General features: G+C 39.5%; 1 protein-coding gene across 4 annotated transcripts; it reads left to right on the top strand.

Annotated features, from left to right (window-relative positions):
- The first annotated feature begins 35,555 nt into the window (after positions 1–35,555).
- Positions 35,556–71,127, top strand: SLC15A5 (solute carrier family 15 member 5). Of its 4 annotated transcripts, none has more exons than XM_065665148.1 (10): positions 35,556–35,627; positions 37,703–37,801; positions 39,542–39,764; positions 44,539–44,708; positions 48,594–48,814; positions 50,149–50,335; positions 54,529–54,717; positions 60,050–60,181; positions 68,428–68,536; positions 70,385–71,127. In XM_065665148.1, exons 1-10 carry the CDS (start codon positions 35,618–35,620, stop codon positions 70,527–70,529), a joined length of 1,485 nt encoding a protein of 494 aa, XP_065521220.1. In that variant the 5' UTR covers positions 35,556–35,617; the 3' UTR covers positions 70,530–71,127. The 4 variants fall into 4 exon arrangements, with proteins under 4 accessions (XP_065521220.1, XP_065521217.1, XP_065521218.1 ...); XM_065665145.1 differs by having other exon boundaries at positions 37,365–37,801; XM_065665146.1 differs by lacking the exon at positions 35,556–35,627 and adding an exon at positions 36,611–36,634 and having other exon boundaries at positions 37,365–37,801.
- Positions 71,128–72,089: the final 962 nt, after the last annotated feature.

The following is a 72,089-nucleotide window of genomic DNA, read 5'->3' as shown; positions in this document are numbered from 1 at the left end:
GTTTTGCTTCTACAAATGTCTGCAGCGTGGAACCGCCTTTGCAGCTGACAGTAATGCATATGTGGTGAGGTATTTAAAGTCCCGTGCTGTATTGAAGGGGAAAAGAAGGCATTAACCTCAGCTTTTGTGGTGCTATTTGATCCGTACAATTGTTTTTGCTAGGAAAGCAAGATATTTTATATCATTAAAGGCCGTGAGAGAGTTGATGTCATTATATGCTCAGATGTGCCAATAAAACAGATTTTGCAAACACCATAGGAAGTTACTTTTAAACTAATGCAGTGTGAAGAGTTATTTGTGAAGCATAGTTAAATACAGCTTACAGAACAAAACCAGATCCTTTCAAACAACACTGAAGCAGCAGGAGAAAAATATTAATTATAAAAGCAGAAAGGTTATCAAGTTCACTTCACAGATTGAGCAGCGAAGTATAGAGAGCAAAATGAATTTTAAGATAACTGAGGTTTTAATAATTAGTAGAAGAGACCAGTAGGTTTTCTTTGGTATTGCACTATTGCTTTGCTCTAGAGGCATAAGCTGGAGACTAAACTGAAAGATTTCTTGCTATGGTGCCACCCCAAATGCACAGATTGTAAGAAAACTTACAGTCAGTTTGAGTGAGGTACTGAGAATACAAAGATGATAAAAAGTATCTAGCAAGAAGTTGCAAGGTGTCTCTGTAGACAAGAGATCCCTTGAAGTAAACAAGCACCAGCTTTGCAGGAAATGGAGATACCAGTAGACATACAGACCTGGTATGTTTATAGACAAATAGGTAAAGTTATAAAGTTGACTCTCAAAGTGCTCTCAGATCATATGGTGAGGTTCTTATGTTCATGTAAATGTAGGTATTTATGTAAGGCAGTGAAAGAGCTTGGCCCTGTGGATTGAAGCAAGCTCATTATTCCATGAGAGTGCTAAACCACACTTAAAATGGTCTGAATCTTTAGTCACTGTTAATCTTAACTGGATTCATATCACTGGATTCATAACTGTTGTATATTAATAGGCTAAATGATCCTGTTGCTCATTATTAGCCATCTAAAATTGAAGTTTATCAACATTTTATTTGTGTGTATATATCACCGATGGGTTATGAACCATCCTTATCTAATGGAGCAACTTCTGCTTGGGGGTTCAGAAATTATGAGTGCTGAAGGTGGGGAAGGACAGCTGTACTCCTGTACAGGGGGCTATTTTTGAGGAGTAACCATCTGAAAGAACGAACTTAGGTGTTCCATGTAAGCAGCATATTGATCAGTAGTAATCACTTGTCATGCAGACAGGCATGTATCACTGATCTTGCAGTAGGACTATGGGTGGGATTCTGTAGAAGTAGTGGATCAGAAGATGGGAGAAGGAACAGGACCCCAGTGTTTTGGGTGCCTTTTGTCATCCAGCAGGAAATGAAGGCTGGAGACTCCTGCCGTGAGCAATTCAGCTGTCTCCAGCTCACGGACTGAAATTGTGTAATGAATGCAAAGTGAGTACATTTCTGCTCTGAGAGGAAAGAGAGCCCTTATAAATGTTTGTCTAGGAGTTAATTTGTGTGTGAGTTGTTCTCATGTAAGGGTTAAGGGGTAGACTGTGTAGTCAGTGTGAGCCAAACATCATTGTTTTTAAAATATCAATTATCTGCAATTATAGGGCCTACTCCAACAGTACCTTTGCAGTATGCACAGCCTTCTCAACGAGTTTTATTTACAACCTTCCCTCCCCCAGCTCTCTGTACAGAGCCAAGTTTAGAGTCAGCAAAATTACTTGGAACCAGCGCATTTTATCCCCAGCAGGCCAACCAACCACAATTAAACTGTACTACCACACATTAGGCTTTAAAGGGGTTCCTTTACTGCAGTATGTAAAAGTCTGTAAGGAGGGACAGAGAAGGGAAGGGGAGGACAAACATTTCGCGTGTAATGGATTAAAGTCCTCCCCAATGTAAGTCCATTGACTTCAGTTGGCTAGGGATGAATACAGACAATTCAATATCTAACAATCAGCAACTTTTGCTTAGTTGGCAAGAAAAGGAACAATTTAAGGTCCAGAGCCTTCCCTGTGCTCTTTCTGTCTTTCTGAATGTTCACTCAGTTGCAGTAGCTCTCTGTGAACAGGAACGACACTCTGCAGGGTTGGCTGTTGGGTATTTTCTGCTGTGGTGCAAGATTACTTCTCGTGGTTTTATGATGCAGCAGTAGACTTTAATAGTCACCTGAGACAATTATTCAGATACTGTATTGTGCAGTAAGATTGCTTTTGAACAGCTGCAGAAATACTTAGCAGAGACACACTCCCTAAAGCCTGGGGAGGGGAAATAAACAAACCAGAGCAGCAAGACAAGAGTCTGCATCTTACTCTGTCTTTAAGCTTGTAAAAAAAGAAGTTATGTAAGTGATTTAAAAGTTAATTGGGACAGGGACCATTTTTCATTTAGTGGTCCATATAACCCCCGTTAATAATAGGCTGCAAATTCGCATTCAGTCACTACTCAAAAACAAGTCTTCTTTGGGCAGAGTTGTGACCCAGTGTATGGTGCTTGCCAGGCAGTTCTCATTAAAAAGATAAAGAGGTGGTGAAATAGGGATGCGGTTAGTCTCTGCAGTACTGATAATGTTCTTTGGTGCAATCCCATTTACAAAGAACATCACAAAATCATATGTTCCTCTGGTAGAAATGGGCAATTTTGTTTCTCGTAGCTTCAACCTTGCCATTCTGGTATTCTGCCTTAAGAAAAATACCATTTCCCCCCCAGGCCATGATAACCCGTGTTTCTCTGTTACACTGTGTTGCAACTAATTAATTTCCCGGCCACAGTGAAAATCTTTTGCCTGATGCAACACATTGTAGCTTAGCTTGATGCTCAACGTTGTTTTAAGTCTCCGTACAAAGGGATATTCAGCTGCACTGTCTATTTAGCTTGAATAAGGAGTGCTCATAAACACATAAAATTTTATGGAATCTCTTAATAGCTATCCAGTCATCAGATCCTCCCTTCAGCTCTGGACTCAGGAGGATCTGGCAGTATAGCAGAGGGAGAGAATTACACTTGCTTAGTTTGGCCTCTGAGAAGGATCCCTGCTTTTTTTTTTATGCAGACAGGGAGTTGGCAGGGGCTCAGTAGGCTCTGCTAACCCACTCCCCCACTGTATCATAAACAACTTTTCTCTTAAGACACAGTTTGAACATTTCCTCAGCATTTTCTCTGAAGATGACCCTGCAGGTGAAGTCAAGTTGGGACAATGTTTTGTACTAAATACAGTGTGTGATATGCTGGGAATTCAGTGGATGAAAGACTGCTTGTTCACTTTTTACTGATTCTTCAGTAAAGTTGCTTCAGTGCTTCAGTGAAGTTGCTCTTGATTTGTAGCCAGACAACCAAAATCAGAATCAGACCCTTGCTACTCATTTCTGTGGGAGCAGGACTGGGCCTTATGTGCTCTTGTGCTCATTATATACCTCAGTATCAAGTCTCACAGCTTTGATTCATAGAGTTCTCTTTAATTTGGTACATGCAAGCTTCCAAACTAGATCACACAGCAGCAGGATAACAATCCTCAGGAGAGCATTTCAGTTTGAGAAATTCATGAAGAGGGTGACTTTGCTGCTTACTTGCAATGACACTTGTGGAATAGGAAAGTGAAGAAGTGAATGAAATGGAATTGCCAGCCTGTTCCAAAATATATGCTCTGTTCTACAGCAGATGACAAATAGCATCCTCAATAACACAGTTCTAGTAGCTGTGCTAGTTTTTGTCAGATGGTTGTTTTTTTCTCACTGTAATCTGTCTTTTCACATTTAGGGCAAGTTTTTCCTCCTTGTGTGCACTGCACATGGGAGCTCTGAAATACTCCCTTTTGCCCTTCTTCAGATGTTTTCACAGGCCTTGCCTAGGGTGGAGGTAAGCAGGAGTAACAGAGCTTCTTTTTGCCATGTGGCAGGGAAAAACCTTGAATTCATCCCTTTCTTCCTCCCATTTTTGGCACTCTGACCAATAGTGTTGAATTAGCAGTGTGCAGGTCACTTCCTCATGGAGCAAAGCAAGGTTTCTTCCTGTTGCTTTTCTGATCCATAAAAAAATCTTATATGCTTCCTGACATGGGAAGGGTTGCAAAGCAACAATCTTGCCTTCTTTCACCAGGAATGAGCCACTCTCCTTTTGGCTGAGGCATTTTACTATATATTTGAGTATATAGAAGCTGAGGAAAAAATATGTGCTTGACAGTAGCTATAATGAATCATCAGTATATGTATTATGTATATGTATATGTATATGTATAAAATGACAGTAGGAGCTCTGCAGCAAGAGAGGATGAGAAAGTGGTCCTAAAATAAAAATAATGAGCTTCCTGCTTTGAGGACAGCAGGACTTTTTGCCCCCCTTTACATGGAAGATTGGGTTCCTAGCCTGATAGTAACAAGAAGAGAATTGAGAACTGAACTCTTGATGCTCTTCACCCCATCCTAATTTCCATGCAGATGCATATTTGCAGACGGTAATATTGACTTCTAATGGTACATGAACTGTCTTTGCACAAGAAAAATTACCTTATTGTGAAGCTGAGTAAGGGATTTTAGTGAGATTACATGTTGAAGACAGTTGGAGAAATTTGACTGTATCCTAAGAACAGAACAAAGCGAAGGTACCTGACATACATAGTCCATGTCATATTGCCCTGGCAAATGTTTCCGGGACTATGCATATCATGACCTTGACTTTCAGCCCTAGTGAAGTAAAGAAGGTACAAGAAGCTACAAACTGAGGATCTGTATATTCTTGAGGGAGCATGAAAAACCAAAAGTGAAATGAATCATAGAGACTCATGTTCTTAATGCTACTGGAATGTGTCCTTTAAGTGCAGTTTGCCTTCCAAAAGTCCTGGGTTAGAAAGCAGTTAGGTAAGGAATGAGATGTATGAAGGAGAAAGCAAAATCGTAGTAATGTTGCTTCTCTACTTCTAGTGATATTGCAGGACTGCTATCACATAAACTGTGTTTGGATGGATAGATATGTGGGCACTACAGTTGAGTAGAGAGCTAGGTATTAATGCATCCTGATTTCAGAATTAGTTAATTTGCTTTGGTGAGTGTCCATTCCATCTGCACTGCTTATTTTAAAAGGGTTGGTTATTTTCTGATGTGTTTAATTTCAGTGCCTCAAAATTCTGCATGTTTGTATGCTCACAATGTTAGTGTTTGTGGGAGTAGGCTTGAAAATGGTGCTTTTAGTAACAAAAAGCAGTCACGTGTGCAGATCCAATCATTTACTGCCTTGTCCAAGAAATTAATCTGTTTCTGTTTCATCAGGTGATCTAACTGCCAACAATTGCCAAAAAGTTGTTCAATAGCAGTCATATTCATGGCTTTTATGTATTTTCTTCCTGAAACTTTATAGCCCATTTGAGCCTGGAAAAATCATCTAGGAAACAGATCTCCAACAGAAAATTTTCAAAGCTTTCTTTAACCCTTTTAGGGGACTTTATTTGTATATATTTTTATGTTTTGTGCTGTAGTGTTTAGATTAAGCAAAGGATCATGAAGAATAATAATCCTGTTCAGCTGTGCACAGTATGGACAGTCACACTGAGAACAGTTATACAGTAGTTCATGAAATAGAAACAAATAAAAGTTTATTCAATAATACTATAATAGGGTCCATATTGGCCAAGTTCAATCTGTAGTTGTTGGTAGTGAGTTACCTGACTAATCAGATAACTAAATCTGAGGAGGAGCAGGCAAATTGCAATCTTCTTAAAAGGGCAGATTATACTTAGTATGATGCTCACTCCCTCCTTATTCCAAGGACAGTAATAGTAAAGGTTGTTATACCCACCTGAATTATGACCTGAAGGAACTACAAGAAGAGGTGAGAGAATAACTAGTCAATGACAACTCAGTTCTTGGTTCCTCCTATGAAGCCTGACAAAAATGTTGCTGCGACAGTCACATACTGTCATTTGCTGGGAACTGAACTATGATCCTGAACTTGTTTCAACAGCCAACTGAACAATTAATTGTCAGATGATGCCTTTTGATCACTAGCTATCCTGACGTTATGGTAGCAGGGAGGAAGATTTGATGCTCCACTTCTACCTTGTGACCTTCATAAATGTCCGTGAATGAAGTAGCTTTTGATCTTTCAGGTTGTGATCTGAAGTCTACCAAAGTCAATGAAAACACCAACTGCTTTAGGCCTTGTGTTCAGTAAATGTTAAATAGCCTTTTCCAGAAAACTCTGTCTAAAGTCAATGAAGTTCAAGTCCATGAATCATACACAGTAATTCTAGCTGCATGTCATACAGACTTTGATGACCTAGAAACCGGCAATGGCCTCACCTCAGTAGCTCTGTTGAAATCTGTTCCTGCGTACCACACCCCCTGCAGATGCTCACAGTGTGTTTTTTTCCACAAGCATCTGTAACACTTAATCCATCCTTGTCAGTGCATGGCCCTTTGAGGAGGAAGCTTCAGATGTTGCATCCTCCCTTGCACTGAAACTGGCTGTTCTTCCTAGACAAGACTGAATGATTTCCCCCTTAACTTTGTAACAATTAACTAATTTTTGTAAGGTGGGCTGATGCCAACCTTATGAAGTTCAACCACAAGTGCAAGGTCCTACACCTGGGTTGGAGCAATCCCAGGCACAGCTACAGACTGGGCAAAGAAGAGATTCAGAGCGGCCCTGCAGAGACCTGGGGCCCTGCAGCCCTGGGGGTGCTGGTCGATGAGAAAATGAACATGAGCCGGCTTCAGTGTGCACTCGCAGCACAGAAAGCCAACCGTATCCTGGGCTGCATCAAAAGGAACGTGACCAGCAGGTCAAAGGAGGTGATCCTGCCCCTCTACTCTGTTCTTGTGAGACCTCACCTGGAGTCTTGCGTGCAGTTCTGGTGTCCTCAACATAAAAAGGACATGGAACTGCTGGAACAAGTGCAGAGGAGGGCCACGAGGATGATCAGGGGTTTGGAGCACCTCCTGTATGAAGACAGGCTGAGGAAGTTGGGGCTGTTCAGCCTGGAGAAGAGAAGGCTGCGTGGGGACCTAATAGCAGCCTTCCAGTATCTGAAGGGGGCCTATAGGGATGCTGGGGAGGGACTCTTCATCAGGGACTGTAGTGACAGGACAAGGGGTAACGGGTTAAAACTTAAACAGGGGAAGTTTAGATTGGATATAAGGAGGAAATTGTTTCCTGTTAGGGTGGTGAGACACTGGAATTGGTTGCCCAGGGGGGTTGTGGGTGCTCCATCCCTGGCAGTGTTCAAGGCCAGGCTGGATGAAGCCTTGTGTGGGATGGTTTGGTGTGAGGTGTCCCTGCCCATGGCAGGGGGGTTGGAACTAGATGATCTTGAGGTCCTTTCCAACCCTAACTATTCTATGATTCTATGATTCTATGAATTAACTTGTAACAGAGTTAAGTGACTATCCCTAGTTTGGGAATGCAGTTTTTTCCCATCCTGCATTCATTTTTCTCAGCTGTTAGCACTGCACTGCATGACTCAGTCCCTTCATTGCCTTCCCAGTCTACAGCAGTCACAGCTAATGGCTGCTCAGCAGCATAAATGAACCCCTTTATCTGCCCTGCATAACCTTATAACCCAGGGAAGACTCTAGCCACCTGTATGTAAATTATATATATGTTCACCGTTACTCTTAGTTCATGTTTTCTTTAAATCTTTCATGAAGTTACTTCAGTTATTTAATTCTGAATTTTCAGGTACACTGTTTCACTTTTAGCCTCTAAAAAGCCTCTCTAAAATTGTGGGCACTCTACTTTTGAAGCCAGTTCAGGGGCTCTTATCACTCCTTCTTACCATTCAGTATTCCCTGTACTCTTCATGTGACAAGGCAGATAAATTGATGTGAAGTGAGGTCAAGGGCATATTACAATGGCCCAATTTGCCTGAATGCAATCTTTCTGCTACTGGCCTTCCACAGAAGGTCCTGTTAAATGCTGTGGACATTCCCTTAATTCTGTGAGCATCAGTACAAGTTTCCTTCCTTTACTAAATGTTATTGAGTAAACAAGCCAGCTAGAAAGTTTTACAGTTAGTACACAAACATGTAAAATAGAGCTATTGCTCAGTGGGGTGACACTCACTTGAAGGCAAGTCCTTTGACTACCATTCTTGTAGGAATAAGAGTAGTTGACTTGTTTCTTCCACCTTTTTAATAGGATTTAGGGGGCCTATAAGGATGCTGGGGAGGGACTCTCCATTAGGGACTGTAGTGGTAGGACAAGGGGTAATGGGTTCAAACTTAAATAGGGGTAGATCAGGTTAGAGATAAGGAAGAAGTTCTTTACTGTAAGGGTGGTGAGGCACTGGAATGGGTTGCCCAAGGAAGTTGTGAATGCGCCATCCCTGGCGATGTTCAGGGCCAGGTTGGACAGAGTCTTGGGTGAGATGGTTTAGTGTGAGGTGTCCCTGCCCATGGCAGGGGGGTTGGAACTGGATGATCTTAAGGTTCTTTCCCACCCTAACTATTCTACAATTGTGTGATTCCATGATTTGGATCCACCTCGTCCAAATTCTATGGAAGCTGATGGATTTTTTTTTTTTTTTAATTTATTTTCTAACTTGTGGGTTATGGCTTACACTCAGCTTCAGTGGCTCACGAGGATTTCAATTATTTTTATGCTTTGAAAAATAAGCCCAGTCACAAGTAGTGGCACCTCCTTTAAACCTGAATTTTCACAGTGATAGAGAAAATTCTTACAGTGGATGTTGAATGAGTAGGGCCTGTCTGCAGTTTAACTCTCACAGGTGCAGAGAGTGATAGCAATGGCATGTATTTCTGAAGAACTTTACTCTATAGCTAGAGATAACTTATCAGAATAAACAATGATGGGGCAAAGTTTCCATCTAGCAAGTTCGTGACATCTTATAAAGCAGCAAACTTTATTTTTCACTTCTGCACTGTTGTGCAATAGTTTTAACAAATTTCTTAGAGAATCACAGTTCATTGTATAACACAGGAAGGAAAGAAGGAAGCAAGCAAGCAAGCAATGAAAGAGGGAAGGAAGATGGTGTTGATATTGTAATGTCTTTCTGCAGAATGAGTGGTGGTTAAAATGTACTAGCCAAGGGTTTTCTTAGTCCTTTATCAGTTTGATATACATATGGGCAATGGTGGAGAATTAGAACAGGTTGTAATGGAACATGGTTTGATTTGTCCACTTTTGTTATGGCATCAGTGCTTTAAATGTAGCAATCTTTATTAAAAATGAGTACTGTTATTTGATATTTTAACTGGAGAAGTAGCTACATGTTCCAGTTGAGCTACATGCTTTAAAAGCTTAAAATAAGTCAAACTTGTCACAACACCTAAAACTGGATATATGTGCTTAACTGTGCAGTTGCATTAATGTCAATAATGTGTATATTGTCCACAAATTCAGACATGATCATAATTTAGTGCAAGATTCAGGCTTATGTTGGAGAGTAGTAATTTATTTTTTTACTTTTACTACTACTTTAAGTTATAAGAGAGGGTAAGGGGAAGTTTGAAAGGTGATACTCTATGCATGCTAAGCCCTAGTATGTACTGCACAACACAGTCATGATTGCCATTACATTTGTGGAAATACCTGAAAGAAACTGTGGAGAGATTTGGGTAGAAGGACTTCAGGCACTTACGGAAGCTCCCTGTGTTGGCATTATGAGAGGTGGGTGAGTTGAACTTCTCTCACAATGCTTAACTTATTCCTTACAACCTTCAGGCATTGACTTACGCAATTCAGCATTGTTTGTTGTGATCATGTTGCAAGTTCTTGATAAATGGTATTCTTCCTGAAATCCAAATCCTTCAGGCAGGTGAATCTGTGAGAATTTCTCTTGGTAATCCTTTGTGCTTATAGGGGAGGAGGGAGTTAAAAATTGTGGCTGAGTACAGCCCTAAAGGTCAAGCCAGCAGAACACATCACATGAGAAACAACACTCTCATTTGAAAAAGGAAAATTCATTATAAATACTTCCACTTTCAGACTTTTCTTTCTCTAGACCTGACTTTTTTTCCTAACTGGTTTACTTCCTGAATCAGTTACTTTGGTTTTAGCTTGGGCAAAGGTTTGGCAACTGTTTCAGCTCATTTTTATTTTAATTAGATCATCCCTGATTTTTATATTCTTTATTAAAAGAGTATTTGAAAACTACAAATTCTGAAAGGCCTACTTTTCTGGTCAGTACAGAGTGCCCTCACATTAGATTGCTCTTAATAGAAATTAATTGTATCATGCCTATAGACCTTGGAGCAATTTTGTAGGTATTAGATTCTTAGACATCTGTGGTGTTTTATTATTGATTAAAGAATGAGAGGAAATTGCGTGGCTTAAGACCTTGTGCTGGGATTTATGAATTACTTTTTTTCCTATGTGACCCTTGGCAGGTCATTGAATCTGTCTTTCAGTTTCCCATCCGTGAAGCAGGAAATAATGATGATTTTCTGCTGCTGCTCTTTGTCCATCATGCCTGCTTAAGTAATTCACTCTTTGGAACAGGTCTTGTTACTTGCTAGTGCAAAGAAATCTCATTCTGAGTTAGGATCTGGAGCTGTAATACAAATAATTAATATCAGCATTAAACAGTCAAAGGTATTACATCCAAGATGCATTTAGCCTGAGGCCACATAGTTCTTAAAATGATGGATTTTTAATTGATTATTTGGAATGAGGCTTTTTCTCAGACTAGCTAAATCGCTTAAGACCCACGCATGCTGGCTATATTTAGAGGTGAGGAGGTGGCAGAATAATTCTTAAAGTGCTCTATTTCTAATAACCCAGGTGAGTGACAATCTGTGAGTGCAGCATCTTTTAAAACAAACATGACTCACAGCCCCCAGGCGGCAAGCATGTGCAGGTTAGAAATTGTATTGAACTGTCCATATTCAAGAGCCAGTGAAATACAGCCATAATCATAAACATTTAATTTAATAATTTCAGGTTAGTACAAGAGTATAGGCATACTAATGGCTTGGCATCTATAACAGCAAAATGCAAGAAGGCTGTGTAAAATCTGTGTGGGGTTTCAAGGTGAGTCTTGAGTAAACAAGGCGGTATTTTCATCCCAAAGCACACCCTGACGCTTTCAGAAAGCAGACATGTACCTGGAGTATGAGGCATTGTTACGAATTCTGTAGAAAGTATATCTTTACAAGAATAAGATTATACCCCGTGTCCAAATCAAAGGCAAAATGTAAATGGCCTTCTAAATGCATTGATATTTAACTCCCATTGAAACAGACCCCCACACAAATGGCTGTTTCCTAGGCATTTCTTGTCCCAAACAATTACTAGCATCCATGAATGATCTTGCTCTCTCTCAGAAAGGGTACATGGTGAAATCAAGATAGAAACTGACAGGGAGGTGCAAGAGATGAATGAGTACCACCCTTTTCACATCTTTGACCAAAGCTAAAAATAAGCAGCAAAACAGGGAGAAGCTGGTTTCCCAGTGGGAGAAGGATCCCTCTGTCTTCTTGAAAGATACTTTATGTCACTTGTGCTCCAGGGGACAACGGGCCCAAGTGATTCTTGTTTTGTGTCCTAAGCTTGTCACTGACCTCACCACCCAGCCACATTGCACTGTTTTCTGTGAGATTACCCAAGGCAAGCTCATCTCTGGGAATCTAAAACAGTATTGCCAGGAAATCCCTGTGGTGCAACAACTTTCATCGCAAGCTGCAAAGTTGAAGGCACGCTTTGGTCTTGACTGCAATAACAAAGCTCGGCAGGCCCTGAAATAGCTGCATCATTGTTCCAGCACATTATCATTAAAGTTAACAGCTGCATGAGAAATAAAGGCAGTTCTATTTGCCTTCTTAAGGAGGTTTCATTAGAAATTAGATATGGCCCTTCTTCCCCCAAATCGCTGACTCTTTTTCAATAGTTCCCATGCTTCATTTCCAAGAATTTGCATTCATGGAGCATAAAGTAACATTTTTGTGTAGTTTGCCAGTTCATGCAATACATGTAACAACACTGAAAACAAGTTAGGTCAAAGACACAAGGCTTTGGTTCAGAATTTCCTTGCTTCTTGCTTCCTTTAGAGCAAACACAGTATTGATTTTATATTTGTCTCCCAGTTCTGTTTCTCAGAACCCAGTTCTGTTTTTGAACCCAGTGGCAGGAGAAAGCTAGGCATAATACCGGCTTAACAGCAAGTGCACACCCAGCTTGGCTACTGCTAATGAAATTTCCTTATGTCAAAAAATCAGGTAAATGTTACTCAGTGGTTTTGCACCAGACTAGGAAACTGTGCATTTTAAAACATCTTCTTCATAAGGACTTGAAGGAGCCTGATAGGCCTAGAAAATGAAGACCCAGCACCCATAGCAAGAAGCTGGTATTGGAAGCTGTTCAGTGTCCTCCCGCCTATCTCCAAACATGCTTTCAACTCTGACCCACTTTACTGGGTGGTGGCTCATATGATCCTTTGTCTTTTTAAGATTACATGTGTAAATAACTGTATAATATTTATGTGTAATCTCTTCTGTCAAGGTAAATAGGTTGCCAAGCTCTGAATGCACCAGAGTGTACTAGATACAAGGTTCGTCTGGTTTCTGGGGGTGCTGTGTAAGCGAAAATCAGCTTAATAAAAGTATGGGAAGACTGAGAATTAGTAATAGCTGCAGTGTGTAGTGCTTTACGTAATACCTTGTTTACTGGCAGTATGCGATTCAATTTACTGCCTAAGGTTCAGATTCTATTCTACTTTCAGAAGTTCCTTTATTTCCACACCACTACATTTAGCTATTTTTTTGCAGCTAATCAAATTAACTTCCTCTTTGTCTTTGTCAGGTTCAGCTGGTTAGTTTACAGCTGCTGAATCATAGAATCGTAGAACAGTTAGGGTTGGAAAGGACCTTAAGGTCATCTAATTCCAACCCCCCTGCCATGGGCAGGGACATGAACATCCGAAGTATAAAATTTAACATCTTTTCCAAATATTTTTTCCTCAAAATTATTAATTCAATATATAACTTTAATTGTCTGTGTAAATACCCAGTTATTTTTTATATCATTTCATGTTCCTGGCTTCCAATAGAAATTAATTTCAGAGTTCAGTTATATGCTGGATATAGTTTTTTCAGGGTTAGATTTTATTCTTCCTAATGGCATTGAATTGAATTGGTCTTCTGATTCTGTATGAAGAAACAGTGAGAAAATAAGCTCCCTATATCTTAGGTACTGATACACACTTTCAGGACTATCCATTTTATAAAGGACAGTCTTACTATCCTTTTTTAAATAAGAGACAACAGTTTCAGGGATAGATGCAGTGACTAGCAGATGAATCATACTTACATTTCAAGTTGATATTCTCAGGTTTTTTTCTGCCTTAATATTTGCTATCACAACCAGCTTCCAAGAAAGGCTTTCGATCTGCTGCCTGTGATACCCCACTTTAACTGTCACATTGAACCCTTATCTTTCAACCACACTGGCTCCAAAGCCCAAAAGAAAGACCAGAAGATTTCTAGTGACTGCAAAAAGCCTGTAGGTCTTGGTGAAGTGCAGTGTTAAAGGGACAGTTTTCTTTCCTTTTTTCCCCCTTCTAACTCAGCCTGTTAAGGTTTGGTGTTGTTTCCAGACTGCTTCAGTCCCTCTGTCCAGGATTTAGTTTTATTAATATATGTAGAAAAAGTATAATATGCAAAGTAACCTTTTCTTCTAAACCTGAGATTCTTTCAGTGCCTGTGTATTACCTTAAAGTTTCCACTTAATAGGCTATTGCCCTGCATTGTATTTTCTGTTTCCTACAGGAACTAAGTTGCTTCATCTGCCTGCCCCCATGACAGAGGACTTTTCTCCTGAAATCATATCCCATAGAAACCATTAGTCTAATCAGTTCAACTCTCAAGGAAACTGATAAATCAACAGTAATCTAAACCCCAGCCTCCCTTCAAGTGCTAGCCTATGTCGAAGGGCTTTAGAGTTCATGCCGTTCTGTGTAATGAGTTCTGCCCTGGGAGGATGGAATAAATACAGCTTGATAGCTGATGAACATTTGAGATTCTTTCTCCTGAGCAGGATTGTGATTTTCCTGCATTTCAGTAAAATAACTTAAAGGCTAATTTAGTCAGTGTATTGGTGGTGGTCAGATGTGGGTGCTTGACCACTAAAAACTAAACTGGCAAGCTACACACTCCTTTCTCCTTAAAGTCACTTAAGAGAAGGGGAAATTATTATCTAGAGTGAGCTGTCAACCTTTATGCCAGCTTTTCTCCTGATATGATTTATAAAACAGCTAAGATAACCTCTGGGGAGGGGGAGCTTTGCAATGGAAATAGCAAGTAATTCTTCTCTAATGAACATAACACTGTCACAAGTTTAAAGTTCAAATCTGAGGTATGAAGGTTTGGGGGGGAAAAAGAGCCTGTGAAATACTAATGTGACAGCATATGTGTTCCTTGCCTGCAAAATGTATGAAACAGGAAAAACAGGCAAACTTTATTTTTCTAATGGGGTTTAAAATATTTTTCAGTCTTTATTAGACGGAAGTTCCCCAGTGCTGGCTGGGTTTTGATGCCCTTTTGGGGTGTTTTTTATTATTTTTGCTTCACACTCTCCTCGATTGAGATGAGGCATTTTTCTCAGCACAAGTTGTGTGCCCTTTGGTCCTTCAGCATTGCAAAATGTACTGTCACAATTGGCACTCATTAAATAAGCCTTTGTTGGTAGCTGCAGCCAACAGGCAGAAGGCTGAATGGACTACAGGAATTTAAAATCCTGGAGGAGGCTTGTCCTGACCAGCATTTAGAAATACCAAATGAGGATTTATTGGAGAACTCATTTCTTGCCACTCCATTAAAAAAAACCTTCACACCAAAAACCAAGGAAAGGAAGAATCCCATTACTACCTGGCAGCTTTCACTGGTATCTAGCTAACTTCAAAACTACTTTAAAAATAAAACCAGATCTTTCCTAAAAACTGTTAAATGCAAACTGAAAACAACAAAAGAAATTAGAAAGTTTATAAATCAATGGCAATCAGTCTAACCTGCCCCTGAACTTACCCAGCATATTTCTTATGATGAGAGCTGTATGAATGCAATTTAGATAGCGAACCATAGTATCTGCAAGTTTCCTGAGGCTGATAGCTTTTCACTGGCTGGTCAGTATCTTTCTGTCTCAAGGCTAGAGTTGCACTAGGTCCTTGCTATCAGCTGAAGTAAAAATAGTCACCGGAGTAGAAAAGGATAAGGAACTAAACCTTCACAAAGCTGTAAAGGCACTTAACAGTAATTCTACTTTTTAGGCTCACTTTCTGAAGGTACCTCTCACACTGAAACTTTGTATTAGTAGGAAGATCACACTTACTAGCTTCTGGGTGCCCTGCCTGGTTGGAAACCATGTGGTGGTGTCTTGCGGAGTTCAAGAACTGTTTGTTGATCCAGCCACTCCCATCCAGGTGTGGAAGGGTACAGCGTGCACATGTCAAACTCCTGCTTGGTGGAAACATGGAATTTTTTAGTGACACATCAGTAGAATGCTTATGACCTGGAAGCAATATTGAATGTATCAGAAATCCCAAAAAATCCCTTCTGTTGCTTTGGTACAGACTGTGTGAGTTATACAGGTGTTCACAGCCACTGGAAGTCTATGCTACTGCCCTTCACTTGCTTGCTGTGTAGTCCTGCCATGCTGAAGTTCTGTAACTGGAAGCAATATTTATAGCAATTTTAATCCGATCCCATGTACTTTTCCTTTTTACACAAAAGCTGTGTACTAAATAGGTGTTGAATAGGTACTGGATAGCCTGAAGATTTAAGGAGTTAAAAAAGAGGAAGTATAGAGTTAAGTTATGCTTTCCAACGTGACATATGATTGCAGCTCACTTTACTGTGTTGTGAAAAAACAGAATATAGTCTAAACTACTTTCAAAAAAAGCAAAACCAAGTTTGGGCAGTATTTTCTTATGGCTTACCTGCTTAAGTAACGAAGTGATGGGACAGATGGCAGATAAAAGAAAACTGGACCTTCAGGAAACCCCAACTTCTCTTTTTAATTTTTGAAAAGAAAAAAAAAGGGGGGGAAGGGGAAGGAAAATGATCAGATCGTATCATACTCCAGCTGTTCTCAAACAATAGACACTACCACAGCATTAGCGGATTCATATTTACTCTGGGAACCTGACCTGATTGCATATGGGACCTGCCTGACATTCAGGGAGCAGCAGCCAGGTGGCAAGTAACCTGTCCCTCTGTGGCACAAAATGCACACTGCATGGGGACAGTGTAGCTCAATATTGGTTTCTGCAAGAATGTCTCCTGAGATATGCTCACCACAGGTTTGGATTAGGGTGTACAAAAGCTCGGCATCACAGCTGTTAGAAAAAATCAGGAAAACGCTGGAAGTTCTTTCTCTTTGCTTTTCAGCAAAGTTTGAATTTCCACAGGGGACATAAAATCAGTAATTCCTGATAAATACAAAGCTTAGTATAAAAAACCCACTAAAAGTAAAAAAAATAAGCAGCCTCTCTCTTTTCCATTTGCAGGTGTCTGAAGTTTTTTTGTCTCTTAGTGACACAGAGAGATGCTAAATGCAGTATTTTGCCACCATCATGGGATGATTTATCTATGAAATGTAATTTTTTATGCAGCTGTTATACCTCAAGTGGTAAATAAGGCTTTGTCTGTGCTCCAAAACAGTGCCACTTTAAATATACTGCTGTAGTTAAAGTAATACAACCCATTGGTTGTTGTTACAGCCTTGTAAAATGGCATTCAGTCCATGTAGTTGTCCCTGTATAGTGAGGGGAGGATATCTGGTGATTTTGTACTTCATTGAGCACTGAAGTTTTTATTGGTGTTACGGTAACAGCTGGAAGAGAAAGGGCAACTAAAATGTTATGCCGGGAAGGGTCTTGCGTTCAGATAAGGCCCGAACAGAAAGACTGTGAGCAGCTTCAGGAACAAACCACATTTTCCTGTGGACAAAAGTAATGGTAGCACATTATGGGCTGTATTAAGTATCATTAACAATGACAAAAGTATGGCAAAACCATTTCACTGAGGCAGGAAAATGTAAGGTTTCTGGTAGTAGTATAAGCAGCCTTAACACTGAGCACAGAAGAATTTCTCAGGATACAACTCTTGTGCAGAGTAAGACCATTTAATGTTTACTCTCAGAAGTCAGTGTCTTCAAGTTACAAAGCTGCTGCTGAGGACAGAATGAAAGTCTGTACCATTGTAAAAAATTGATAAATATCTTGCAATGCTTGGAGGATAGTATTTGTTTTCTGATTTCAAACAGGCAGTGAAAAACAATTCTTGACAACAGTTTCTAGTCAGGATTACAGATGGGTAAGGCTTATTTTAATGCTTGATTTTGTAAAAATCAGATTCAGTTAAATTAATTGCCATTTTGCAAGGAAGAACAACTTAGAGAACATCTGCCTGGAAAAATTCTGTGTGTTCAGGACAAAAAATATTCTCCCTAAAAGATGCACATCAACATAATGCTCAGTACCAATGACAGAAAGTCTTTAAAGTGCATGCTCCATACATCAAGCCCAATATCTGATTGTCACACTGATGGATATTCTGAAAAGGGTTATCTTTTTTCTTTCTCATGTTAAATTTGGAATGGCTTTGATTTAATCCTTATGTAAGTAGAGTCATTATTTAGGGTCTTAGTTTCTCCTCTGATCTTATTTAGGATTCTGTATTTTTGTATTTGTCCCTGCTGTTGATTTGCTAGGGAGCCACAACTTCTTTGTGTTATAATTGACCCATCTCTACTATGGCAAATAACATTCCCTGCCTATCTGACAGAAAGGTGCCAGACTTAATTAGCAACAGACAATGTTTTCAAAAGTGATTAGTTAGAGACATCCTGTGAAAATTGAGGCTCTTGAAGACTATCAGGTTGAGCCTCTGGATATGCATTCACACTTAAAAATTCACAAATAAGTTGTTGAAAAACAGTTGGTGCTCTGATAAAATGCATTTTAAACACACTACTATATATCACAGCAAATACATTAATGGCTTCTTTAATACTTTTAAGAGGTTCTGAAACCTCTTTCCCTTAGTCAGTTCCAGAGACTTGAAATCCTACCTACACTTAGTTCATATATTCATAGAATCATAGAATAGTTAGTGTTGGAAAGGACCTTAAGATCATCTAGTCCCAACCCCCCTGCCATGGGCAGGGACATCTCACACTAAACTGTGTCACCCAGGGCTTTATCCAACCTGGCCTTGAACACTGCCAGGGATGGAGCATTCACAACCTTCCTGGGCAACCCATTCCAATGCCTCACCATCCTAACAGTAAAGAATTTTTTCCTTATATCCAACCTAAATTTCCTCTGTTTAAGTTTTAACCCATTACCCCTTGTCCTGTCACTACAGTCCCTGATGAAGAGTCCCTCCCCAGCAGCCCTATAGGCCCCCTTCAGATACTGGAAGGCTGCTATGAGGTCTCCACGCAGCCTTCTCTTCTCCAGGCTGAACAGCCCCAACTTACTTAGCCTGTCTTCATACGGAAGGTGCTCCAGACCCCCGATCACCCTCGTAGCCCTCCTCTGGAGCTGTTCCAACAGTTCCATGTTCTTTTTATGTTGAGGACACCAGAACTGCACACAAGGCTCCAAGTGAGGCCTCACGAGAGCAGAGTAGAGGGGCAGGATCACCTCCTTCAACCTGCTGGTCACGCTCCTTTTGATGCAGCCCAGGATACAGTTGGCTTTCTGGGCTGCAAGTGCACACTGCAGCCGGCTCATATTCATTTTCTCATCGACCAACACCCCCAAGTCCTTCTCTGCAGGGCCGCTCTGAATCTCTTCTTTGCCCAACCTGTAGCTGTGCCTGGGATTGCTCCGACCCAGGTGTAGGACCTTGCAGTTGGTATGGTTAAACTCCATGAGGCTGGCATCAGCCCACCTTACAAGAGTGTGAAGGTCCCTCTGGATGGCATCCCTTCCCTCCAGCGTATTGACCGAACCACATAGCTTGGTGTCATCAGCAAACTTGCTGAGGGCGCACTCAATCCCACTGTCCATGTCAGCGACGAAGATGTTAAACAAGACCGGTCCCAACACCGATCCCTGAGGGACACCACTCGTTACTGATCTCCAGCCAGACACTGAGCCATTGATCACAACTCTTTGTGTGCGGCCATCCAGCCAGTTCTTTATCCACCGAGTGGTCCATCCATCAAATTGATATCTCTGCAATTTAGAGACAAGGATTTCATGTGGGACAGTGTCGAACACTTTACACAAGTCCAGGTAGATGACATCAACTGCTCTACCCTTGTCCATCAGTTCTGTAGCTCCATCATAGAAGGCCACCAAATTGGTCAGGCAGGATTTCCCCTTAGTGAAGCCATGCTGGCTGTCACCAATCACCTTGTTTTTCATGTGCCTTAGCATGCCTTCCAGCAGAATCTGCTCCAAGATTTTGCCAGGCAGAGAGGTGAGACTGACTGGTCTGTAATTCCCCAGGTCTTCCATTTTCCCCTTCCTGAAAATGGGGGTTATATTTCCCTTTTTCCAGTTGTTGGGAACTTTACCTGACTGCCATGATTTTTCAAATATGATGGACAGTGGCTTAGCAACTTCATTCGCCAGCTCCTTCAGGACCCGCAGATGGATTTCATCAGGTCCCACGGACCTGTGTACGTTCAGGTTTTTAAGATGGTCTCAGACCAGATCCTCTCCTACAGTGGGCCCAAGGTCTTCCAAGTAGTGAGGTGGATCGAGAACTGGTTGAAAGGAAGAAGGCAGAGAGTTGTGGTCAATGGGGCAGAATCTAGCTGGAGGTCTGTGACTAGTGGAGTCCCTCAGGGGTCGGTGCTGGGACCGGTGCTGTTTAATATTTTCATCAATGACCTGGATGAGGGAACTGAGTGCACCCTCAGCAAGTTTGCTGATGACACAAAACTGGGAGGAGTGGCTGACACACCAGAAGACTGTGCTGCCATTCAGCGAGACCTGGACAGGCTGGAGAGTTGGGCGGGGAGAAACTTGATGAAATTTAACAAGGGCAAGTGTAGAGTCTTGCATCTGGGGAAGAACAACCCCATGTACCAGTACAGGTTGGGGGTTGACCTGCTGGAAAGTAGCGAAGGGGAAAGGGACCTGGGGGTCCTGGTGGATAGGAGGATGACCATGAGCCAGTAATGTGCTCTTGCGGCCAAGAAGGCAAATGGCATCTTAGGGTGCATTAGAAAGGGAGTGGCTAGTAGGTCAAGAGAGGTTCTCCTCCCCCTCTACTCAGCCTTGGTGAGGCCGCATCTGGAATTTTGCGTCCAGTTCTGGGCCCCTCTGTTCAAGAAGGACAGGGAATTGCTTGAAGGAGTCCAGCGCAGAGCCACAAAGATGATTAAGGGTGTGGAACATCTCCCTTATGAGGAGAGGCTGAGGGAGCTGGGTCTCTTTAGCTTGGAGAAGAGGAGACTGAGGGGTGACCTCATCAATGTTTACAAATATGTAAAGGGTAGGTGTCAGGATGATGGAGCTAGGCTTTTTTCAGTGATATCCAGTGATAGGACAAGGGGTAATGGGTGTAAACTGGAGCATAGGAAGTTCCACGTTAACATCAGGAAGAACGTCTTTACTGTAAGAGTGACAGAGCACTGGAACAGGCTGCCCAGGGGGGTTGTGGAGTCTCCTACACTGGAGATATTCAAGGCCCGCCTGGACAAGTTCCTGTGTGATGTACTGTAGGTTACCCTGCTCTTGTGGGGGGGTTGGACTAGATGATCTTTTGAGGTCACTTCCAACCCTTGGGATTCTGTGATTCTGTGATTCTCACAGTCCCTGCGTCTGTCTTCTAAGACTTGGGTGGTGTGATCGAGCATTTGCCAGTGAAGACCAAGGCAAAGAAGTCATTCAGAACCTCAGCCTTCTCCAAATCCATGGTAGCCAGTTCTCCCAATAGCTTCTGGAAGATGCCTGCGTTGTCCATAGTCTTGGTTTTTATTTGCTACGTACCCATAGAACCCCTTCCTGTTATCCTTAACATCCCTAGCCAAGTTTAATTCTAACTGGGCCTTAGCTTTCCTAACCTGGTCCCTAGCTTCCCAGACAACATCCCTGTATTCTTCCCAGGCCACCTGTCCTTGCTTCCACCTTTTATAAACCTCTTTTTATCTTTGAATTTTCCTCAGCAGCTCCTTGTCCATCCAAGGAGGTCTCCTGGCCCTCCTGCTGCACTTCCTTCTAGTTGGGATGCAACACTCCTGAGCGTGCAGTAGGTGATGCTTGAATATCAACCAACAGTCTTGGGCCCCCCTGCCCTCTAGGGCTATATCCCATGGAACCTTACTAAGCAGGCTCCTGAAGAGGCCAAAGTCTGCTCTTTTGAAGTCCAGGGCAGTGAGCTTGGTGCACGCTCTTCTCACTGTCCTGAGGATCTCAAATTCGACCGTCATGATCACTGCATCCAAGGCTGCCCTGAAGTATCACATTTCCAACCAGCCCTTCCCTGTTGGTGAGCACAAAGTCAAGCATGGCACCTCTCCTTGTTGGCTCCTCTATTACTTGCAGAAGGAAGTTGTCTTCCACACAATCGAGGAACCTCCTGGATTGCTTGTGCTGGGCCGTACCATCACTCCAACAGATGTCAGGGTGGTTGAAGTCCCCCATAAGAACAAGGGCCTGCAAGCGTGAGGCTTTTCCTATCTGTCTGTAGAATGCTTCATCCACAGAGTCCTCTTGATCAGGCGGCCTGTAACAGATCCCCACGGTAATGTCTCCCATGGCTGTTTTCCCTTTAACCCTGACCCACAAACTCTCTATCTCTAAGCCTATCCCTAACGTAAAGGGCAACTCCCCCTCCCCGCCTGCCAGGACTGTCTTTTCTAAAGAGCCTGTAACCTTCCATTCCAACACTCCAGTCATAGGAGCCATCCCACCATGTTTCTGTGATGCCCATTATATCATATCCCCGTCGACGTGCACACATCTCTAATTCCTCTTGTTTGTTCCCCATGCTACGGGCATTTGTATAGCGGCATCTGAGCCGAGCTCCAAATGAAGCCAGCTCATTGGCTGGAGGAGCTGGAATACCTCTACATTGCTCCGAGCATTTATTATAGGTGCTGGCAACTGACTGGGTGTGTTAGGATGGAATGATGCCCCTGTCCACCAACATATCTAGTTTAAAGCATCTTTGAGAAGTCTGGCAAGCCTCCTACCAAAACCACGCTTCACCTTAGCAGCAGCTCCACCAGCCCCCAGTAGACCTGGCCCACAAACTTGGGTCCCATGTTCCGGACACCCAAACCCCTGACTATGACACCACCCTTTTAACCATTTATTAATCTGGCCAATCCTCTTAGTTTTTTTAAGGCCCTCCCCTTTATCCTGGAGAATTGACGAAAAGACTATCTGAGCTCCAGAGCCCCTAACCACCTCTCCCAGGGCTCTGTAGTCCTTCTTTATGTTCCCCAGGCTACTACTATCTATATCCCTAGCACCCACATGGATCACTAGAAGTGGGTAATAGTCTGTGGGACTTACTATAGCAGGCAGCCTCTCTGCAACATCCCTGATCTGTGCCCCAGGTAGGCAACACACCTCCCTCGAGACCGGGTCAGGTCAACAGGTGAGTGCTTCTGTCCTTATCAGAGTAGAGTCCCTACTACTACGACCCACCACTTTTTCCTCCAGTAGAGTAGCACCAGTAGCACTTCTTTACCTGTGCATCAGCTGGCTGTTTCTGGTGCGAGTGCATTTCCTCATTAGCCCCCTGCAGGACAGCAAAGCAGTTCTGCGTGGGGACAACAGATTTAGGAGGAAGCCCCTTGCTTTTAGTGGTCCTCTTCCTCCTTTTTTTGTTGTGTTTTTTTTTTTTTTTGTTGCTAATTCTCAGCTTCCCGGGTTTATGGCATCCTTCTTTCCTCCATGAGCTAGAGGGGAAGCTTGAGGCCCCTTCCATTGCAGAGAAGGGCAAAGTCCACCATACCTACTGAGGGTTACCTGCAAAATTCAGGGGTGAAACACACTATGGACTATGTGAAGAAAGAAGTTTTAAAACTTAAAATTCAAGCTGAGATCTTCTCAGGATTTTACAAGTCCATGAAAGCAAGCTTGTGGGACTGCCAAAATCTTGAAAAATACGTATCATGATTTTGTCACCAAAGTGGAAGCAGGAGCCACTTGCTCAGCACACACAAGTACTATAGAGCTGTTTTCATGATGTATCTCTTGCTTGCTGACCTGATTTAGACTGGAGTCAACTCAACACAACACTGTAAGCTTCTCTGCATGATTAGAAAGCATTCCTCTGAAGTATGTGAACAAACATGAGCTGCAAGCACTGTGTTGGAGATTATCTTGTAAATGGAACATCTCTGCAGCAAGACTATGTAACTTTGCTGTTTTTTTTCTTCCTCTAGCTGCCTGAATATTAACATTTAGTTGCAATTATATTAAACATCTTCCTGCCATATTTGTTTTTCTGGTCAGGAAGCATGATTTTTTTTTCTCTTGGAAGAAGCCAGACCAAGCTATGTCTATAACTTGATCTCAAGTTATATAGAGAGTTATAATTCTATATGTCTCAAGTCATGTCAAGTTATGCTCTATCAACCATAAGTTAATGCAAGAACTGATCTGAATTCAGTGTTTATTTTGATGTAGTGAGGTATGGTAATCTGGGAGACATAAACTCATGGCCAATATTTCACAGAACGTGAACTTGAAATTATGGAACCAAAAGTGCCTTCCTCATCCCTTGAAATATTTGCCAAATATGCTATATATGTAGCTGCCAAATCACAGCCAGCAACTACATACATTTTTGCTGGGTTTAGTGCTTCTGGCATCAGAAGTTGCTGGAACTCTGGATACTGAACACAGAGGAGGAAAACTCCATTTCCCAACTATCCCAGTGAGCCTGCAGTGTAGAGAGGGTTAAAAAAAAAAAATTAAAATGATTCAACATCATAGATGTAATCATTCAAATTTGTGTTTGTGCAGCTTTGGAAGAAGACTCCATCATTTTTAGGTTCTCATTGGTGAAAGCACCCATGCTGATGTGTTCCAGCTGTTCCAAAGTTCAGCTGCTGGCCTGAGGATCCCAGCCCTTGTTGATGTTTAAAGAGATGTAGGCTCTGGTTCATCTGTCACTCCTGGCTTGAAGGCAGTCAGCCAGCAGGCATCCATGGGAGTGGCGGATAGCAAAGCAGGCAAGTCTTGCACGAGTCTGGCCTGACAAATGTGAATCTGCCGGATTATGACTAATCTGGACCAGAGTAATGCAGTTGCTCAATTTTTTAAAGAACTGGCATGTTCTATGAAAAACAAGTCCTCACCAGCTTCTGTTGTTTTACATCTTTACCTCTCCAACCCCTTCAAAAGGCAGCAAAGCTGTAGAAAGGGACAATGAAGAAAAAGGTAGTGATAACAAAAAGGAGTCTGGGAACAGACTTAAGAGGAACAATACAGAAATATCAGTTCCTCCTGCTTTCTGCAGAGGAATGAGTGTGCAGGAATAGAAAAAAAGTAAATAAAGACCAGGTTAAATTGGAGACTAGTAAAAACAGCAGCAGGGCAGAGGAATGGAGAGGGTGGGGTGGACATTACAGCAAAAGAAAAAAGGTGGAAAGTGGAAGGAAAAGTAGAAGCCAAACTGATTTCCTTAGCTTGGGGTTAGTAGTAGTCTGTAGCCCTACCTCCCTACTTCATCCACGCTATGTCTTCCACACTCTCCAAAAAGTAAAGCTGAGTTTTACAGAAACTCTCACTTCGCAGCAATTACCGCAAGATTAAGTCCATCTTGTGCTTTGAGATTATTAACAGTTTTCATTTTTTATTTAAAGACTTCACAATCTGGGAGGGGGAAAAAATAAAAAAAACAAAAACCCAAAATTGAACATTTGCACAGGAAGTCCAAACTTATTTTTAAAGTACTTGTCCTAAAATCTTACTGTTCTCTCAAGTTGATCTGTGGTGTTTTGTTTGGGAAAGGGGACTGAAGGTACTGTATAGCACGCAGAGAGATACCATGGTAGTAAAACCTAATTATAATCCTTACTAGAACTGCAAGGTACTGAGGTATCAGTTCCTTTTACATGTTTGCAGACTGATTTCTTGGGCTACTTACAGACTTTTTTCCTATTGCAACCTGAGGTCTTCCCTCCAAAATTGTTGCCCGCTGTTACACCTGGAGAGGCAAGCATTTTGATGATATGGCTATATCATTGTTGAACAGTGTAGGCCGTGTGCTCCCCTTGTGCATCGCTTGGCACATAGCCTTCTTCTTCACTATTCCAACTGGCCAGAGGAGCTAGGTGATGAGATTAAGTGTCCCTTTGCTTTTCTTTTCCTGTCAGATCCTAGTGTGATAACCAAAACCTGGTTTGCATTCCTTCACCTTCATTTCTTCTGTCACATATATAATTACTTGATGTATGTCTCACTAAGAGATTTCATATCTAAACCTTCAAAAAGTCTGTCAAAGAGAAAGCAACAGGGAGGAAAGCTGAGAAACTCAAATGTAGGTTTAAGTCAATGTGTAGTATGAATGTGACAAAACTTTATTGATCTACAAACACTTATGTATCTAATTGTAAAATTTAGGCACCTAATACCAAATGTTTTGTATTATTCTTTCTCTGTCTTTCGAGTTTAGCCTTTTCTCCTGTAAGAGTATCAATTATTTTTCAACACTGTATCTCATCCCATTCTTTCTCATCTCTTTTTCAGTACTAGCCTTTTGTCTGCTAAATCATCAAAGGTATTTTTGTTCTTTTACCTATCGTGGCAGAGTCTGTAAACACTCAGAAGCATCTTAGAGAATTTCTGAGTGTAAGCATTTGCGATGCATTTGCACTAAAAGCTTTGAATTGCTGCCTTTGATAAAGCTATTTGGTCTTATTGTATTGTTTTGGAATCACACATTCAAGTACACCTCTCTGAAAAAAAATGAATTTTTCAAAATTTAGTATATTGCATGTCTCAAAATGGAGGAGGATTGTTTTTAAATACTGTGTAATCCCTATCCTGAAATTCACACACCAGCAGTTTAGATTGACATTTAAAGTCCAGTATTTCACACCAAGAACTTCTAATTTTAAAGATTTATCAAATATAAACAATAATAATTATTCTAGGTTTAATTCTCTTAAATTGCTTCCATGCACTTGAAGACTGCATGGACAGATACTGAACATGACAAGCACTCTGCATGAGTGCTGAATAGCAGGTGTAACAGCCATTAGTGGGTGTAGTGTATTTTCTAAGCAGGAATTGAAAACAGTATTTCCAAATAGATATTCAGGTCTCATAGACTGGAATTTAGGTGGGAATAACTATATTTTTTAAGATTGAGTGATGTCCTTAAACTGCCAAAAGTAGTCAAGAAAAAGTGTATTCACATCATCAGAGGCCCAGAAGCACAGTCAGCCATAAAGTTACATGATGTATTGATCTCAGCATTTGAGGCATGGGCAAACCTTCTTTCATAAACCTTTGCAGTTGAAGACATCACTACCCAGCAACAGATATTACAGCATCCACCAATTGCATCAGTGGAACAGATTATGGGATCCGTCTTTCATTTGTTTCAGTCTAAATCAGTCTGGTTAAACAGTAACTGAAGTTGAAAAAGTTAATCCACTATGTTTAAGTGAATTATCAGGGTTTTTTTCACCTGCCATGTTCAATGGCAAGACATCCAAACAAATTAAATATGGATGTTGCCCCCACTTACATGTTAACAAAATGCATTTCCTTACTCCCACGTGTCATCAGAGCAAGCCACCCTCTGAGTGTATAATCACAGAATCACAGAATCCCAAGGGTTGGAAGGGACCTCAAAAGATCATCTAGTCCAACCCCCCCACAAGAGCAGGGTAACCTACAGTACATCACACAGGAACTTGTCCAGGCGGGCCTTGAATATCTCCAGTGTAGGAGACTCCACAACCCCCCTGGGCAACCTGTTCCAGTGCTCTGTCACTCTTACAGTAAAGAAGTTCTTCCTGATGTTAACGTGGAACTTCCTATGCTCCAGTTTACACCCATTACCCCTTGTCCTATCACTGGATATCACTGTAAAAAGCCTAGCTCCATCATCCTGACACCTACCCTTTACATATTTGTAAACATTGATGAGGTCACCCCTCAGTCTCCTCTTCTCCAAGCTAAAGAGACCCAGCTCCCTCAGCCTCTCCTCATAAGGGAGATGTTCCACACCCTTAATCATCTTTGTGGCTCTGCGCTGGACTCCTTCAAGCAATTCCCTGTCCTTCTTGAACAGAGGGGCCCAGAACTGGACGCAAAATTCCAGATGCGGCCTCACCAAGGCTGAGTAGAGGGGGAGGAGAACCTCTCTTGACCTACTAACCACTCCCTTTCTAATGCACCCTAAGATGCCATTTGCCTTCTTGGCCGCAAGAGCACATTGCTGGCTCATGGTCATCCTCCTATCCACCAGGACCCCCAGGTCCCTTTCCCCTTCGCTACTTTTCAGCAGGTCACCCCCCAACCTGTACTGGTACATGGGGTTGTTCTTCCCCAGATGCAAGACTCTACACTTGCCCTTGTTAAATTTCATCAAGTTTCTCCCCGCCCAACTCTCCAGCCTGTCCAGGTCTCGCTGAATGGCAGCACAGTCCTCTGGTGTGTCAGCCACTCCTCCCAGTTTTGTGTCATCAGTGAACTTGCTGAGGGTGCACTCAGTTCCCTCATCCAGGTCATTGATGAAAATATTAAACAGCACCGGTCCCAGCACCGACCCCTGAGGGACTCCACTAGTCACAGACCTCCAGCTAGATTCTGCCCCATTGACCACAACTCTCTGCCTTCTTCCTTTCAACCAGTTCTCGATCCACCTCACTACTTGATCGTCAAGCCCACACTTCCTTAGCTTATCTATGAGGATGCTGTGGGAGACAGTATCAAATGCCTTACTGAAATCAAGAAAAACTACATCTACCGCTCTACCATCATCCCTCCACCTAGTCACTTCCTCATAGAAGGCTATAAGGTTGGTCATACATGACTTCCCCCTCATAAAACCATGTTGGCTGTTCTTAATGACCCCCTCATCCTTGATATGCCTAGTGATGGAGTCAAGAATAAGTTGTTCCATCACCTTTCCAGGGATGGAGGTAAGGCTGACCGGTCTATAATTACCCGGGTCCTCCTTCTTGCCCTTCTTATAGATTGGTGTGACCTTTGCCATCCGCCAATCCTCAGGCACCTCGCCCGTTTCCCACGACTTACCAAAGATGATGGAAAGTGGCCTAGCAATGACCTCCGCCAGCTCCCTCAGCACCCGTGGGTGCATTCCATCCGGACCCATCGATTTACAGATGTCCAGATTGCATAGCTGATCCCTAACCCAATCCTCATCTACCAAAGCAAACTCCTCCTTTGTCCTGACTCCTTCTGGGGCTATAGAAATCCGGGGCCCTCGGGGAGAGTCTGCAGGAGTAAAGACAGAGGCAAAGAAGGCATTCAGCACCTCTTCCGCCTTTATATCCTCTGTCTCCAGGGCACCCACTTCGTTCAGCAGTGGGCCTATATTGCCTCTTGTGTTAGTTTTATTTGCTATGTATTTAAAGAAGCCCTTTCTATTGTCTTTAACCCGACTAGCAAGATTGAGTTCCAAGGAGGCCTTAGCTGTCCTAATTGCCTCCCTACATCCTCTAACAACTGTCCTATATTCCTCCCAAGCAGCCAGCCCCTCCTTACATAATCCATAGATTCTCCTTTTCCACTTGAGTTTGCCCAGCAGCTCCTTGTTTAACCACGCTGGTCTCCTAGATCCCTTACTTGATTTCCTACTCATTGGGACGCTCCGATCCTGAGCTTGGAAGAAGCGGTCCTTGAATGCTAACCAACTATCTTGAGCCCCTTTACCGCCTAGTACACTTTCCCATGAGACTTCCCTTAGCAGTTGACTGAAGAGGCCAAAGTTGGCCCTTCGGAAATCCAGAACTGTGGCTTTGCTAGGTATTCTATTCCTCCCACACAGGATCCTATGTGTATTGATTTTCAAAAGCACCTCCTTGATGGAGCTGAGCACCCTCTACTGAGCATATTGGTGGGCCTTTAAAACCATGCTTCTGCAATGATTCTTAAGCCACGTTCTCAAAAAAGAATATTTTTTATGCCAACATACTGATTTTACTCTCTACTAAGTTGGTATCTCCTGTCCCTCTTCTTTTTGATATGTATTGATGGTTTTAAGCAAGGAACTGTACTGCTTTTAATAAAAAACATGCTTTGTTTGAAATGATAGTGAAATCACTTGCAACACGTAACAGACACTAATCTATCTTGTCTCCAGTAATAAATCAGTAGCATACATTCCTTCTTATCATATCTAGAGACAACTCAAGGTACTTTATTATAAGCTGTGCAGTGGTTTAAAAAAGAAAAAGAAAACAACATCAAAACCCACAAAAAACATTTTTCCAAAGAGAAAATAAATGAATCCAAGGTTTTCTTGTCTTTTTGCCAGTGTACAGTGTACTTAAGCTCTCCATTGCACCTCTTTGAAGGACTGTAGGCAGAGAGTACTAGATGGATTTAGTGACAGTATTTAGTACAGCATTAGTGAAACTCATAATCAGTCAGCTGAGTTCGGTTGTGTTGAAATCTGGAGGTAAGGCTGCCAGATTGATGTCTGAGTACATCCCATACCTTTACTTAAGCATAGCTTTTGTGGGTTGATGTGAAGACTGGAGATGCTGAGCACTTCTGATAAGGCAAGCCATTCTTGTACTGAGACTCATATCTGGACCAAGGATTCTGCCTTTTGCTAAAGTTCCTATATGCTACTGGACTGACATTTGGAAGCTAGCTTATTCGGTGTGCTGGGATACCACTCAAAGGTCATTACAGTACTTAAATGCAGGTGCCACAGATGCCCTAACATAGCTGTGTTCCAGAGGAAAAGAAAAGCAACATGTGGCTTCTCACCTTTGAAGAAGTGTGTGGCTTCTATATTAAATGTCAAACATAAAAGAAACCTTAAAGAAGTAGCTGCACTTTGGAGATCACATCAGGATCCAGACTTGACCAGACCTGCTCAGACTCACAGACTCAGTTCAGAGATCTACTCCTAGAAGATAAATCCTGAAACCCTTAGCAAAAAAACCCATCTATGTTTGAATCGTGCTTGCTACAAAATTTCAACCTGCCTGTCTTTATTGGAAGAATAAGAGCTAATTTAGAAACAGACTAGGAGTGCAACTTCAGTTTCATTCGTTTAGGCAAATTGCTAACAATAGAGTACATTGTGCACAGTACTCCAAACATCCCCTCATTGGTGCCAAGTAGAGTGGACGGGTCACATTGCTTGACCTGCTGGCAATGCTGATACCTTTCATAAAGACCAAAAACTCCATTAAAAATCAATTTTTAGTGATAAAACATTGCCAGTTAGAAGGAGAAGCATTTTAATTTCTGCCAGTTTCTCCCTCAATCAAGCCAAACAAGGTACTGTAGAAAGGGTCTCTAGGAACTCATACACTTCTCAGCAGTGGACATTCAAGTTTGCAGCTGAATAAATAAAGTTATGTTACACTCTTTCCTGTAGCAGTTTACAAGGTGGAAATATGAATGAACAGATGAGGGAAATAAAATAGGTTTCAATAAAATATCTGAAACTTTCTGTTTTAAACTTTTATTCAGTCAACTGTGAGAATTTATATGGAAATTCAGATCATCTGAATTTCCTATGATTGTTGACCTGTCCCGTGAAAATTCATGAGATTCCAAATACTATTTTGTGGACAAAACTGAAAACCTTAAGGTATTCTTTTCCCCATTGTAGAAGCATGCTCTGCTGGCTCTAACATTCGGCTCCCATTTTCTGCCATTCTCCTACATCCAGTGTGCCTAACTGTGCTTTTCTGAGATAGTGCTTTCTCACTCCTGTCTGTTGAGGACTACCTATTTTGTAAACATAATTAACTATTCATTGACATAGAGTCTGGAATTTGCTCTGCCCCAAATTCCGGGAGAACAGCCCTAATCTCTAGATTACAAAGTTAGCTTCCCTACAGCTCATAAAGCTTTACACAATGTGTTACAGCTCCAGCAGGAGAGATTAAAAGACTATCTGGGCACTGCAGTGGTTCAAAAGCTCTTCAGTGAGGTGGGAGATCTACTGTCAATCCCCCGTCCTGATGAATATTGGCTTCTAAAAAAGATGCTAACATCTTTTCGTGGCTTCTCTGAAACCAGTTAAGTTGGATCAGGGATGAATTTACAGTAGAAACACTGGCATCACACACAGTACTTATATATGTATTTTAGAATACTAACCACAGCCTGCTAAATGGACTTGAATATAAATGAACTGTCACTATGGGAGAATAGCTGAAATCATCTTGGATGTACAGATAATATTGTCTCAATTGTGAACCCTGCTTTAGAATCTCATTTCAGTCTCTACCTAAAAATCTATATGTCAGAAGAAAATAACCTGAGTGCCATCTACAAACTATAACATGACACAAAAAAGCCATCTTTCTGTATGATAGAGCTACTTCTAATTTTCCCATTAGACCAAATGACATCATAAAGAATATCTGCCAACAACGTGATGTAAAACCATACCATGCATAATGAAAAATAATTTCAATTCAATTACTCCTGAATTATAAAACCGTCAGCTAGGTGCAATAAGACAGACGCCTTAGAACATATGAAAAACTGCTTAGCATAGATAATTCTGTGTGTTTTAACAAAATCTCCAAAATAAAACATGTGCGGTTTGAAGGAACAGGGTAATCATGCCAGATTAATTCTCAGTTATAGCAAAGGTTTGAGGATCAGCAATTTTAAAACCATCCGCCTGAAAAGAAAATTCTAAATTAGCAAACCTTTCTCACTCATAAAGCGCATACCCAGTACCAGGGAAAGAAACTTCTTTTTCCCTCTATCCTTTTTTTTTTTTTTTTTTTTTTTTGCTTAGATTCTGCTTTGGCAAAGTATTTACCGTTGGTGCTCAAAATCACGTAACAGTTGAGGTCAGAAGGCACCTCCGGTGATTGCCAAGTCCAGCCCACCTGCTCAAAGCAGAGTCACATAAGCAGGTTGCTCAGCACTGTGGGTTTTGAATACCTCCAAGGATGGCTACTCCACAGCCTCTCTGGGCAACCTTTTCAAGTGTTTGACAACTCCAGATTTTTTTACTTATGTTTCAAATTTATCCCCTGTGTTTCAATTTGTGCGCATTCCCTCTTGTCCTGTGACTGGGCACCACTGAAAAAAGGCTGTCTCTCTGTCCTCTTTGCACCCTTCTCTGAGGAGTTTATGTATATTGATAAGATCCTCCTGATCCCTCTCTTCTGCAGGCTGAACAGTCCTAGGTCTCTCAGCCTCTGCCCATATGTGAGGTGCTCCAGTCCCCTCATCATGTCATAGCTATTCACTGGAATCACTCCAGTACATCCATGTCTTGTACTTTTTTCTGCTTGCACTTGCTTAAGTACTGTGGAAAAGCTGTAAAAGTTTTTCTTCCTGTCAGTTCTGTGCTTTATCCACACTGGATAGTGGAAAGAGAGAAAACACTGGTGAAAAAGTAGGACTCTGGGAGAAATGGCTACAGCAGTTTTTTGTAGAAGCAGAGAAAAGAAAGTTTTTTGCAGAAAAGGTCCTGCCTGCACTTTCCACTGGGACTTCTTGGGCATTTTTGATAGAGGGATTTGAGTCCCTTTCTTGGTATGTTACCTTTTGTTAGAGTGAAGAAGAAAATGGCTTTCTCACATAATTTTTAACTATGAATACACAACAAACAAAACCCAAATATACTTCCTAAAACCCAGTTTTTCCCCTAAATTTGAAGTCTTACCCTGGTCCTGCACTTTCACAGATAAATGTTGTCATAGAACAAGACAGATATTACATGTATCCTGCTGCAAGGCAGAACTGGGGTAAGGTTCCCACTTATGCCTAGCTAAAGTGTGGAAGGTTTTGAAAGAATACTTGCTAAAGAGAGGATAGAATTATTCAAACATGATGTGGCAACACAGTCCCAGAACTTCCCAGAGAATTCCTCGTGTAATCAGTATTATTAATAACTGTTTATTTCGTAAATGCTCTTTTTCAGTCTTCAAATGTACTTTTGTAACATCTAGTAGATCTTTATAGAATGTAGTACAATTTTATTTAAGTAGATATGCTAATCAGAGTCTACAAAAAAGCTTTCTCAACCTCGCAATGACTACATTTCAGTTTCTTAATTGACCTTTTACATGATTCACAGAGAACTTAAGTTTTGCATGTATTTGTTCTTCTCTATGTGTTAGACAAACATCAGTTAGCACTTTTACTAAAGTTCTGCAGAAGCATCAGATACAGGTTGCAAATGCTGTGAACTCCAAAAGCAGCACTGTCATATTCTGTCCCAGCTGTGATTCAAGGCTGTCTGCACAGCAGCCAGAGATCCCTGAGACTGCACTGACAGGCAGTGCAAAAATCACTAAAATGTTGTCTGAGGTAACATTTTAAATAGAAGAAGTTTCATTATAGGATACAGGACTCAGGAAATAACACATTGTCTGAAGTGATACCTAAAGATAAAAAAAAAAAAAAAAAAAAAAAGAAGAAAAAGAAAACCCCAAATTGACAGAAAAAGACAAAGATTTTACCAGAAGCTTAATCTATTTTTGTTTAATATGAACCTTTACCTGTTCTACAATTAAACTCTGTCCTTAGAGCTATTTTGAAGTCCTGTGAAGCACATTCACAAGTGGCAGGTCATCTCCAATCTGTACAAGACCACAGCTTCTAGTACATATTTTTCATGCCCCTAAAGACTGGTAATTTGCATTTGTTGATTTTTTCTGCTGAATAGATATAACTGCAAGGAAGCCAAAAAAAAGAGAGAAGAATTTGCCTAATGCCAGTGTCTGACCCTTTCCCTCAGGCTACACGTTGTGCTAGACAAATGCAGGCATGAGCAGTACTTGCAGAAAGCAGTGGTAAGCTGCCCTTGCTGAAGGGCATCCTGCAGGGATCAAACTTGGTTTGGTATCTGCTATTTTGTGTTAAATTGAACATTTCTCATATGCATAAGAGAAGTAAATTAAAGTTGTGATTTTGAAAAGCATGAAGTCTAGTCTTAACCTGTGCTTTTACCACATCTCCTTTTTCTGTCCCTAGCCTTGTAACTCTTCTAATTAGTCACCTGGAGCTGTAGCAAGACACTTAGGGACAGAAGCATTCTTCCAGACTTGTCTTTACAGCGTTTTCTTGCTTTCTCCTTTTCTGTCATCCAGCTTTGAGCTGTGTTTCTTTACTGTGGCTGCCTGCTCAACTTACCCCTCTGGACCTGCTTTTACACCATCAGGCAGCAAACCCCAGGCGTGTTTGCCCCTGTTTGGCAAACTCTCACCCAGAGCTGTTTTGCTTTGCCTTTCTTCTGACTTTAAAACTGCAGTCCTCAGGTCAGTGGTCACTGAGCCAGCTTCTCAACCCATGCAAGTTAATGGAAGTCCTGGTGCTAACTAGAAATATATGACCCATGAATTTTTTTATTTACAGTGTAAAAATTGTTGTGTTGGATTGTCAGTCTTGTCCATGTCAATTATGTTTTTGCCCCAGATACTTAGCAGGAACCACAGCTGCTGCTATGAAGAAGAGTAACACCTCTTGCATATTCTTTCAAAGAGTAAGAGTAAAAAGAGTAAGAGTCAAGAGTAAAACTGAATTAAATTTACAAAAACATTACAGAGACTGACTCTTTCAGAACACGAACAGAGGTGTAAAGACACTACTACCTTTTAACCAGAGGGACTGGTGTGCTGGACACTGAGTTCTGCCTGTTCAGTTTCAATAAACTATGTCCATAATAAAAAACCTGACCACTATCACATGTCAGAGAATATTAGGAGAAAATTCAGTTCCAAAATGGTCCAATTTAATTGATTTGCCTAATGCAACTTTAGAGTTCCAGCATGTATAGAAGTAATCTGCCTTGGGTGACACCAAATAGCAAGTCATTTATTAGTGGCCAGACCTCTAGTGAGCTCACACTGTCCTGTGACAGAAAACATTTTTGTAAATCCCTCTCCAAGATCTGACTGTCCCATTTTGAAAGCTATCCTTTAAAGGCTGGTTTAAAAAAATATACAAAGTCCTTAGTGGCATTCAGAGGACAGGATTTTGAAATAGTCATTATTTGGTGCAGCTAGTTTCTAGTTGCTTCAGTATATATAAACCTCTACATATGTTAATACAAATAACAAAGTTTTTCATCAGGCATTATGTAATCCTGCTACCTTGTGTATTAAGAACAGGGCAAATGAATGCTGGGTAATTAAACTAGAATTCATTTAAAACCACATCAAGTAATTAGATAGACCACCTAGAACTGCTGCTAAAGTGATTAAAAATAAATCAATAAGGATCATATTGTTATATGAAGTTGTATATCCTCTTAGCATTGAGCATGTTAACTCACCTACAGATAGTGATCTGTGACTGTCATAACCACCACAGCCATATTAGTCACCTGGAAAGCCAATTCAAAAGCCCTCCTCCTACTTTCTATGGCATTTGTATGTCAATTATTCCTTTTCCCTAGCTTGTAACCCAAAATTAGGGTAAATGAAAACACATGAGGTCTAAGAGATAGCCATCCCAGCTAGTAACCCTGCTGTCTTTACCAGTTGCTATGATATGATTCACTTTGATTTGGAGCATCTATGAAAACAGGTAAAATCTGCACTCTTTAAAGAAAAATAATTTGTAGGAAAACAGACTATTTTACATTGAAATGGCTAGAGGAGCAGGAGTGTATGTATCCTGGTGTTTTCTATCTGATGCTAAAATACAGTTGTATTTCCTTAAAAACCACAAATGATAATTTTCCTCATGAACAGTTAGAGATGCTTCAAACAACAGAAGATATATGTGCCTTTTAGTTGAAATACTATTGTCTGTCCTGTTATGATTTGGGATTGGCTTCATTAGGCTTTGGTGGAGAAGCTAAATCGAGTTAAAAGTGATTTCTAGTTTGGATTTCTCTGGTTGGTTCATCCAAATGAAAATCTTTTTAGCTACTGAAGTTCAGAAGACAGGAATAGTTCTTGGCATGCTACAAGTAACAGCCGTTTGCATCCCCAACTGGGCTTCTCTGAAAACTATTAGTTTTTTTGCTGTGCTAGTCTAAAGCAAGAATTCAGAATAAATTAAAAAAATATCTATTTTAGAATTATTTTGGGAGGTAATCTGTTGCTACTTAGATTTAAGTTTCAGAGACTATAGGCTTTGTGTTTGAATCACAGTTGCTTTTTTTTCTTCAGCGAGGGTGGGTGAGGAAGGGATGTAATCTTGGAATCTATCTTTATCCATATTGGTTACACACCATTGTGCATCTCTTTTGGGATGTAGGAGTTTTCACTACCAAATAGATCCAAAGAGGTAAAATTTGAGTAGTTATATGGACAGATGGAAACAAACAACAGAGCCTATGCCTCAAAAAATGCTCTCATAAGCACTGAGAGGTCTATTTAAAGAAGCAGATCTGGTTTACCACTGCCTTGTAACATGTATATGCATTTAGATTTGTGAAAAATAAATGGAGAATGCTTCTCGTTCTTAGTTGGAAGTATTTTGAACAGGTGTTAGTGATCTTAATGAGCTCCACAAAATGGAGGACCTGATCAGGGAAATTAGGGAACTTCTCTGTGGATAAGTTGGCAGGAGCATTGTAAAGCACTGTAAGTTGGGTTCTTCCAAATTTTCTTTCAAGCTTGTAATTCCTTTTGGTTGATATGAGAGAACACATCATCTGTGCCCTTGACCCATATGGTGCATTGTAGCTATGGTGCACTATCTGGCTAAAGGAATGGTTCTGGTTTAGATTGCTTTTTTTTTTTTTTTTTTGTTATTTCTTGTTAATTTTCTTTTAAAATTTGCTTTTCCAACTTAAATGTAGTAACATTACTTATTTTTATAATTAACTTTATCTGAAATTCAACCAAAAATAACAAGAAATAGTGATTAGATGCTAACCTTAAAAAAAAAATCTCTTTATCTTTGCTTGTAGTTTTTAACTTGTTGCCTAATTAAAGTATCAGATTATTATAAGCAAATTATTCCCTTAATCTATTATTTGAATTCTGCTGAAAACGTTAGCTTTCATGGGTATTTAAACCTTTATCTGTAACATACAGATAGAGTTGCACATACAGTATTGGTTTCACATAATTTAATAGGTGATGTAACTCTGGGGAAAAATCTTGTTCACCCCCAAATGGACTAATTAAATAAACTGAGTGTCATTAAACTCAGAAAGTGAAATGCTGACAGAGCTCTTATATTTTACTTTATTTTTTAGTACTCTTTGATCCTATAAGTAATGTCACAAAAGTTGACAGGTGCCTTAAGAAATTGTAGTAGTGAAGTGTGGAATTCAAAGGGAGAGTCTTACCAGTTTGCTAATTACAGCAGAGGAGAACAGAAGTGTACCTGTAACTTAGGCTGTTCTACACAGTTTTACTCAAAAAAGACAAGAATGCTTGATGCAGACAGAAGGGATATGCAAGAGAAGCAACTTTTGAACCACACGGCTGACAAGGAGCAACAGCCATTACCTGGAGTAAGCAACCATGCTGGAAACCTGTCTCAACCTCAGAAGAAACTCCAAGAGGCTATTTGTGTGCTGCTGGTGGAACTGTGTGAGAGATTCACATTCTTTGGCATTGTCTGCAACATGATCCTCTTCTGCACTGTTAAACTTGGCTATCGCAACTACCAGGCAGCTATTGTCAATATGTGCTTTGTAGGCACCTCCATGTTGACGCCAGTCCTGGTTGGGTGGCTTGCCGAATGCCTTGTCGGGAGGATCAAACTTGTGTGCATCTGCATGTTTCTACACTTCCTAGGTAGGTGACACCCTGGGAGCTATTTCATCTTTTAGCAATTCTGTTGCAGAAATTCATTATTGAGCATTGTGTTTGAAATCTAATAGCTTTCTCCAACCTTGTGGCCATTTACTCTCACAGCTAATTACTTATTTTCTCCTCTGTGAACTGCAATGCAGTATTTTTGCCTCTGTACTTTTGTGAGGCAGTGCTTTGAACAAGACTGAGGTACATTTGCATGTGTATCTTGCGGATAGTTAGTGTGCAAACTTGACTCCTCTAAAGAGGCTTAGCTATTCAGAGCACAGGCACTCAACTAAAATGTGTCCCCTTTACCAAGTATCTAAGGTTATTAGTGTTTGGTGCAAATGCGAGGCTTGAGTTAGAGAGATAGTCTTGAGAGTTTGGAAAGTCCTTCCTAGCTGTTGGGAGTAAGATTTTATTGTATGTAAAGGTATATAAATGTTGTGTTTGGACAACTTGGGAAGATGTATTTAAGCACATACCAGTACAAACAGTCTTAAGGAGAGAGGGTGTATCCCAATATCTGTATTGAGAGTCTGCTTTCTGTTAGCACAGTGTGAATCTTTCCTACATGTTATTTTGGTGATCTTTTACATAAAAGCTCTGTTCTGTAGTAAGTCTGACTGTTCTGTAGCAATTGGTACATCTCACAGCTGGTGGTTATTCTGTCAACTTCAACCAAGCTAACAGAAATAATTTTTACTCAGACTAGTTGAGCCATAAGCAAGTCTGATTTCTGCAATAGCCAGCCATGTTTTTGTTTAGACATGCAACAAAGGAAGGAAAGAATCGGAGCAATTTCTGTAATGTTCTTGAGCTGATTGCAAAACCATTGTGCAAGCAGCATGGAAAAATGATTGCTATCATGTTCCACTGTTTCTCCCATGGGCTTGTGGTTTGTAACCTCCTTCTGCCACTTATCCCTTCAATGCATATCTTAAAGAAGAAGTTTGGTGACACAAACAGAATTTTATTTCCCTGGGTATTGCTTTAACCAGAATTTTTTTTTTTGGGGGGGGAGTTGCACAGTCATAGTCTTAGTCATTCCTAGTGTTGGTGGTGTTGATGCACCGACATATTTTGAGATTAGTCTCCAATCACAACTTGGAGAATCTCTAACTGATTAAATCTGAAAGAGTTGCTTTGCAGGCTAGAGGTGGTAAATGCAGTTCTTGGCACTGCTTCTATAGGTAAAGTTTCTGAAAACTGTGTATTTTCCATGAAGCTACAGCAAAATAAAGAAAATTTCCTCAAAAGTTTAGAGAACTTATTTGTTAAATTATGATTCCCATTACAATTCTGGGGTTTAAAGAAGATGCAAAAAAAGGGTACACATCACTATGGGGTGGGTTGTTTGTGGGTTTTTTTATTTGATCAGTGTTCTGTCAGGTGAAGTTACACGTTTTTAACTTGTGCCCCCTGGCATGTGGAGAACTACTGCCCTCTATATGCAGGCAATGGAGAAGGCCAGTGGAAGGAACTACGTTTCCAGGGTGAGCTCTTCAGTTGATCGAAGAACATGAATACTTACAAGCATTTCAGAGGAAGATTGCTTTCTTGGAGGCCCTTAGTGGTCTTGCCTGACTGTGTATATTGACAACCAGAATATTGTCAGAATGAAGATTCTTCCTCTTTGCATTTCTCTATTATGTATTTTTTATTTATCTTCTGTCTTTTCAAAATAACTGCTCTAAAATTGCAATCCATTTCAAATGACAATTTTCTTTCCAATTCCAGGCACAGCACTATTACCTGTTGTGGCATTCCCCTTTGAAGATGTTTACATTGACAGACGACATATTCTTCATACACTGACCAAAAGGGAGCAAAAAATAGTATTCTACTTTGCACTACTCACAGCTAGTCTGGGAATAGGAGGCATAAGGGCTATAGTTTGTCCATTAAGTGCATACAGCCTTGAGGACTGTGGACCAAAGGAACTTCTTTCTTTTTTCAACTGGTTGGTAAATTGTTGGCTAAATATCTTTGGGGGATCATAGAGCAATGCCTTGAAATACACTTCTGACTTACAAGGCATATTTTATAGATGGTGTGTTTCATGTTTTAACTGCAAAACATTTAGATTTTGGAAAAGTTTCCAAGAACTTCTGTAAAACTTTTCCTATTTTTTTTCCTTTTCCTAGGGCTACTAAGTGATCACGTAGCTTAGCCTCCTACAGAAATCTTCAGACAGAATAATGATGAACTGATTTGCCCAAATGCTCAAAGACTTGACAATCTATTTGCTGTTAAAATAGCATTTGGTTTTCTACCTTTAACCTGGCTATCCCTTTAGGATATTTTGCTGTTACTCCCTAACTGTGTCAAAATCCAATGAGATATTAGAATTTACATCAGAGTAAATTTTTAGCAATGACAGGCAATGGTAGTTGTCTGCTGGTTTGTTGGAACCAGGGATTGCTAGTAGTCTGGGACTGCTAATCTCAGTGATAGAGATCTGCTGTATTGTTTCAATTCTGTTGCTGTGAAGTTTTGCCACCAGATAAACCACTTCACATTTGTGTTCTGGTTTGAATATTTAAATTTTCTTAAGAAATCTTTGAGGAAAATTTGATTCTCAAATGGTTCTTAAAATTCAACATTTTTTCATATGAAGTATTTCTCTCCTTCAGTGCATCAAAGAAGTAATTTTTTGTTATATGTTTGCTTTTATTTACCACTGCTGTAGCACTATACAAAGTGCTGTATACATTCATTTGTACTTTCTGGTCAGACTGTGGAGTGAGTATCAAAGAAGGCAGGGTGAAATAAGCCCTAAACTAACCCCTTTTCTCTCCTTTCCCTGTACATGCATGGTTATTAAAATAATAACTGAGCTCATTTGCATATTAACAATGCAGTGCAGAAGAATCAGTGAAGATCTTGGTGAATCAGTTCTTTCCTCCTTTGGGGATGGCGTTTTTGGCTATTCTTTTTCCTCCAATTAAGTTAATATCAAAGAGTTTTGAATTAAATCCAAACTTCAGTGAATAAGGCAGCTTTACCAAAGGTGGATGAGATTCTTTAGTTCCTTAGAGCAGATTCTGCTTCCTTGACCTGCCCATAAGAGAAAAGAGGAAGGAAAAAAAAAGGTCCTTCATTTTTACTCTGTTCTGAGTTTTAATCCTTAATTAGCAACATCATTTTGATTAAATAAGACTCTGGGGGATTAAGACTGGAGAGCAATCAGTTGTTCTGAAAGATAGCTCTGGAGAATTTATTGTGCTGTGGTCTTCGCCATTCAGAATTGTGTTTAATCAAAGTGACATTTCTCAGTGTTGATTACAAAGGAGATACAATACGAATAAAATATTCCTTGAGGGAATCCAGTGGGTCAGTTCTTGGAACTTTGGAAGTATCAAGAAAGGCACATGTGCAATTAAAAAAAAAAAAAATCAAGAGTTTTTGTAGTGGCATCCAAGAAAGGGCTGTTGGGGGTTTCATTCTTAACATTCTTAATCTTGTTAAAGCATCTCAGAATATAATAACTTTTCTTTTTGGTAGGCTGCTTATCACAAGATTGAACTTTAATATAAAATGGGGAGGTTGCATACGCTTGTTGAGTTTGAGTCTGTTTTTAGACAAGTTCTATTTGCATCAAAATTATAAGGTTAAATATTGGGTTGAAAGGCCCTGTAATTACCTGTTGTCTAATTCAATCCTTGAAGAAGGTTGCTTTGCACACCTAAGGCCTGAGTCTAACCCCTTGAATGAACTATGACCTTTTAAATAAACAGAATATACCAATGCTAAGTGAAGAAGGGACTTGGATTCTGCTGGATTGTTTCCTTAAGGATTATTGCTTTTCTAATGTTAGGGTTATGAACAAGTACTATTTTTGCAGTAGGAAAAGTAAATGGGAGCATACAGTACAATCCAGATGAAGGAAGAGAGTTTTCAGTGTTGGCTTATTGATCTGATGTATAAAAAGAAAAACAACAAAATGCAGAGAATGTAAGGACCAGTAGTATCTTTTTCCTCCCCTCCTTTCTAAATAATCTGTCTTTCCACATACTGCAGTTTCCTCTGTTACCCTGGACACACTTTACCTGGACTTTTAAAAATGTGTGTTATCCTTTGGAGCTTTTTATTCCCACCTTGTGTTTGCAGAGAACTCCGTGTTTTAGTGATTTTGAAACAATTTATCCTCTTCTACAAAGCTGTGATTTAGCTTGGATACTGGTCCATATATGGAATATCCTGGTCTGAGTTTGGATAAATCAAATTTAAATTGTGAGAGCTAGGCATGCTTAAAAAATAAAGAAAATATTTCAAGTGACAGGAAATCTACTAAGTCTTCAAAAATAATCCTAAAAGTGACAAAAGATCAATTTTAGAATATTTTTAGTATATTTTACTTGATCTCAGGTTGTTTCATTCAACAGGTCTGTTTCAACTGTTACATTATACAGTATTCAAAATTTTTTACTTAAACCTAAACAATGCTCTATGTCATCACCTCGATGTTACTTCTTGAGTTATCATAATAAATACATTTCTATAAAATGTTATAATAAAATTAATAGGGTTTTATGGGCATGTCACAATAGTATTTAGGTTTGTATCTGGACTTCATTCTTGAAATGAGCCTCCCACATTGGCATTTGTAGGACTTTTCCAACCTAGATGGTTCTATGATGCAGAGACCTCGGAGTGCTGATCTTCCAGAAGGAGCTGTGCCCTACAAAGTTGGACATGACAGTCAGTTTGATTATTTAATTCATCTGTGCCCTACTAGGATCTCTGAGACACTTTACACAAAGCACATCCAAATACTGCAATATTAGATAGCAGGGGTATATGAGAGCTAGCAACATGTTTCTGGTTTTGTAGGTTCTGATCTGCTGCCATCAGTACAATATGAGCAAATCCCCAAATTCTAATGGGTGCATTGAGGTTAGTTTATCTTTCTTCTTTGGTCCATAGGGATTGCTCAAACATGGTGGTGATTTCTATTCCCATTTCTGTAAGAAGACAGGAGCCTTACATTTCAGTACTTTGCTTTATGGTGGTGAAAAACAAAAGTTCTCTCCTGTACTTAAGGGTTTTCTTTGGAAGTTCCTACTTCCACTGAAACAGTAGTAGAGTCATGAAGAGCATCAGGACTTCAGGTAGCTAAGCCACACTTCTTTAGAAATTTGGAAAACAGACACTTTAACTTCTACCTTTAAAATTGTCCGTTAGGAATTGTTTCAAAACTTTAACTAAACAGAGGTCAACACGCCTTATGTACAAAACCCTTTCAACCATAACATCGTCACTTAGTAGCATAATTCCAAAGTGCCTGGAGGCTGCTTTCAGTGGAGGGGAAAAGTCCATGATTCTGATGAGTATTATCTCCTGAAAATGTAAGTTACTTAAAGGAAACAGTAATTGGTCTGGAAATTCAGATGTGTTGGTGTGATTTCAGAGAAATGTGTGAAGCAGGAGAGCTCACTGCTGTGCGTGCCCTTGCTGTTTCCAGGATTGCTACTGCTGCATGGCTCTTGGCACCACTGACTTTGCCTGGTGGAGTAATCCTTTTTCTTCTGTCACTCGCCCTAGGTTCTGTGAGGCAAACAGCATAAACATGTTCCCATGCCTACTTCTGCACAGCCCTGTCATCTCCCATCTCTTAGCAGGGTGAAAGAGTTATCTTTGTAACTGAACAGACCTGAGAAGCATTACCAAGGTCTGTACTTCTGTCATCATAAAGTTTTCCTCTCTTGTCACTAGCTAGATGTGTTGTAATGGGCAATGTCAGAACATGTGAAAGGAGTATAGCAGTGGTTGAATACTGTAGCTTACAATATGACTATAGTTTGTCTTGGCAACTACGGCAGACCACCTAGAAATAATTTTAATTTAATGAAATGTGGTTGAGGAAGTCTCTTGAGTGTCAAGAGAGACTTGCAATCCCCCTCTCATGATTTTCATCTCAAAACACTTTGCTGGGATTGCTGATACAGGGAGCTGCAATTGTAGCTGATACTTAGCTCCTGCCCTACCCGCTTGTTTGGAGTTAAGGGGGGGATCAAGCTGGAAAGTTGGGGCTTGGGTTGTTGAGAGGTAGCTGGTCTGTTACAACATGTTAAAGTTTTTTCTTTTATTGTTGAGAAGGAAATTCTAGATGAATTGGGAGACATAAATACTTGAGTCCAAATAGCATACGTGAGGCAGAAGTTACATCAGACAAGAAAACAGGCTTTGCTTCTCAGGTAGTACATTTTAAGCTGTATAAGTATGTATCAATGTGTATTTCACTTTTAAATGAAACCATTTTTGCTAATCTATGGCCCCCCTGCTACCAAAAACTGCACCACGCAAACCCAATAGACATCTTTAAAGCCAACTTGGAGGGTGAAAGTTTATTCAAAGTTCAAATTCTTAACTTAAAGTTTCAAAAGTTAAGTCTGCAAGCCAGTTGAATCTGAAGCAAAAAAATGCAGGTATTAAATGTGTAAAAGGTAAATGTTGATGTATTTCATTAGTCTGAGCCGCAAGAATATTTGCAGTACTAGACTGATAATTTGTTCAGCTTTACTGCCTTAATACAGTTACTTTAATAATATGCCTCTTGGAGCTGAGACATCCAAGTGAAATTTGATGTTAATTGTTGTTCAATGTGTTCATGGTACTGACACTGTCTGTGCTTGCTATACTTACCATGCCTTTAATGTAATGTTTTAATCTTCTGTAAAGGCCTTGTATTATTCATCCTCTCCACTCTTCTCTCTCTTGTCTGTGTGTACTAGGTTTTATTGGCTGGTTAACTTAAATTCAGCAGTTGTCTTTGTCAGCATTTCCTATATCCAGCAGTCTGTGGCCAGAAACCTTGGTTTTCTTATCCCATTTGTGTCCGTGCTTATGGCTATAATCACTATTCACATGGTGCGGGGTGAAATGATTTACAAACCCAAAACAGGTAAGAGGCAAATATATCTTAGGAAATACCTTTAGAGATCAACTTGCATATCTAAACAAGTTTTTGCACAACACTGCCCTGTTTGGTTGGAGATACTTGGGTTTTAGCTCTACAGAGTCTGTGTGTAAAAGGACATCCGTGCTCTGTGAAGATAGACTTGGAGAATCTGAATAGGCTGACAAAAGTGGAAAGCAGTCTGTGGTAAACTTTTGTATGTTTTCTGTCATGTCAAAGCATTTGCCAGTGCAGGAAGAGGTATAATATGCCAGCTGCTGGTAGACTTTATTTTGTCATGCTTGGTTCAACCTATGTGCAATGCCAAAGCAGAGTTTGCACCTATGCTAAGGTGCCAAGCATACTGTGTTTTCTCAGGTGTGTTCCATTGCTTCAGCTGAACTTGCATCTGGGCACCCAAGCAGTGTGGTTAGTCAGCGAAACAGGAATAAGCAATAGTAGCAATGTAGTTTTATAATGCCTTTATCTTGCAGAACATCTGATGCTTGCTGTTATTTCGATGTGCTTGCTTATACAACATTGAGGTTTTGCACCTTTGAAAATAACTAGAAACACTGAATAGCTCTAAATAGCTCCTGTGCAGTGTATGTATTTTAAAACAGAAATTCTTACACTTCTGTGGCCTCAACAATTAGTACCTGAGCTCTCCAAAACTCTTTGCTGCCTGCTACCCCTCTCCATTGACCAAGCATAGGAATGTGAGTGGAGCCTAGGTGACTTGAATAAGGCTGTAAATACCCAAACCTTGCTATTCTTTTTACAGTAGAAGCCAAAAACTTAATGCAACTTGTTATTTCAGTACGTTTATTATAAATATATCCTTTAGCAAAAAAAAAAAAAAAAAAAAACATTAGCAGTGACAGAATGAACACACAAATCAAGTGCGTGGGAATATCATAGTGATGATATCACTAGAGAGGTTTATTCAAAACAAATGGAGTCAAAGAACTGCATTTCCTCTCCAGTGCCCCCAAAACCTCTTGATAGTATGCAGCTGAGGTCTGCGAAGGTGAACTTCAAATTAGCTAGCTTTTTATGGAGATAATGGTGGATGGCTGGCTGGCTCACTGGGACTCACTACAGGCTTTACAACCTGAGTAGGTAAAAAGATTTGTTAATATCAGTCTCTGAGATGGACTATTACATATGGACTAAATCTGAAGTTTATCATCTAACTAGTTTAATTCTGCTAAGTGAAATAACATAAATTTGTAGATCATGTCTACCTTAGCCATCAACAAAGCTGGCAATTTTTTTTTATCAGGTGTTTTTCCCTATGAGTGTTGATTTATCATATATTTTGCAAGTCTTTGCAGAATGCTAATCTCTGTATTACTATCTGAAAAGCTTATCTCCTTAGTCAAAAAAAAGACAATATATTTTATACCTTTCTGTGTGATTATGAAATTGGAAATTCTTCAAAACTGTACTTCAAATCTATAGGTAACCTTAAATTATTTTTATATAAGCTGCCTTTTTTTATTTTAAAGTAACTCTTCAAATAGTTCAGCTCATACATTCAATTATGTTTAGCTGTCAAGCATTGACTTCATTTGCATTTCTTTCCACTGCTATAATTTTGAGGACTGGCAGGTGACCAGAGATGAGGAAAAAAATGCATACCTACCATCTAGGGTGCAATGTAGGCTTTTTATTGTAATTAAGGAGCACAGATATTCATGATTAGATCAAGGTCAAAGTAGCAGAACATTAGAGCCAAGGGCTGAAGTATAAAGGAAAAGTAAAATCACCTTCTGAAGTCACAATTTAACATCTATACAGATGGATTTTTTTTTTAAGAAAATATTAGAAATAGAAGTATAGAGTTTATGATATTGATCTACACAAAGTGCAGTGATGCAAATATACTTATAAACATGTCTCTTACTAGCTGATCCTATTTGTATCCTGAAGAATTCACCAATATGGAGTTGTGTGGGGTTTACTTATTCCCTTTTAAAGAAAGGATCAGATACTTATTTTAACTACATCATTGTCAAAATCCTTTTGATATCTATTAGGCCTATGTATCATTCAAGTTTCAAGTTGTTTTTTGAGCTGAAACTTCAAGCAGCTTTATCTTCTAGAGACTAGACCTAGGTTTACTAGATTTTATAATGTGCTGGAATTCCATGCTGAGAAACACGAGACAATCTGTCTATTTTGCTGCATACAAAATAATGTTTCCTTCGTAATTGGCGGAAATTACATTAAAGAGGGCCTCAGCTGATCCATTAGGAAAGGCAGGGAACTGTCAGGATTTTTTGCCTAGTTTAGTTTTTTTTCAGTGAGACTAAGAAAGAAGAGTCTGCTCATCATCTTCCATTCCAAAGGAAAGAGATGGCCATGACCATCGCTGAGTCTCGATCAGATAAACCAGGGCACAGCCATGTTGTTGCTTTGCTGTGCTGTCTGCGATACGGTGCTGTGTGCACCTCCTGATTTCCACACTAACTGTGTTCAAACCCTTGTAGAGGAGAATCATCACATTACTGCTTTTCATTTCTTCCTTGTGAGTGTCCAACCTCTAGTGTACGACAAAGCAAAAGATTATCACCTCTCTGACCCAAACCATGTAATTACTAGTTCTACCAATGAGTTGAACTGATGCTGGCTTTTTTGCTACGTTTTTTTTTTGTTTTGTTTTTTTTTTTGTGTTTGTTTTTTTACTTCTGAAAATAACTCTGCTTTGACAAGAACCCCAAATCCCACTTGTTTTCTGGTTCACTTCTTTGCCAAGTAATTCTGGAAGTCTGCAGATTTTTCTTTTGGTCATCAGATTTGGCCTTGAAATATCTAGAACCTAAATTTAAACATCACTTACAATAAGTGATAACAGCTGTCTAGTACAGTCACGCAGAATAAAAACTGTACCAACTCTCTGTGTTTGCAAGCTTTGATGTGCTATTTCAATTTTATTCGATAGTGCAAATAGTCTACAGATTAATGCTAAACAGCCAGAGAGTTTGAAATGTTAGGTTATCTAATAAATACTTTAGAGGAAGTGTTTCCAATAGGTATCAATGGATATTTCCAGAAAATCATTTCCATAGAGATAGTAGGGGGACATTTTCACTCTGCAGTCTCAGTTCACCTTAGTTTTTAGAAAGCATTTATTTATAGATACGCAAGTTGTCGTAGTGCTTCAACACTCAGAAAAGCAGAGAAGTGCTGTAATCGTTATTTGCATGGATGGCAACTTACCAAAGGTAAATGAATCTGCATTCCCAAGCCTGAAGCTAATGGTTTTATCCTCATTTTACTTCTATTTCCTCTGAGTCAGAGAACCAATTTAGCAATTCCTGAACCCAGTAACCAGTGAGCAGGTTTTAATATGCCAAATACTAGATTGGAAATTTTTCCTCTGCTGCAGCATGGTACTCAGAAGTCCTGAGATAGTATTTCTGTTTGAAATGCATCTATGAAAGTTCTCTCATCCTATCAGCCCTCTTTTGAGCTCCCTTTCCTTCTCACTTGACTACTACCCTTCGCTTGCTGTTGGACTTCAGCAGATATGCATTACTTCAGTACTATCTTGAACTGAAAACTAACCTCATTCAATCAATAGAAAGCAAAACCTAAGCAAATCAATGCTTACAGATTGTTGTGCTTTGTTAAATAACTAGTAACAAAAGGCATTTTGCTCTGTGGATGCTGGGCTAGATTGCTTATGTACAGTTGGGTTGTGAACCAACTGTCTTACAATGAAGAATGTTTTGGAAAAAATCCAGTCTTTTATTGCTTTCCCCCTCCCCCAAAAGACGTAAAAGTGAATATATCAGGTTGTATTTTCCCTCCCAGTGTTTTGTCTTGTTGATTTTAGCTGTAAGTAAAAACATTCCGATGTGTAATGTGTTTGATTGTTTGCAGACAGTTCCCTGCTGACGACTTTTGGGGTAATTGTTAGTGCACTGAAAATGTCCTGCGTGCGATACCGCTACTTTAGTGGAGGCATGATAAACTGGCTAGATCATGCCAAGGAAAACTATGGTGGTCAGTACAGTGAGACTCAGGTGGAAAGCATGAAGTCACTCGCCAGGCTCTTCCCATTGTTTACTTTCCAAATTCTATATAGAATGTGTGTAATGCAGGTAGGTACACAGCTTCTAAACAAAAAACTTTAAAAGTACTGTGACATGTTTAGTACTATATCTCTAGGAATGTGTTTTAAACTGTTGCTTTACTAGTGGAGCAACCTATGTGATTCTTGCTCCTTCTGAGTGCATCCATGTTATAGAAATATAAATGTGTCAGGAAGCTACTTAAGATGACACTTAAGAATCTTTCAGATTCATTTTTTTGTCTGGATGATCCTGGCTAACCAGGAGTTTGAGGTTACCCTTTTGCAACTGGAATAACAAATTTCTGAGTTAGCTCAGAAATTTATTTTTACTTACTTGTGTTAAAATGCTGCTTAAGGAAAATCTTAAAAATATGTAGCATATACTGTTTTATTGACACTCCATCTTGCCATCAGCCTACATTCCCATCCATCTGCTTCATTCTTTCTCCTTTTTCCTCCCTGACCATCCCCAAAAGCACAAAAATCCCAAGCAAACAAACAAACAAACAAACAAACAAAAAAAAAAAAAACCAAAAAAACCCAAAACCCTAACCAACAAGCACATATATATGGCCAAGGCTATGCATTAATGACTTAGATGGAAATAAACCAGATACCTCTAATCAGTTTTGTAATAACCAGCTATATATCTAGAAAAGATAGAAGTATTTGCACTGCTGAAAGAGATTACTTTTATTTCTTTGGCAGAATTTCCAGTAAATTTAAGGCTCACTCTTAGACTAGGTGATAGATCAGTATCTTCTTTTTAAAGATTAATAGTATTTTCTCCATATTATTAAGTGAACAGCTTTCAGTGCCTGTGATTCATGTTGATGATATTTTAATTCTTATTAAGAAGTCAGTTCTGATTTGCAATAGGCAGTGGAAAGGCAGAAGGAACCAACAAAATTTGGCTCAATTCTGATCTTTCACATTCTGTTGCCATTTATTCACCCTTTTAAAATTTATATCTTCTTTTGGAGGTGGAATGTAGGTGAAAAGTATTTTTATTAAGAGCTAACATTTGAGTAAATCTTTGGCACTGAACAGACTCACAGTGAGTAGGGTTGACTATAACCATTGCTGAGGAAACCTACATGAGCTCAGTTACTAACTACGCATTAATTTTCAGACAGCTATAAGGCAATAATATTCTACAAAATCATATGTGCTGGGAGTGAACAAGAATGTCACTGAAAGTCTTTTACCATGAATGGTCATTCCTTTTAGCCAGAAGGTATTTGGTTTGCTGTGACTTCTTCAGACGGAAAAAAGTTGGAGAAGTTTCCAAGTATAGTGAAAATCTTACTTATGAAAGGTACCTGGTATGCTAATGGAGCTGGGTTTTATTCTTCAATGCAGATTCCCTCAGGATATTATCTCCAAACCATGAATTCCAACTTGCACTTCAGTGGATTTGTCTTGCCAGTTGCAGCAATGAATGTGATAAGCATCGTGCCACTACTGATTCTTGTTCCTATTTTGGAATGCATTAACTCAAATCTCTTTAGTTCCAAGGACACTGGACATTCTCCAACAATTTACATTGGTATGTAAAAAAGACATGTGTTTATACAGTTTTAATAGGTATTCTGGTTTTGAAAGAGAAACTTTAGTAACTGATGATGGTCCTATACAAATATTTCTGACTATAGATGTTAAGATGAACTTGTTTTGGGTTGATGCTTAGGGGTGAATATGTGTCAAAGGAATTGCTGAAAAGATGGTCCTGAAAAAAATATGCTAGATATCAATAAAAAATGCATAGGTTTTGTGCAGGACAGAGACTGAGTCTCTTCTGACCAATACAAAACTTTAAGAGACATTCACAAATAAATAGGACACATCCTGAGGAACTGGTGAATAAAATGATACTAACCATGTAGGCCTGAGACTTACTCTTATTTGGTTATCTTCCAAGTTTATCCATTAACTTTTGGAAAGCGAATTTACTCTTTAAGTCTATTTTGGGAATAGAAGAGTCCTTCAGTTAGTTGCTCTCTGATACTGGAGAAATGTTCATTGACCAAAATTGTGAACAAAGGCTTTGTTTTTCTGGTGGTTTTATGTTATAACTGTATCAATGTTGGGACTTCAACTCATAAGAAACAGTACTATCACTAATACAGTTTATTCAAGACTCTATGGTTGTATCACAAATGAAATAAAAGTATCTAGTCTAATTCTGTGTCTGAAATAGGTGTTTTCAGAACTAGTGAGCAAAAGAAAACATGAAGAAAACTGTGTAAAACAAATGGGTATCTATCACTGGACTGTTGTTCCTATTGAGAAGGCTGAACATTTCACAGGTGGATGGTTACTTGGAGAGGTACAACTTTCCTCTCCAGCACTAGAATTTTCATTTGAATATCTACTATGGAATAATTGTCTGGGTGGTTAGTAATTTTATTTATTAAAATCATAAACTGAAACATACATTATTGTACACTCACTTCAAGTAAAGATGGATCTCCGGCCGTGAAGTAGTATCTCTTTCTCAGAGAAGAGGTGCAACAGTCTTCTCTGCCAAGTTCTGTTTTCTACAGTAAATGTTGTATACTCAGGCTTGCAGATTGGCACTCATTTCAGAGAAATTCATAGCCTAAAGGTAATGATGGCTTTAGTAGCGGTTCAGCTGCCTTCCATTGACACTGATGTGTTTTACTCATTCATTTATTATCCCCCAAACCTCTTACATTCTAGGATTTAGAGGGATCCTCTGAAACCCTCTTTTAATATCAGCTACATTTAATACCACCAGAAAAGCAGCTTCTATTCTGTATTCGCTTAAAACTATTCTGTTTCATAGATACTCTCATTAAGCTTCCTACATTTTTTTTTAATCTTCCAGCCTGCATTACAAACCTCAGACAAAAATGTTTATAAACGACTATTTTCTCAGTGTGCTACTATTAATTCAGAGCCCCATGGCAAGCAGCACAGTGAGTACTGACACACACAGAGGTATTAATCTGACTAAATTAGCCTAATTAAGAGTGTTATTAAGTTTTATACAAACCAGATGCATATAACGCAGCAGGTTGCAATTACCCCAGTTTTTAAAATAACATCTGCATTAAAACACAAAAAACCACACTCAGATAATAACTTTCCTTAAAACCATGGAAATTTCAAGTTAGTATTAATGTTCTATCCTGTTATGTTGAACAGCAGTAGAATATATGCAGTGGTTAATTCTTAATAGCTTCATTTATTAAAATAGCCTCCTGTTAGGGATGATAAATTACCTGAGGCATAAAAATACCTGTGAGTACAGGCGATGGCTTTAGATATCCAAGTATATGACTGCACCTGCAAATATGGTAGACCTCTAAGTGCCAGTATTTTTGCCAACAGTTAATTAGGTTCACAATTATTTTCAGGAACAAAATTGGAAGTATAAATAAGCTGTTGGTGTTAAGCCAGCCTATAACTATATTTTTAATACAAGTCTTGTAAAAGAAATTTAAATAGTTTTCTGGAAATCTTCAACATGTTAAGAAAAACAGTTTTCCAAGGGTGACCTATACAGACAATGTTGAACTGAAATATCTGATTGCTGTATAAGGTTCTACATGAAAATTGTAATCTGTTACTATTTCTATAGTTGGTTTATTTGTAAAATAGATATGATCTAAAGAACATGCAAATCTTAATGTGAATTTAGATTGTGTCACAAATATATCGAGTATCTGGACCTCTTTATGAAAAACATTAAATATTTGGTAAGTTAGAGTTTTAGAGTTTTTCCAGTTTCATAGCTGTGGAGGTTTTGTATTTTGGTTTGTGGTTTTTGTTGTGGGTTGTTTGTTGGTTTTGTGGTTTTTTTTTTTTTTTTTTGTGGTGGTGGTTGTTTGTTTGGGTAATTTTTTTATATGCATTTTATGCTTTAGTCAACTGTATGAAAGATTCAGCAGAGAACTGAAGGAGTGTGTCTGCTGGATAGTTGTCCATCAGCTGAAGACCAGAGGCTCTGGCTGAAGTACCTGGGCCATAGAAGTTCTTGCTCTAATATTCTTAATGCTTGATTATACTGAAATGTCTTATTAGTCTTGTATTTACTCCATCCAAGACTGATGTGGAGAGTAGCTCTCCATACAGTAACCAAAAACAAGCCTCCAGCCCAGTGTCTGTTTGAGGTGATTTGGGAGTTGATGATGATCATTTCTCCCTAAAAGATGCTCTAGTTTGAACAGTATTCGTTTCAGGAAAGCTTTTTGACCTGTTTTACTCAGGATATGAGATCAGGAATCATAAAGGTCCAATACAACCTTAGTCTCTAGATAATATAAACAACCTTGTCCTAGAAACAGCCCCAAGTGTTACTAAAAAACCTTGTTCTCCTATAAAAGCAAAGCCTCAGACGGTCATTCAAAACTGCTTGTTTTGAAGAGGACTGAAGGAAGAAGAGGTAGGAGGGAAACCAGGTCTCCAAGGCTCTCAGTTTCTTCCTCTGCCATGTAATGTCTTAAAAGAAATATTACAATTGTTGGGAATTCAGAGGTTACTTTTTCTGAAATGTTTTGTCTTTCAGTAAGGAAAATGGCTTAAAATATAGCACTGTGTAGTAATATTGAGCTGCTTGAGGTTTCTTTAGTACTAACATAATTTTTCACAAGGAGAACTCTTGCTTTGGTATATTACAAGCAGCTCCTTGAGGGCTTTATACCTGGCCTTCATAAGGTGCATTGGCTAGAAAGTGCTGTTGAATTCCTCTTTATACCTGGCCTTCATAAGGTGCATTGGCTAGAAAGTGCTGTTGAATTCCCTTCTGTCATCAATTTTCAAGCAATAATTCACTGGTGCTCTTACTAAGCACTAAAGGGCCCTTAGCTTCTAAGCCTCAGGTTAGGCAGGGAGGAGGGTATTTAAAGTTGTGAAAATGCAGGAAGACTGTGCTGATAGAAGGGTATGAGAGTTTGCTGCTGAGGGAATAAACACCGGTACATGCAAAAACATAAGAAAGCTAAGGGCACTTAGCTATATGGGTTTTCTGCCTTTTCTGTCCTGACACCCAAAGAGGTAAACTTTACCTGTGTTATAAAAATAATATGAAACAAAAGCCTTTGACTGTGTAAATCAATTTTAATAAGCATAACAACTTCTGGTCATGAAGTGAGATGAGGCTTTGTAAGACAAGTGAAAACACACAGCCCAGGTATTTGAGCCAAAGCTGTCACAAGAAACCAGATTCTCAGAGCTGGATTTACGTTGCAGTTTAGAAATACTGAGGAATCGCAAACCTGGTCAAAACCAGTGGGAGCTCAAAATGTCGGAAGTATAAATGCTTTGAGTTCGGAAGACATGAAAACTTTGCTTCATATGTGTTTTTCTAAGGGACTACATCCTTTTCATACTGTCAACATCAAGAATATAAAATAATACATTTAAATAGTATCCCCTATGCAATGCATGGTGAAGTGAGTATATTTAAAATACATCTGAGTTTATTGGAAGTTTTAATCTTGCATTATGAAGCTATAGGGGGGAAAGTTTTTCCTCTCATATATTCTGCATCCGTAAATGCTTTCTGTGCTGACCTTGTGCTCCTTTGCCATATATTTAGAGTTTGGCTTGTGTAACAAGTACACTTTATCCATGTTTATGTGACCGGAGAGGATGTGTGGGATGGGGTAGCAAGGGGAAGGTTCTTTTGCATGTCTTATTACTTTGCTTTACTCTAAATACATGACAATCTTGTACCTACAGCCTTGGCGAATGCTTTCTGTGCTCTTTACCCAGTTGTAGGTCAGTTTTCTGCTGTACTTTCCGTGATGGTTGCTGGTTTCACTGAAATACACCGAAAGCATTTCCCTCAGGTGGAGCAAACACTTTCTGAGGAGGTTCTTCTGGTCTCCTCCATGCCTTGCTTCCACTTGGCACCTCAGTACATCCTTCTTGGAGTTGCTGAAGCCTTGGTAACTCCCTCCTGTAAGTAAAATCTTATAGGTTAAAGCAAGAATATTCTGATTTGAAGAGAATTATATCATCTTCCTAAAAATAATCAGTGTAATCTGATATTTTATCCCTGGCTCTCTTCCATGGGCTTAATGAGTAGATCTGTGCTTTACCTGCTTCAGAGTGGCATAATTTCTCTTGCTCTAATTTAGAGTGAGCAGTGCCATTGTTCCAGCTTAACTGGAAGGTAACACAGCCCAGTCAGGTCCCTTGGGTGCATAATCTTCTGTTTGGCAGGCGGATGATAGGAGTGGTGGATCTCTGGGCTCAGAGGCATGGCAGGTCTTGAAGCTGAACCAGCTTCATGTGGGGGCTGGACCAGATGAGCTCCAGAGGTCCCTTCTGACCTAAAGTCTACTGTGGTGATTTTTTTTCTGGAGGCAGAACAAATACACAGAATCACAGAATCACAGAATCCCAAGGGTTGGAAGGGACCTAAAAAGATCATCTAGTCCAACCCCCCTGCAAGAGCAGGGTAACCTACAGTACATCACACAGGAACTTGTCCAGGCGGGCCTTGAATATCTCCAGTGTAGGAGACTCCACAACCCCCCTGGGCAGCCTGTTCCAGTGCTCTGTCACTCTTACAGTAAAGAAGTTCTTCCTGATGTTAATGTGGAACTTCCTATGTTCCAGTTTACACCCATTGCCCCTTGTCCTATCACTGGATATCACTGAAAAAAGCCTAGCTCCATCATCCTGACACCTACCCTTCACATATTTGTAAACATTGATGAGGTCACCCCTCAGTCTCCTCTTTTGCAAGCTAAAGAGACCCAGCTCCCTCAGCCTCTCCTCATAAGGGAGATGTTCCACTCCCTTAATCATCTTTGTGGCTCTGCGCTGGACTCCTTCAAGCAATTCCCTGTCCTTCTTGAACAGAGGGGCCCAGAACTGGACGCAATATTCCAGATGCGGCCTCACCAAGGCTGAGTAGAGGGGGAGGAGAACCTCTCTTGACCTACTAACCACTCCCTTTCTAATGCACCCTAAGATGCCATTTGCCTTCTTGGCCACAAGAGCACATTGCTGGCTCATGGTCATCCTCCTATCCACCAGGACCCCCAGGTCCCTTTCCCCTTCACTACTTTCCAGCAGGTCAACCCCCAACCTGTACTGGTACATGGGGTTGTTCTTCCCCAGATGCAAGACTCTACACTTGCCCTTGTTGAATTTCATCAAGTTTCTCCCCGCCCAACTCTCCAGCCTGTCCAGGTCTCGCTGAATGGCAGCACAGTCCTCTGGTGTGTCAGCCACTCCTCCCAGTTTTGTGTCATCAGCAAACTTGCTGAGGGTGCACTCAGTTCCCTCACACACGAGAGCTGAGCTGTGTTTATGGTCTGTGAGCACTTCCTAGGCCACAGTCAAAGCAAGGTAAAGCAATTTAACCTAACTCTTTCCATTTGTGGACCCAGCTTACCGGCTGGATTTATTACGTGTTTACATGTTTATTACATTACATTATTACATGTTTTTCACTGACACAGAGTATATGCTGATGGGTAACGCAATTCAACTGACACGCTAACCTGCAGAATATTGTAGGCAGATGCAAGATTCTTGTTTGTGCTCTAATTGAGAGTCATGTGAACATGTCTGCACAGAGCATCATGCCTCAGCTTGTGGCATGGAGCCAGAGATAAACACTCCTGTTTTGCAGAGAACAGGCAGAGCTTAGCTCATGCCAGCTATCCATAAATTATGTAGGTACACTTTTGATTCTGAGTCTGAACCTTCTTTTCCTTCCATAATTTACCTTTCCACATGTACACTGACATTCCTGAGGCTTATTTTGTTCTGAGGAGCACGCAGAGTGCTTACCAGTGTTTTAGCTTGCAGAGCTTGAAAAAGAAATGTTAGTATTACAAAAATAATCTAATCAACGTTCACTTAAAGAGACACAGGTAAAGTAATTGACAAGCTGATCTCTGCAGGCATTTAATTCTGCAGGTTGAGTGTCTATTGTTCCCATAGAACCCAAGAAATGTTCAGATTTGTATTTAAAAGCAGAAAATAACTTCAGTGTCTTGGCTTCATTCTTACACTCTAAGACTAGTGAGAGCTGTGGGTCATGGTCTGTCACTAAAAAGGTAATTTTCCCTAGTTTTAAATACTTAGCACTTTCATAATGCCTCTTCATCCGATAGCTCTCAAGTACTTAACTGAGACAGGTTTCTAGGCAGGTAATTTGGTTTCTAGGTTACAGGCTAAATGTAACTGAAAACTGTGACCTTCTCTGTTTATCTTACAAAAAAAAAAGGTTAGGAGGTGGGTTGCTTACAGTCTTCCCATGTAGAAACATGGGAATAATATTGCTAGTAGAATAAGGCTTTTTAAATCTAGCACACTGGGATGCAACAGAAGTCCAGTGACTGGAAGATGACATTAGCCTTTAGAGAAAAAATTTAGCTTCATCTTGGGGAGGTTGGTTTTGTTTTGGTTGGGTTTAATTGTTTGTTTGGAGGTTTTGTTTGTCTTTTTGGTTTTGTTTTTTTTTTGTTTTGTTTTTTTTTTTTTTTGTTTTGGGGGTTTCAATCTTTTTAAAGGATTATGATTAAAATTTCTTAGGAAGAAAAGCTCTCATTTCAATAATGATTAAGCATCTTGCTGAGAGCTGCAATTAGAGGTGCTATTCAAGAATCCAAGTGAATGGGACTAAGTCTGATTTTGACTCTTGCATACAAAAAATTGAAGGTAGGTACCTAAAATAGTAGGTTACTGCTGTAGTTGATAAGGATGCAGGCCTCCATTTACTTGCCCACACATAGGTGTCTGGCATGATTTCTCACGGAGTATCTAGGCTATGCATGTAAGGCAAGCAAGCTCTTTAAGGTGTCTGTGGCCTCCAGTTGCTGCTGGAGAAGAGCATGGTTTTCTCATAGGTCTTGCACCTTATCAGACAGCCCAATGCAGATGGCTAGTGCAATACAGCATTTTTGGCACCACAGGCATCTGTATTCAGGCTGCTGGAATGAGCCCTAGGCTTGTACTTCAGTTTGAACTAAACTGCTGTTCAGGAACCATTCAGTGGATCTCCATGGATGGTAATGACAGCCTAGACACTTAAATAGTTGTTTCACCTTTCCTGGCATTTTACTGCCTTTGTTATGCAGAAGGTCAAATTCAATTATCATAATAATTTACTTGACCTGAAAGTATATGATCCAAGTTGAAGACAGAAATGTTCACACTTGTAATCAGAGGGAAGAGGGGAGATATCTCATTTCTGAAATGCTTGGTTAGAGGAGCTAGATTTGGCATATTGAACTCTTCATCTGCATTTGAGCTCTGATACTTAAAATTGTGTTTATACAATATATTATCTTGTTGATAGGAGTTTTATATAGTCATGTTCTTCAGGTGGCAGGAGCATCCCTGAGAATAATATCAGCATTTAATGTTTCCTTAGCACTGAGGTAGTCTTTAGAAAATAAGATAAAAACAATGATAAAATAATTGCTCTCCTCCACAATGTTAGAATGTTAGACATTACAGTCCTCTGACAGCTTAAATTTGTAACCCTAGCTTGGTTTAAACTAGGAAATTACTCTTTTCAAGCCCAATGATTTAAAAAGCAAAACCAAAACCTCTGGAAAAAATACCACAGCGCGCACACAAAAAAATCCCAACAACACCACCACCTCCATCCTGTGAGATAACATTAGCAGACATTTGCCCCCCCCCCAGTGCCTGAGACTGTTGTTGAAGGAAAGCCAGCCTGCAGGCCACAGCAGCTATTACACTGCCAAGTGTCCAAGCCATCCAGTGCACTGGAACTGCTTTGCCCTACAAAGGGTTAGCAGATTTGCAGTATTTGATCAAGTGCTGCAAGAATATCATCTGCCCATCAACAAGTCTCAAAACACTTTGAAATGGGAGGTCTCATAACAATCAGGTCTGTTAGTTAAAGGATATATTGGGGATCACTTCACCCACCGATTGAAATGCAATAGTCTCTAGGGTGAAATGCAGCAGCTGTTTAATAGTTCACAGCAGCACTGTGGGAGAAGCGAGGAATGGAGTATGCAATTGGAACAGCAGGGGTAATTTAGGTGAGTAGGATGCAATTACCCAGGATGAATTTGGCCAGGATGTATGTTTTGCACCCCTGCTTTTAGAAGGGAGGAATAACCGAAAACTTTTTAGGCTCTTAGTGATTCAAATTAGCTAGGGCACTGGCTGTACCATGTTTCAGACTGTACTGTTGTACCTACAGATGGTGTCCCAGGCTCACCTGCTTTCTCTTGCCGTCGGGCTTTTGGTTCCTATTGTGAATAAGAAAAAACCACTGCCCATGGTATTTTTTTTTTCCTTTTCTTTAATATGTTTCCAAAGCTCTCATTTGGGCATCCAAATTAAAAAAGGATGGAAGATAATGATTGCAAAGTTTGATTTGTATTTAGAAGTGCTTCAGGCAACTCAGCATCCAAATAGGATCCTCTGCTGACAAGTTTCTCAAGCTGGAGGTCATTCAAACTCAACAAATAAAGCAGGCTGGGAGACACTGGGGATTAGAGAACAAGTGTGGGTCAGAGCTGAAGGTGTGAAATTAGGAAACATGAGGGTTTAATAATTGGAAAAGTTACTCAAAAAGAACAGCTATCATAAAAACTTACTGTTACTGTAACCTAGTTTAGCCAAATTACAGCTGGTGGGATTATTTATAGTCATCCATGCTACAACAGAATGCTACAGCTTCCTCTTGCCACCAAAGCTGTTGCTGCTTTTGGCTTAAATCTTCTGGCAAGTAAGTGAAGAACAATACCTGAAAAAAAAAAAATGCCAGTAACTTTGGGGGTTGCTCTATGGGGAAGAGCAGCATTATCCAGCTTTAAGTTAAAGCCAGGTAGCTGTCCAAATTAAGGTAGAACCCTAGATCTGGGAAGCATTTACTAGTGGTCATGCTGCATTGGCTCTGGCATAAGAGGTCCTGCTGTCCTGCAGTTAACTATCACATCTGCTGTCTTCACGCTTGATGACTGTGGTGGTGTTTCTCTTGTCTTGCTGTGCCTGAGGTTTTACAAGGTGAAAGTAACCGTCTGGATGAAAGATCCTTACATACTTGTGGAATACTGATAGTTGTATGTGAGATGGTTTATTATGGAGATTAATTTAAGCAGTTTAGGTAACCCTTTGTTAATAGGGTACATACTAACATATCTGCCCTTCTGCAGCAAGTACGTTCTCTGTAAAATATGGAAAGTTCTTATTAGAGGCACTTTGGATTTTTTGTCTTATCTTTTACCCTAATTTACTACTTTTTTCTTTTTTTTTAACCTGTTTCTGTATCTGCTTCTTTTCTAAGGTTCCTTACTTTCATTCTGGCTTGTGCCAGAAAGAATGAGAGGGATTTCCATGCATTTTTTAACTCTCTTTAATGGAGCTGGCTGCTTTATGGGAGCTTTCTTTGTTCAGACAGCCCACGCAGGCTCTCAAGGTAAGAATATGCTCATGACTGGTGATCCTGAGCAGTTTTCTTAATATTATTGATTTGGAGAATTAGGCAGCAGAATTAAGGGGGATGCCAAAGTTTTATTGATTTGCTCTCACAATTAAGATGGAATTAAGATAGGAAATAGCCTTCCAGCTGTACTCATCCAATTTTAATGAGTCATCTTAGTTCTGATAGTTGGAGTAATTAGAGGATGGCATCTTGCAGGAAGCCCTCACCTCCAATCTCTATACTTCTGTTCTGGAAGACAAGAAAATAAATTGTCTAGGAAGCACTTTTTTTATGTTCATGAAGAAGTACGTTCATGTTAGCCATGCTTCTGTAGAAGCCTCTGGCCATGAGAGCAAGATTAGTGCTTCGAAGATTGGAGGACATGCCTTTCTTTTTGTTCCACAGTATCATAGGGGAAAGGAGGTTGGGTTGAGTGTTTCAGAGCTGTCTATGGAATTTGTTCTCCTAGAGCTGCTACTTCTTTTCTGCTTTCTTTACACCTCTCCCTTTGCCCAGCTACTGGAAGAAACAGATTCTGTGACAATGCAGTCTAATTGTGATTTTATCCTTTTGCAGATGGCTACCACGATTCCTAGAGAACTTTTATTTTCGTAAGGGAGTTATTTCACATTCAGCCTTTTGAGGAATATTTAGGTTAAGCCCTGAACTGGAGATTTATCTGGGTTGCTGACTTTCAAGATAGGCCAAGAGTTTCTTAAAGTCTTTTTTCTTTTGCTGATGAATCTTTGTTCAATACAAAAAAAGACTTGTTTCATAAGTAAATTTAAAAAGTAAGACACTGGGGTTCTTGAACCAAAGGACAAGGATCCCTTTGTTCACATATTCAGCAATAGCTCCTCTTGCAGAAGAAGTACTTCTAAAGTTGCTTTCCATTGATAAGCTTCGTTGTTATTGTGCTATAGAGAGCTGCTCTTTTATAGAGCACAACTGCTGTCCCTAATGCATGACGCCATTACAGTTACCACAGTTGCAGAATTTTGTTACTGCTCATGGTTAAGTTTTGGGTTCTTCTCTTTCCTACATAAAGAACCATGTAATTTAAAAAACAAGGGGAAGTGAATTTTTTTTGAAAGCATGACAAATTTTAGTTCCTACTTGCAAGATCTGAACAAATTAATGGTTTTAAGTTGACAATTCAATTACAGTTTTATTATGAGGTATAAAAACATCACCTAGAGATGGGTAAAACCCAGGAATTCTTACCCAGATGAATCTAACAAAGAACTATTAAATACCAAGGCATCCAGTGTGGAGAGCAGAGCTTCTTGAGTGTCCCCCAGTAAAATAGATGTTATTTTTTCCACCGGGTAATATGGGTTCAATGAAACTAACACTTCAAGAAAGACTGCATTGCTGACTTTTTTGATTCCGCTTTCCCCAAAAGTATGGAAATTATTAATTTTGATAAAGTTGAAATTGACATTATTTACTGCAATTTAACTTTGGGTATAATTGCATTTTTATAAAATACTTAAGCATAATGTCAGCGTCAAAACATTTTGCCTATGTTGTGTTACTATATATGTAATTTATTCTTTTAAGATTATTTTTATACAAAGCAATAGAGGAAATAAATTTTTGCATTTGGCTTGTAATTTGGTAGTTTTTTGTCTAATTTTAAATCAAGCTGATTTATTCTTTTTCTGTAAGTCTGTATGAAAACATTTAATTGATTCAAAAAGAAAATGTTTATTTCTTGCCAGAAATACTGTTTTATCAGAAGCTTCACATTTTTATCCTGGCTAGGACCAAAAAGACTGAATTCTCCATGTTCTCCACAGACTGCAGTTGTCATGTTCTAACCTCTTTTGCTTAGGATTTTTGAGCAAACCGAAAATTTTTCCTGGCTATAATATTATCCCTTTTATGAAATCAAGTGCCAAACTGCTCTACCTAGCTTTAGAAGAAAAAAGTTATAACTTAAGGCTTTATTTGTCAGGCCTGCTCTTCCTATAGATGGAATTGACCATTCCATTGTCCTGAGCAAAAGTCACTCTTAAATTTCCAAGGGACTCAGTGGCAGTGTGTATTCAGATTAAAGTGCTGTAATTAATCCAAATAAGCCCCTAAATAGGAGAAGTTTTCTGCAAAACTTTAAAAGCTTTAGAGAAAATACAGTGAAAAATGTTCAATATTTGCTCTGTTGCTCTAGTTAGAAGCATTAAAGATTATTTTCCCTATTAGTATGTAAACAACATATTATTGGGCTCTCACATTTTATTTCTAAAAATAAGTGGAATCTCACTGGGTATCTCTTTCCCACTGTTCCCTGCATGAATGGGATTAATTATTCCAAGTGACCACAACTCATGGAATTCACAACTTGTAAACAATGGAGATATTCCTGTTTCTTAGAATCAAAGAATGGTTTGGGTTGGAAGGGACCTTAAAGATCATCTAGTTCCAACCCACCTGTCGTGGGCAGGGACACTCTCCACTACGCCAGGTTTCTCAAAGCCCCATCCAACCTGGCATTCTGTTGTGTTTCAACACTTCTCACTGAAGATTTGAAGTACTCTTCTACTCATCCCAGCTAGACTTTTGACTCTCTGACTTGTAAATCAAAGCAGGCATGGGTTCAGACTTCTGGAGCTGGTTATACTATAACAAAAACCAAAGGGGTATTTAGGCTTGGTTTTGGTTTTCTCCTATTTTGATAGGAAATGTTATATACAAAATTATTTTCTTCCGTCTCTACTTTTCCAGACTTTTCCATTGTGCTTCTTACAGTGTTCTTTGATGCTTGTGATGCAAAGCTTAAGATCAGCAAAACAACTATTTGTTAATTTATAAAACCTAATGGTTACCTATTGAACATTCTAAAGATGACAGTGCTTCAGCAAATAAAATTGTGAGCTGCCTTAGAATTCGGTAAAATTAAAGTCAAATGACACAAATTAAGCTCTTACTACATTTGATTTTTTTATTTTTTCAACTCTGTTTAAAGAGCTTGTGAGGCACTTGGTATCTGAACAATTTATAGAATTATTTCTTTGCCTCCTCTCTCCTCCAAAAATAGCTGAACTAATATATTTATATCGAAAAAAAACAAATTTCTTTTTCTTTCACTGAAAGATAATGATAGTGTTTATGTAAGGTTTTGTAAGGTTTAACAAGGCTCGGTGTGGAGCTCTTAGGCTATGGGTGCTTTTGACTTGTCCCACGGTTCTCATTTCACTAAAACCTGAGCCAAGACTATTTCTGGTTCTCTCATCTCTAAGCAATGAGACCATGTTTTTCCATGAAACAATTCAGGATACTGTGAAGTAGATCCTCCAGTGTGTATTTCGAAGTGCTGAGGCACAGAGGGTGTTGACAAAATTTAAACATTTTAATATCCTATTTCATGTCACTAGTTTAGAATTTTATTTGGGTTTTTATTGGCAAAGTTGATCAGATATCAGTCACAGTCAAAGCTGCATTAATCATTTTTAACACATCTATGGAGGATGGTGTGAATATGATAAAATAAGACTTTTTTAAAAAAATCTGACGAGTGCAAACAGATGACGGGTGACAGTGATATTTTCAGTACAAGCTGGGAAACTGCTTTCTTTTGGATCTTTTACTTCTCCTAACATTTTAACGGTAGAAGATGCAAGACAAAACCTGTCCTCCTATGCCAATCATTTCAGAATACATTTCTCTAAAAATATTAATGTAAATATGTAAGAAAGACAAGGGCAAAAAAAAAGGTCAGAGGAAGGAAAGTGCCCCCGACACAACTTTACCTGCTCGTATTCAGAGAACTGGGGTTAGTTTTGTGGGTTTTCTTTTGGTTTTGCTTTTTTCATTTTAATTTGTTTTCCCTCTAGTTTGGAGCCTTGTGTGATTTTAAATACCAAAGATGATAAAGCTAGAGGATAGTTCTTGCAGTCCAGATGGTGGTGTCCACTGGTGCCTACTTAGCTAATAAGGATTAGAGGCAGACTGAGGCTTTAATTTCGATATGATTAAACACTAAATATATGGGCACTAACTTGATGAACTTACGGAAGGCAATACAATCCATTCATAAGATATGAATTAAATTTTTCTATAATCGTAGTCTAGGTTGCAGAATACCTCTAAAAATATTGGAATCTAATTTCTGGCGTGTGACTGTTTTGCTTTGTCTTCTGTTTTCCCAATACTAAAATACAATGGTGGTGTTCAGTAAACAAATTGCCTTCCTGTGCAACTTTGGGCTTTTTTGTGAATCCCTTGAGAGCTCCAAGAGAGCCATCATAGTAGCAGACACCTTAGAATCATAGAAGCAGCTAAGTTAGAAATGACCTTTGAGATCATCAAGTCCAATTATTACCCCACATCTGCGAAGTCCACCACTAAACCACATCACTTTTGTACACTAGTATTTATCAAAGACTGGTTTACGGCCCTTTCCACTTCTTCCATGATGGCTAATATTGCCAGAAGTTTGCCACTGCCATCGCCCACAAGAAGCAGCCCAGGAAATTATGTTTTTGTCTGTGTCTTAATTTGTGCTTCGCCAGCTTTTTTGCTTGTGTGGGTAGGATCAGGTGTGTTCTCTTGGTGTTGTATAATATTCTTTCTTCTTATACTACCTGAGCTTTTTGAAGCAAAACCAATAGGATTGGAAAATGTTAGTGAAAGTTTTCCAGGTGCTTTATTTCAACAACGTACAGTATAGCAGTCTTGAGGAATTGACTGCCTAGACGTAATCTTCTAATTTGTTCTAAATTTGCCACAAAATGCATAACCAATTCACCTCTAACCAATAAGAAAAGGCTCTTAAAAGTATGCAGAACTAAAGGAAACTTATGATTCTCTGCAGTGATTCATGCTACAAAGTATTTCCATTGTTGGAATAAAAATGGAAATCAGGAGCTTGTTGTAGAAAGTTAATTCCCAGTGAGCAATTATCTATGTGACAAACCAACCTTGTAATTGGCACTTCTGTTGGCAATCTCCATAGAAAAGTAAAGGATTGACAGAACCCAAAGGCAGTGTCTTTTGAGGGTAGATGTATTGTTAGCATATTGCATGCTGATTCAAGGATGAGAAACTGCTGGCCACTTCAAACAGAGTAGTACTTCAGCAAAAACACACTCATTACCCGTAAGATCCTGACATTCATGGCTAAGGGTAAAATCCTAAAAATATGAACCCCAAGCACAGTCAGTGGAGAGTGCTGGAGTGTGTAGGCAGCTTGTGGAAGGTGTTAGTCAGATAAAGGGTGAAAGCATCTAAAGCAAGTTTTGCTACCTGAAACACATGATTGATGTTTCAACAGCCATGACTGCTCTCCCAAGGCTTCCTGCCAGCAGAGGATTCTCGGTGCAGTAAGCGTAAGCAGAAGTAAATGTAGTCCAGGTTTATCCCCTCTCTCATGGAAAACCAAATTCCATTTAAAAAGAAGAGGAAAAACAAAAATGGGAAATATTTTTGTCTGAAAATAGGAAATAGTTACATTAATCTTTGCTGTATCCACTGATGAAAATGCATATTGGCAGTAGGATAATAGTCTGGGTATCTCTAGGACTGCTACCACCCTTGTTTCTCTGTAGAGAAAGGCACCCTTGACAAACATTGTTGCCCCTTACTGAAAGGAAGAGAAAGACAGGCTCCTATTTCTTGTTTTGGATAGAGCAGTAAACTAGAAAGAGAGCACACACACTATAGGAGCTGGAGTCTTACCATGCCCAGTCTTATTTTGGCTTTGCCTATGCTCTGGCTCATTTATAATACATGACTTTCCAAAGGTTTTGTGTTGTTATCTTGGCCTCGCTGTTTAAATACTGGCAATTACTAAAAGAAGAATTGAGGAGACTGAGCAGTGGTCTTTGACGCAAGCCATGGGGGAGACCAGTGGTGAAGTAGGGGCTAAACCCTGATCTGCTTGCCAGGCTGCCCTCCTACCCTGCTAAAACCAAACATTCTGATTTCCAGTGCTTCAATATGGTAGTACTAAGTTTCAAAGGTTCAGTTTACTCTGCTTTCTTAGAAGGTGATAATTTTTTTCTTGTTTTCCTTTTTTTTTTTTTTTTTCTTTTTAATATTGCTTAGCACTGTTTTTCAGTACATAATTTCGGTTCAGGTTCCATTGTAAATGCTGTTCCATTAGGAAATTCCTGCTGCTCATATAGTTAGCTTAGCTCACGTGAATAACCTAGCAGACAGTGTGAACTTTGCTTTGACAAGCTGTAGATCTGAACCCCATTGCGTGTTTTCTCTTTCATCAGATACACACACTCTCCCCGTGACTTCTATTGGCCACTGGGGGATGTGAAATGAAAAACTGCCTGATTGTGAATTATGACAGTAAAAGTTTATAAGCTACTAAAATGAAGTTATAGCACCTAGGAGCTCAGTCAACTGACAATGTTAAATGATACAGTTTAGAATTCACTCTGAGATAATGCTACAAAAGGAATCATACATGCAGGGGTGAAGTGGTGCTGCTCTGTGACAGGCAGAAAGGTAACCTGGCACGGAGCAAACTGCGGAGGAGTTAGGGAAAACTGCTACGATGATGGCAGTTGTTCTGTGTTAATCTGGGGACTGTTAAAGGTAGCTGCTTTAGGAAGAAATGTGTTTACATCTCTAAGAAGATGTGGAGGAAAGAGAAAAATGTAAATATATGGGGGGGGGGGAAGGGTATGTGTGTAATCCTGTAACTGGTGGCTCCCCTGGGCTATGGAGCAGCTCTATCTCTTCAAATAGAAAATTTGAACAAACTAAGAGCAGCATTTGATAGCTAAAGATGGCATTAGTGGCCAAAAGATCAGTTAAGGCTATCAAGTTTGTAAAGCACAACAATGGCAAAGAAGGCTGTTTTTCTTCCTCTCCCTTTTAGGTTGTTCAAGAGGTGAATAACCACTCTGTTCAGATGGGTAGGATTTGATACCAGACTTCTAAGGAGCAAAGAAAGGCCACATTGATGCTGGTGTTTTAGTTCAGGTCAGGAGTGTGCTTTTGACCTGAACCTCCTGATCTCTGATTTGTATCACAGAATGATCTTGGAGAACAAAAAACTTCATTCTTTAGGATGCAACTTAACCAAAAAAAAATGCTTGTGCCTGATGTGTTCCAGCTGTTAGCGGGAACTGGTCTGATGTGACCCCCTACCTGAGCTGTGTATAGTGTGCACATCACGTTCCCAGCACCAGCTGTTTCATGCTCTGTATTTGCTCCTACTGCACTTCACTACTTGCTAATGAAGAAAGTCTCTTTCTTCTTCAAAGCAATAAATATTCTGTATTCCCAAATAATGTAAAAGGATGTTACAGCGCTGTAGAGCTCTCTCAATTTCTGTATCTACTGTAACTTCTTTTTCACCTTGGTTTTATGTTTTTGCTGTAGTTGATTATGATACTTCAGGTACTGATTTTCTTCAAAGGCAGACTGGCTGTGCTGGCGTTCTTTTCAACCATCTTCATTTCCACAGTTATTTTACCACCTGAGCTTGTTTTCAGACTGGTTGCAACGGACAACATTGAAAGCAGTACATTTCCAAACTAAAGCATGCGAGAATAGAGTCAGGGAAGACTGGGTGTATATAGGTGGTACTGTCCTCTGCTGAGAGTTTAAGCTGCCAAAATGTCCCAGACACTATTGCTAAAAGCCTTGGTAGAAAAATGTTTGGTTCATGCAATTAAATGCTCTGTGCTGGACAAGGACACGTTGCAGACTTACAGCTAAAGGCAGCTGTAAAAAAAGGTAAAGTAAAATGTCAGGTAGAATCTTGATAATGGAGCACCATCCAAGGCACTGAACAAATGCCCTTTATGCATATTTTTAGTTTTGTTTTTGGGTTTGCTTCCTTCCATGCACACCCTTTAGAAGGGCCTGTTAAAAGCATGAAGGATGTGAATAAAGATTTCTACAGACCACTTTAGCTCTACCTAAAATTTTCACATTTGGCGTTCATTTAGCTATATGCACAGGATTATATAGAGGGAAAATAGCCCACTCATTACAGTAGTAGCTGTGCAGAGTTAGGTTTTCCAGTACACTTCAGATTTGATGAAAGTTCTTTAGTTTCTCTAGATCTCTATTGTCTGTCTACAGAACAGGAGCAAAGTACTCAAAAAACCCCATATATGCTGTGAGAATGAAGTCTGTGTAAACAGCTACGGGGGGGTTCAAAGCACCTGCTGTTATTGTGTCTTGCACAAAGTTATCTTTATGTCTTTCACATGAACCATGTCTGACTCTGGAAGGTAAACTAATTCTACTTCACATGTCTGCTTTGCCAGGCAACTGGTTTCCACACTTGCTGCATGAAGGTAAATTGGAGAGATTCTTCTTCTTCTTGGCTTCCCTAATGATGGTGAACACCCTGGGTTTCTGGACCATTGCACACAGGTATGTGTGAGAAAAAGAAAGCTTGGTGTTTCATTTATAGATATGGGTAAAAATTCCCGCAAAACATGTAAACTAGTGTGTAACAGAATTGGTAGTGATAGATCGTATGTTACCATTCAGACTTCAGTATTTCTGATCTGCCTGATCTGAGGAGAGAGATTTCACAGTAGCAATTCTGTGGAAAGGTAAAAAAATATAATCAACCTTAAGTATTTAAGGGGTTTTATTAGTAAGAAAATATCTTGAAGAAAGAAAAGTGTCCAGTTCCTTAGAGAAGGATTTAAATATGTTGGCATGCAGTTTAGCTGACAACACCAAGACACCTTGATCATGGGACTGACCTACCCTGCACTTTGCTTTGTACCAATATATAGCAAGCACTGTTGTCTTGGCAAGCTTGCACCTTTAGTGTAGGACGTTAGGTGAAGGGGTTGCAAGAAAAGAGCAGGCTGTTACTGGTTAATGCTGTGTACAGTGGTTTCAACATAATAACCCTGAAATATTTTCTTATAATCTACTGGACAATGAGATAAAAGCAACTTTTTACTGGAGGCAATGGAATTGCTCTGTTAGCCCATGCACAGGAATCAGTTTTATGCCACCTAGGCACCTACAGAGCCTAGGTTTTGTGCCTGGGTATTGCCTATAAAATGTAAGGAACTCACAACTGCAATCCCCTTTTACATCCAGGGTGGTTTGAAAGTTGGCCTGCCTCCTGTATTCCGGAATGTTTAATCACAGTTAGTTTCCCATTGTCAGGGTCATAAGTAATACTCATAGTCAAGAACAGGGAGGGAAACAACCTGTGTCACCATGAGTGGGAAGGGTCATGTGTGAGTGGCATTCTCTCTTAGACACTGGGATTTCTGAAGGAAATCCTTCAGAAACCTTGGTGAAGTGTAGTGATTTGATAATGACAGCAATAGATTTCCAAGGGCAGTGTACTTCTAGAACTCCTGAGAAAAATACTGCTTTTCCTGTTACAATAGCATTAACTTTGCAGCAGCAAAGATTACCATAGTGTCTTGTCAATTTTTTTGTCTTGTCAATCTTTCAGTGCAACCTAAGACACAAGTGGCCATTTATTCCAGTGGCTAGCTCTTGATTCTCTTCTTTTACATATGACCTGAGTCATGACTAGAGATGTTTCTCCTGCATGTACTTTGTCTTCCTCTTGTAAAATAGGATTTTATTCTTCTGTAAAATGAAATTTTCATTTGTGACTTTTACTTCTGAGAATTAAAAGGTTTTAATTGTCAAAAAGTGGCTATAAAATTCATTGAGTGCAACGCAATTTTGCAAAAAATAATGTTTTTTGAGGAAATCTTTGACCTAAAAAAAGTTTTCTAAAATTTTATTTCACTTCAAAATCAAGGTGTACGCCACTTTTCAATAAGACAATCAAAACCTACGTGAAATATGTTTTTTCAGATCAAATGTAATTCCTTAATTTTCTGCTGGAAAAGAATTCTCCCAGAGGGTAGAAATAGGGTGAGAGCTATTCAGACAAACACTGATTTAGTGGTGGGGGAAATCAGGCTTTAAAACTCTGAATTAGAAAAAAATACACTAGGATTTGTCTGAGGGGAAAGTAACATGTTTCTTTTTTAAATTTGTTTAAAATGACACAGTACAGCTGTTATTGATACTTGCATCCCATTTGGCATATTTTATCCTCCTTAAAGGTTCTAGGAAAACATATATCACTACCCAATTTTTTGGCTGCTTAGAAGTTCAGAACTCAGAAGGCACTATAACTTGCAAAATATTACCTAATAAACAGTAAGTGAAACTAATACCAGAAAGGATAATTATTTTAGTATTTTCTTTCTCTGTCCTCCTCCTCAGATACAACAATCTGAATCAGAAATACACCAATGAATTCAGAGCAAGTCTTCCTGAAGAAAAGCTTTTGAAGGGTGGAAAAGCCATCAAGCATTATAGTAGTGTCCTGGAAAGATCTCCCATTTTGTCTCCCATGGAGAAAAACTGATAAAATTTCACCCTTGTTTGACTAAATTTTGATTGTGCTATCAAGCAGCTTTCTAATGGTAAACTGCCTAGCGTACTTAAAGTAATGTATTTATTAATTACCTTAGGAAAATAATGTTATTTTTAAGTTTGCAAAATAACAGTCATCATAGGATTTGGCTTTGTAGGGTGCTTGCACGGTCATAATGCACATCGAGGGCAAAGAGAGCTCGCTGCTTGGCATGGCTGATGGATAAAGGCTTTTAATATCTATAGGGAAATAGACAGGTATCCACATGTATTTGTACTTAGAAATGGTTCAGAGTTAATTCAGATACACATTCATTTAGTAAATTACTTTGTGACAGTGTAATTTAAAAATATTTCTGGAGTCTGGTATTGCCTGGTTGATACTTGAAAAGATTTTTGTGATATTCTAGTCTTTTCTACTTATCTGCTACACAGCCTCCAGCAAGTTGCTTCTTTACTTTAGTTTCCCTGTCAGTAAAATGGATGGAGCTGTACTAACCTTCTTTGCAAAACTGCTTTGAGATCTACCAAAAATATGTTACAAACTACATATTGGTATTAAGTCCATAAAGTATGTCATGAAACATTTATGCTGGGGTATCTAGTCTTTTATTTGCAGAAGCACAGTGAGATGTGTCATTCCTAAAGGATTACTTGCAGAAAATTGTGACTAGAACAACTGGATATTAGAATTTATTTACACCAAACTTACTAACCCAGTTGAAGGGGGTAAAGACAATTAGGAAAAAAAGACTAGGGAAAGTAGATGCAGTTGGAAAAAGGGGAAAAATTATTAGTAAAACGCATTCCACTTTAAAAAACTAAACAGTGTTAAACATTCCCCAAGTTGGCTCACTTGAATATTGCAAGTTATACTAATTTAGCACTTAATATATTTTTTTAAGTGGTATTAATAAAAAGAGTGAGGATACAAGTGGGGTTTCTATGTGCTGAAGAAACATATTGAACCCAAAAACTAAAGGAGCACCGTGATACCAAGATGCTTATATTGGAAGTCTCAGTCAAACCAGAATGCTTGCTAGATTTGAGCAATGCTCTATCACAAGAGAAACTACATTAAAGGAATATAATGCACTGACGTGACACGGGGTAGTTTGTGAGCTGAAACTATGAAAGAGTTGGTACAGGAAATCATTTCTCCCCCTTTAACTGTATTTAATGTCGTATGTTTGGGTTGGGAGTTGCAGGAAGGGGAGCAAAACATAGTAAATACATCTAAGAAGTAGAAAGGAAGGCAGTCAGAAGCCGTTAGTTTGATTTCACTAGTATTTAAGGTTAGGTTTGTTTTGTTTGTATTTTGTTTGGGGTTTTAATTTAAAAAGAATATTTAAATTCATGAGATAAAAGGAATATTGAATAAAATGCCGCACAGATGTATCAAAGGTAGATTTGCCAGACCCTCTTAATGTTGGTGTGTAATGAGAACTCATTTTCTAAACAAAACATAGTAAAGATGATCTGCCTTAACTTCAGTAGAGCATTTGACACATCCCATGAGAAATAACTTGTGAAGATGAAGAGCCGGGGTCAG

This window comes from Lathamus discolor, chromosome 1 (assembly GCF_037157495.1).
Source record: "Lathamus discolor isolate bLatDis1 chromosome 1, bLatDis1.hap1, whole genome shotgun sequence".
NCBI lineage: Eukaryota > Metazoa > Chordata > Aves > Psittaciformes > Psittacidae > Lathamus > Lathamus discolor.
Note: the sequence above shows the minus strand (reverse complement) of the source record. Positions and strands in the feature narration are given on the sequence as shown.

Excerpts from the sequence above, each read along its gene's own strand:
- SLC15A5 (XM_065665145.1), top strand. The coding sequence starts at position 37,432 with ATGCTTGATGCAGACAGAAGGGATATGCAAGAGAAGCAACTTTTGAAC. Across the intron at positions 44,709-48,593 it reads GATTTACAAACCCAAAACAG|ACAGTTCCCTGCTGACGACT; the intron begins GTAAGAGGCAAA and ends GATTGTTTGCAG. Across the intron at positions 48,815-50,148 it reads ATAGAATGTGTGTAATGCAG|ATTCCCTCAGGATATTATCT; the intron begins GTAGGTACACAG and ends TCTTCAATGCAG.